General features: G+C 44.0%; 2 pseudogenes; both read left to right on the top strand.

The window, feature by feature from the left end:
* The first annotated feature begins 37077 nt into the window (after window positions 1-37077).
* LOC120582616 (uncharacterized) lies at window positions 37078-37196 on the top strand (annotated as a pseudogene).
* An 8499-nt stretch (window positions 37197-45695) lies between these two features.
* LOC120582688 (uncharacterized) lies at window positions 45696-45814 on the top strand (annotated as a pseudogene).
* The last annotated feature ends 26275 nt before the right edge of the window (window positions 45815-72089 follow it).

Genomic DNA, 72089 nt, shown 5'->3' with positions numbered 1-72089 from the left:
TCCACCATGCAATTTGTGAGCTTAGATAATGCATTGAAAGTTGAGAGTCACAGAGCAATGGTGGCATCGTGGGAGAATGGCTGCTCCCCCATCCCCTGTCTCCTCCTCGCCACCCCTGCTCCGCTCAAGGAAGCTCCAACGCGTCCTTTTTTAGGATGAGTCATTCACCATCTCCTAACCCCAAAGTTGTACAACCAAATGTATCACAGCACTCAGGAGGAAAAAGGACTTTCTCTTTGCCTGAGGACGTTAGGCTGCAGTTGATACTTTATCTTTAAATAAACTCTTTTACTTTGACATAGGACATACATGCAGAGAATGTATACATTAGAAGCATACTGTTTGGTTACTTTTCACAAAGCGAACTCGCTTGTGTAACCAGTATCCAAACCAAGAGACTAAACAAAAGCAACATCCCAGAGGCCACCGTGCCCCTGAATCTAAGACCGTTGGCAATTTAAAGAGCGTATTTTTCTTCCTATGAGGAACATGGAAAGTGACATGAATGAGGAACAAGATCCTATTAGAAAATGGAGGAAAATTTTATCTGGCAGGAGAGCAAAGGAGGCTTCAGAACTAGACCCTACGAGATGGAGATGGGTGCTGTTTGGTGAAACAGAGAAGGGGGGTGGTTGGGAGCTTGAGCCAACCAAAGGGCAGGGAGGGTTTCGGCGACCGGCAAGGAGCCCAGTCTTGTTTTGTCTGGAGATGAGGGTCGGTGGGGAGGGAAGGCTGAGGAACCTAAGGTTGGGACCACGTTGCGAAAAATACGTGGACTGGCAGTGTAGGTGTCATTTGGTGGCTGTTGCAGGGTTTCAGATATATCTATTAAGATTCAGCGTTGCAACTGACAACAAAAATCAGATTTGTTTAAGTGAAAAAATAAAAAGCAACATATTGCCTCAGGCATCGCTTGATCTAGGGTTCAAATAATGACTGAAAATAGGCTTTTACCCCCTTCTGTTACTTTTTTCTCTGTCTTGGAGTCATCACCTTTTAATTCGGGTTCCCCCAAAGCAGGCCCTGAGGCGAGGATCTGAATATAATTTGGGAAATGGAGAAAGCACCGATGGCGATGAGGGGAAGCTGAGACGGGGAAGAGAAGACAGCCAGAAAACGGGGCAGTATCCAGCTGGCCCCGCGGTGGGTGCTGGGGGCCGGATCCCACTATGAGCTCTGGGTAAGCACGCAGAGCTTGGGGCTTCAGCGTGCTGTACTCTGGGGCAGAGGGGGAGAGGGGTGTCGAGGGACCTATTCTCACCAGGCATTGCTGGAAACGATGCTGATGCTTGCTCCTAAGAAACAGGAACTCCATGTCACTCCCGGCTGCCATGCGCTCAGGGCACACAGACTTCTGAGATTTCTGAGGAAGCCCAAAGGCAGAGATGCCGTTGGGAGTAGCCAGTGTCCCTGAATGGGTGAGAACCCTGGATAATGTTGGAGGCCCAGCAGCATTAGCCTCATCTCCATTCTTAGAGGGGCTCTGCCTTCATTTGCACAGCTGGTAACCAGCATTTCCTGGGGCTGGAAAAGAGAGAATCTCTCCCCCTCCCCCACCCCACTGCGCCGATACTGTAGTAAAAGGCCTGATCCTAGCTTTCATTTCATCCAAATTGGGTCACTTGAATTAGTTCCTGATGTCAGGGGGGAGGAGATGTCCTAGAAAAGAATCCCCATGCCACGAGGTGACTCAGCAGAGGAGGGAGGAGAGGGCATGTTCACACCGCAAAATGAGGAACCCTGTGGGGGTGTGACGGAGGTGGCCTAGTGTGTGGTTCGGAAGCCTGAGAAAGAGCTTGGACTGAAAGCGTTTCCGTGGGTGTCTGTCGTTTGGCTGTCCCCAAAGCAGACCCTGAGACGAGGACCACCGATATAGGCGGTTTACTTGGGAGATGGTTCAGAAAGCGGGAATGAGGGAGGGGGGTGCAAGACAGAAAAGGAAAAGGAGACAGGTCACCTCTGTGGGCGGGTGGGACCCAACCCCACTGAGACGTCTGGGATGCAGAGGAGAACGTACCTCAGGGTCTCTCACCGAGGCCTGAGGAAACCGACGTTTCTATTCACCAGCTCCCATCCCACACTAGCTGGGGGACTTTCTGACGCATTTTACTCCTCAGTCCTTCCAGCCTGACCCGTGTGTGGGCTCATGTGCCTGTGGCCGAGGAAGCCACCAGCAGCGTGGGCGTCACCTGGCCGCAGGAATCCTGCAGGGCGGATGGAGGGGATGAGGCCGGGATACTGTCGCCCTCTGCAGCTGGGTCCTCCTGTCCTCTTGCCACTGTGGCTCAGCCCCCGCTCCAGCTCCTGGTACCCACCCCCTTTCCAGTCTTTACATTCTCCGCTCTCTGCTCCTAGGCAGCCCCAGGAACCCTTCCCCGCACCCGTCTTCCCTAATCTGACTACCCGTACCTCCACACTGGCCCTCGATGTGAATGTTCTAGGTGGAAAAGGTAGTCCCTTTGATAAACTCTCACATTAACAAAAAGCAAGGAATAAAGGCTTGTGGGGAAGGGTGGGGGTGGAGTGTCACATGTTAATTAATCCAAAATCGTCCCTGGGAATGGAAACGGCATTTCTGTGAGCTGGAAGAAAATTATGTGACCTAGCCTGTATCTGTTGGTTCAATTGAATCGGAGATTCTCACGTTTTAGAAGTTCTGGAGAGCTTCCTTTAAACCAGGCACACTCCCTCCTCTGAATCTGACGGGTCCCCTTGTAGTGGGTTGGGGCTGGGGACCTGGCCTCCCTGGTGAAGAATCTCTGTGTGATCTCTGGAAAGTTTCTGATGGGCAAGCCTTGGAAGGCAGACGGCGAAGGCTGAGAGAAGGAGGCAGATGGAAGGCTGAGAGCCGCTAGTTTGAAATGTAGCTTTCTACCAGCAAGGGCAGTCGAGCGGAGAGAAAACAGTGGGTTTGAATTCCGAAATATCTAGCCACGGAGCTTCTCCACGCCTCAGTTTCGCCATCTGTAAAAGGGGAATAAAGGGTAATGCAAATTAACAGAGCCTCAGGCATATTGTTTAGATTGTGCACTTTATTATTATTATTATTATTATTATTATTATTTTTGCAATCAACCCTCTGAGTAATCGTTCATGTGGAGCCTCCCACGTCCTTCCATATCGCCAACCCGCTAGCCCGGCTCCTGGTCAGCCTCTGCCTCACAGCTCCAGCCCCCTCCACTGCGGTCAAAGGGGTCTCTGAAGTGGGGGCTCAGTGATGGTCCCCTTCACCTCAGGATCACAGCTCTTGAAGAGATTCCCCCACTCCTTTGTCTTGTAGACTTGAAGAACAGGAGCACCCTGGAGGCTGGTTCAGATGTCCCAGAGGGTCACAGACAAAGTCTGCTTGTGAGTCTTGTGATGAAAGGTGGTATTTAACAGGAAGGGCTTTGCTAAGGCAGGAATTGGAGGGTGACCGGGGAAGTGAGAGTCATGACCAGATCACCTCCTCAGAGACACCTTCCTGACCCCCTAGTTTCCCCCTCTAGGTGAGCTGAAGACAGCTCCTCATCCTTTTGAGCCCTACAGAACACACTCTCACCAAAGAACTGCCAATCTCATCCATTTCATGCTGCTGTCTGCCTCTGTCTCCCTTCTTTATATGCTTTTAATTAGTACTGAAATCATCGCCCTCAAATTCGACATGAAAATTTAAAAAATATATACATTAGAAAGAAACTAGCACATGCACAAAATCACACATCAAGAAAATTTCATTTACATTCCTAAAAAGAGGCTGATTGTTGTGGATTCTCCAAGAAGCCTGGGTAAAGTAACAATTTATCCTAAACCCAAATGCAGGCACTAATGCCGTCAGAGTGAAAAGCCACCCGCTGTCATTTGGAGGAGTGGAAGTGAGTGGACATTCCCAGGAATCCCCTGGGGGGAATCCTGCAGAGGCTTTGCCTGGAGGAGACTGACCCCAAATATAGCAGGTGCAGCTGGCCTCAGCCTGGAAGACATTCCTGGCTGTTCTTTACCCTCAGCCAGCTAAGGCTCTGCCTGATGCTCTGCTCTCTCTCTTTTCTGCCTTTTGGATCAACGTGATGTGCTGAGTCTCCCCCGTCCCCTGTTAAAGCTCCACATGGCAAAGTAAAAAGGACATTGCTGACCTCTCCACTTTCTCCTACTTGCTTCACCCAATGACAGCCAAGGACATATTTGGGGGGCTCTTTTTCCAAACAAGAACACACTTACTAGCAACCCAAACAGAAAACTTCTGCAATGAGAGCCTGCCCAATGAAAGTCCTACCAGAGCAGGGCCTCTGAGAAAGCCTGATGCACGAGAGCTCTGTGGAAGAGATGAAAACTAAACCATCTAGTATATTCTGCTGGTTACTTCTAATGCTAAAAGAATGGCATAACCCTGGGCACAATCTTCTCTGGAATAAGGTGGGAAATGAATAAAGAAATAATTACACAGTATTCGTTGCATATTACCATATCTTGCATTTATATAAAAAACGTATTTTCAGAGTAATTTGCAAGTATTCTACATTTAGGGACTCAGTCAGTGCAAGTGGTGTACGCTCACATTTAAATCCTTCTGTAATAGAATTTGCTGAATAGTGGAGAAAAGATTGAACCACTTAATAGAAGGTATTAGAAAAAATTATTTTATACTCCTACACAACACTATACGCAGAAATGTACTCGAAGAGAATTAAGCAGTTAAACTTAACAACAAAAGTATAAAGGTATTAGAAAAAATACAGGATAGTTTTTTTTTTTTTTTAAGCGATGTTTGGATGAGGGCCTTTCTAAGGAAGAAATAAACTCCAAAAATCCAAATGAGTGGAAAATTAAGAAATTTCACCTTATAAAAATGAAGAACTTCTGAACAATAATAAAAATACCATAAACAAAGTTCGAAGGTACAAAAACAGTTACAGGCAGAAGAAATATTTGCAATATATTTAATACAGAAGAGATGATTAGCCAGAATATGTGTGTACTCTCGTGTGCGCACATGTGTGTGTCTCACAGTATGATAGAAAAATGGACACGAGATATGAATGAACACTTCAGATGAAGATATGTAAATGGCCAAATATATATGAACACACTTTGGATTCAGTCATAATCAAATAATGAAGATGCACCATTTGACACATGGAACTGTAAAAAAAACAAATGTTTTTTTTTTTAATGAATAAATCAGTAGAGCTTCTTAGTTGCCAACAAAATTCGATCCAGAGAGTTTAAGCAGAAGAGGAATTCACGGAATCTCCAGGAGGGCTAGAGAAATAGAACTGCAGAATACAGTGCTAGAATAACACCCAATCACACTTCAGGGACTGTTCTGGCGAACAGACCTCACCACCCATTCTTGATCCAGACCCTGCAACTTGCACCAGCGATGCCAGGCACTGGACTCCAGCAGCTCTGCCCCTGAAACTCCCATAGAGCTAAACAGCACCACGATCGACCTTGTCAAAGGAAGGATTTCGTACTTCTTTGCATTGCCCACTTCTGAACAAAAGACTTGAGTGGATGCATCTGATTGGTAAAGCCAACATCACGTGCCAGCAGCTTGGACCCAATGAGACCGAGAAAGCAACTGTGGACTTCTACGATGGGACCAAATGAAGACTCGTTATGTCCTCAAAAGCCGAAGGTGATGAGGCTCTAAGCTTCCACTTTAAGAAACTAGAAAAAGCAGAGCAAACCAAACTCAAAGCAAATAGAATGAAAGAAATAATAAATATAACAGAAATCAAGGAAATTGAGAATAAAATAAACAAAAGAGAAAATCAACGAAGCTAAAATCTGGTTTTCTGAAACGTTTAATAAATAAACTTTTTTATTAAACTTGATAAACAGACTAACCAAGAAAAAAATCCAGAAGACATAAATTATAAATATCAGGATTAAAAGTGGTAATATCGCTATAGACCCTGCAAACATTCAAAAGATACTAAGAGAATACTATGAATAACTCTATGCCCATAAATTTGACAACTTAGATGAAATAGACAATTTTTTTTTGAAAGACTCAAGCTGCTAATGCTCACTCAAGAGAGTTAGATAATCTAAATAGTATTATATCTCATAAAGAAATTTAATTAGTGGTTAAAGGCCTGCCAAAAAAGAAAATTCCTAGCCTATATGTCTTCACTGGAGAATTCGACCAAACATTTAAGGAAAAAAAATATTAACTATATACAAAAGCTTAGAGAATATAGAAGAAGAAAGACTACTTCCCAAGTTATTTTATGAGGCTAGTATTATCCTGATTATCAAACCAGACAAAGCTTTTACAAGAAAAGAACATTATAGACCAATATCCCTCATGAACATGGAGACAAAAATCTTCAGCAAAATACTATTAAAATGAATCCAGCAGTATATAAACAGGATAATACATTATGACTGAGTGGGATTCATCTCAAAAATGCAAGTTTGGTTCAACATTTAAAAATCGATCACTGTGATTTGCCATGTCAACAGACTAAAGAAGAATAACCATATGATAATCTCCACAGATGCAAGAAAAGCATTTAACAAAATTCAATATTGATTCACAGACAAAAGCTCTTAGCTAACTAGGAATTAACCTCAACCTGTTCAAAGACATTTGCAAAAAAATCTTCAGCTAATGTATACTTACTAAAAGATGGAAAATTTTCTTCGTAAGTTTGGAATAAGGTAAGCATGTCTGCTCCCAAAGCTCCTATTCACCATTGCATTAAAGATCTTTGCTAGTGCAAATAGGCATCTATATTAGAAAGGAGAAGTAAACTGTCTACTGGCACATGGTGTGATTGTCTACATTGAATATCCAAAATAATCTACAAAAACCTACTAGAACTAGTAAGTGAGCTTAGCACTGTCGTAGGATACAAGGTCAATATAAAAAAAAATCAATCATATGTCTATATGCCAGCAATAAATAATTGAAAATTGACATTTAAAGAAGTACCATTTTAATAACACCAAAAATATGAAATATTTACGTACAAATTTCACAATACATGCTCAGAATAGGTATGCTTAAAACTACAAAACACTGATGAAAGAAATAAAAGATGGCCTAAACATATGAGATATATCATGTTCATGAATTGGAAAACTCAGTACAGTTTAGATATCAATTATCTCCAAGTTGATCAATAGATTCAATGCAATTCCAATCAAAATTCTAACAGGTTTTTAAAAAAAAGATATTGACAAAGTGATTCTAAGATGTGTATAGAAAGGCAAAGAAACTAGAAAAGCCAGAACAGTTTTGCAGAGAACAAGTCTGGAAGACTCACACTACTGTACTTCAAGACTTATTCTAAAGCTTCGGTGATAGAGTGTGGTATTTGTGAAAGGATAAATAGAAAGAACAATGTATAGAATACTAAGTCCAGAAATAAATCCACACATATATGCTTAATTAATCTCCAACAAAATTACAGAGGCAATTGACTGGAATAAGGATAGTCTTTTCAACAACTCATATGCAAACATACAACAAACAAATAATGTTTATTCTGTCAAAAATAGACAAAAGCATTGAAAAGATACCTTACCGAAGAAGATATATAGATAGCAAATAAACACACAAAAGGATGCTCAATATCATTAGTCATTAGGGGAATGCAAATTAAAATCATGACCTGCCCTTTACATACCAATCAGAAGAGCTAAAGAAAACAAAGAAAAGAAAAAACACCATTAATACCAAGTGATGACGAAGATGTGGCATAACTGAAATTCCCATACATTGCTTGTGGAGATGAAAAATGATACATCCACTTTGGAAAATAGTTTGGTGATTTATTTTTATTTTTTTAATTGATTTTTATTTTTCAATTGCAGTTGACGTTCAACATTATTTTATTTTAGTTTCAAGTGTACAGCACAGTGATTAGACATTTATATAATCCACAAAGTGATCCCCCCGATAAGTGTGGAACACACCTAGCACCATACATAGTTATTATAATACTACCGACTGCGTTCCCTATGCTGTACTCTACAACCCTGTGACCATTTTGTAACTACCAATTTGTATTTCCCAATCCCTTCACTTCCCTTACCCAACCCCCCAATCCCCTCCCACCTGGAAACCATCAGTTTGTTCTCTTTATCCAAGAGCCTGTTTCTGTTTTATTAATTTGTTTATTGTATTCTATATATTCTACATATAAATGAAATCGTATGGTATTTGTCTTTCTCTATCTGACTTATTTCACTTAGCATAATACCTTCTAGGTCCATTCACGTTGTCGCAAATAGTAAGATTTCATTCTTTTTCATGGCTGAGTAATATTTCATTCATATATTTATCTGTTTATCTATCAATGGATACCTAGATTGCTTCCATATCTTGGCCATTGTAAATAATGCTGCAATGAACATGGGAGTGCATGTGTCTTTTCGAATTAGTGTTTAGGATTTTTTCAGATAAATACCCAGAGGTGGAATTGCTGGGTCATAAGATAGTTCTATTTTTAATTTTTTGAGGACCCTCTATACTGTTTTCCATAGTGACTACACCAATCTGCAGTTTCTTATAAAATTTAATACACTTACCATATGATCCAGGCAATGTCCCTCACAGGCATTTACCCAAGTGACATGAAAGCTATGTTGACACAAAAACTTGTACATGGATGTTTACTTATAATCACCAAAAAATAGAAAGAGTGTGCACGTTCTTCAATGTGTGAATAGATCAACTATAGTATTTCCAACTCAACAATAAAAAAAATGAAATATTGATACATACATCAACATCGATGAATCTCAAACGCCTTATGCTACATTAAAGAAGCCAGACTCAAAAAGTTACATATTCTGTGATTCCATTTATAGGGCAATTTGGAAAAGGCAAAACTGTAGAAATAGAAAACATATTAATGATAACCAAGGTCTTGGTGTGGGGGAAGGGTTAACCACAAAGGGGCATGTGTGTATTTTGGGGGTGATGGGACTGTTTTTTATCTTAATTGGGTTGATAGTTGTATGATTGCATGAATTTGTTAAATTTCACAGAACTGTTCAATAAGATGGGTGAATTTGATTACGTGTAAATTTGACCTTAAAAAATGAAAAAAAAAAAAAGAGATTGAAAGTCTGAGGATGACAGTATGACCAATGTCACTGGAATAGGAAATATCAGTATCCCACAAAGCAGAGCAAAGGAAATTCAGATGCCCTGTTGGCCGGAGTATCAGTTGGTGAATGCTTCTTCGAAGGCAATTTGGTGGTATATCTTAAAATTTTAAAACTTGTATCCCTTAAAGAAGGTAATCCCACTTCTGGAAATGTATGTGCAGATATCCTTGAACATGTGTACACCGGTAGAGTAAGGTCTGCAGGCACAGCAGCCCACCTGGTCTCTGCAGCTTGGGGACAATCAGGAAATGCCATCCTTCTGCGGATATTGGTGGCACAGAGAGTGTGGCTGCCCCATGCATATCCTCTTGAGTCTTACTATTGTAGTGCACACCAGACAGACTCCCAGCTGCCTGAGGGTTTTCTCCAGCCTCAACTAAAACCTCTACCCCCAGCAGCCCTTGAATAATGACTGCTGGGAGTTGGTATATAAATACCCTCTTCCCCAGAGGGCTGACCCTGAGGCGCCCTTTCTACATTGATTCCCAGAATTCCTCATTGGGATTAGCTTTCAGTTGCCAAATATGGTGACTGGCTTGATAACACATCCGTTATTTACTTCCTTCTCTTCCCTGCTTGATTTTCCACTTTTGGGATTATATCTCAAATAAGCCAATTTTGCTCGAATCCTTGTCTTGGGCTATGATTAAGGGGAAACCAACCTAAGACAACTGGGTCCTCCTGGAAGAAAGGCAGCGGTGGCCCCACTCTTATGTGGCTTCCTGACTGATGAGCCTCAATGAAGGGACCAGAGAGGAGGAAAAGACACTGTTTATGAGCACATGTGGGACCCTTGAAGTTTGAGTGAGCAGAAGGTAGGCAGATTTTGCTTGAGACGTGGGCTCATGCCACTGACATGAAAATTATTGCTGACGCTAGAACCTCCACTTTGCATTCATTTCCAGTCAGAGAGACAGTAACAAAAGAGTTTCTCATAGTCCCTGCTTTAAATAAGACTAAGACAGCTGAACTTGTGAGATTACTAGGTGCACTTTCCCCAAGCACCATCAGTCACTGAGCAGAGATTTAAATTTCACAAATGGAATCTGTAGCCTGTGAACTACTGCTGTTTAAGTTGGATATTAATAATTCGTGTCCCTTCTACTACCAAAAAAGAGTTTTGAGAAATTACTGCTTATGTTGCGAATTTGAGAACGCCCTGGGTCAATTCATCTTCTAAAGTTAACTGGTCCAAGCAGCTGCTGTTCGCAACACTGAAGAGTAAGATTTCATGTTCCATGGTGGGCTGGCTCCAAAGAGAGGGTATGCATTTTCAAGCCTATCTGAGGATGCTTGATTTAGATTTTTTTTTTTCTTCCAGCAACAGCACTGCTGAATCAGTTCCAGTCAACTGGACTCACTATGAAGACCATCCTGTCTGGAAGGTGATACAGGGTCAAGAAAGACCTTGAAGACCTTTCTGAGTCTCTGCAAGTGCATTGTATCCTTACTATTGGCAACATCAGAGCGTAAGCCATAGTGGAGGTCAACTAGTTCCTGCTGGGTCGAACATCACTGAGCTACCTGCCATGCTGGCCCTGCATTACACTGGGCTAGCTTTTCTGAGACACAGCCTACAGGATGGTCAATTAATGTCATTGACTGTGTGGCTTGACAGTGCAGACTGTTAATTGACAAGTGCCTTTATAGGTGTGGTGGGTGGTAAGTTATGAAACCTGTCTCAGCAATTCAGTTTATTCATAAGCTGTAGAAGTTACTTGTTTTCTCCTGAACAATGACTTTTAAGAGAGGACTTTGAATCACTATAGAAGACAATTTTTGTGAGATGTTGACCCTGTAACTCATTCAGGTGTTGCTCCTCTGATAATGTGCCAGGTGGTTTGGAAGAGATTCTAACATTTAGCATGACCAGTCAAAAGATTTTGATGAGAAATCCATATAGATTTCTGCCAAACAAATGCAAGGGAAGGATTTCTTGATATAAATCTCTCCTGATATAAATCAATATGTATTTATCCATCTATTTAGTTTAAGAAAGGATGTAAGTTCTTGTTAACAATTGTCTCAAGCAAGTATTAGAGTGTGCGTGTGACTAACTTTAAAGTGTAGCTTTAAACTTTAAAGGTGTGTGTGACCTTCATATTGCATAAACCAAAACTTTCGGAAAGACTCAGACCTTTAAGAAAGGTCACTCAGCTTCTGGATCTGCTGGGACAGAGGGACGCAGATGGTTGCTCAATCCTAGCAACGCCCCTTTTAAAAATAACTTTTTGTTTCCCCTTAATTACAAGTTTCTTTGCTTATAAAACTCTGGGTATGATTTCATGTTTTCGCATCGCCCAGAGCAGGGTGAGGGTGCTAGGTGCCCAGCTGTAAAAATTCACATGGGTGTTATGTGAGACACATGGAGATCTTAGAAACCCAGGCCTGTAGGAAACAGAGGACACTAAGAAAGGGTGGGAAGAATGAAGACTGAGGTGAAAGACAGGACTCTAAGGCAGGGACCTGCCAGGGCGACCAAACTTTGGGAGACATTAGGAGGCAGTAGGTGGGACTCGAAGCGGGGGAGTGCTAAGCCCAATTGGAAATGAGTCCACTAACCACTGCTGAGGCCACAGTGGACAGACCATTTGGTCCTTTTCCAGAACAAGGGTATGGTAGACCCTCAGCCTTATCAGGGCTCAGGCCAAAAAAGCTGAAGTTCAGCACCAGTCTTATGGACGACAGAGGGTAAGAGGTTGACCCAATACAGTGGATATGAATGACAGGCTGAGGCAGGGAGCCTTTTGGTGGCCAGAGGACTCATCACAGCAGATATCAGGCTTGTAGCTCAGCAAGAGTCCTTCCAATCCTCTGTGCTGGGGCCGGGCTGCTGAGATGCTGTTTGCTGTAAGGGATGCTCCTGCTAGGCCAAGGGATACACCTTGCATCTTGAATAATGCAGCCTTCTCATCTGAAGCCTAAGTATGGCCCAGATGCACGAGGGGCTGTCTAATAAACAAACATGACATAGCATGCTGCCCCTCAGAACTTGGCCCTGCCCCACTCCACTCCACACAACGTCAACCACACTGGTCACTTTGTCTTTCCTTTGGACGTCCAACACTTTCCTGCTCCAGGGTCTTCCCACCTGCTGCCCCCTCTGCCTGCGTTGCTTCTCCTCCACACATCCTCTTGGCTCCCACCCCCCTCATTTTATTCCAGTTTCTGCTCACCTAAATTTAACAAAGGTCTTTCCAGCCCATTCTTACTGAAATAGCACTTTTTCTTTCTCTAGACTCTTACCTGGATTTATTTATTTTTTTCTTCGTAACACTTATAATTCCTTGATATTATATCCTCTATTTATTGTATACTGTCGGTCTCCCCACTATAATACAAGCACTGTGGAGGCAGAACTAACTTTGCCATCATATCTTCAATGTGTAGAACCAGAATTGGTACAAAGGGGCGCTCAAGAAATATTTGTTAAATGAATGAATGAACTGTACTAATTCCCATCATATGCAGGAAGTGGTTATGGTGTTCACCGCCAACCTTCACGTGGCAAGGTCAGCTCAGTTAATTAAATGAGGTTGCCTAAAGTTGCCCGTGGTTCCAAGGGAGAACCGCAGGACTCCAGAACATTTAAGGATGCCGAGTGTTGTGCATCTTCCCACTGCGGGGTTCTCTCCCCAGCTGGTTCTCCGCAGCTCCTGTGGATAATGGCAGGCTTGATTGACACAAGCACCCACAGACTTCCCACAGGAGCTGGAGACTGGCAGGCCCCTGGCAAGTCGCAACCTTGGGAACAACCTGGAAATTGCAACCACAGGGAGACAAAACCTTCTAATTTGTATTCTCAATAAGATACAAGAGGACACTGCACTGATGAACAGGGAGAAATCTGAAATGAGGATAGATTGCTTTCTGATGAAAAACATGAATCCCTTAATTTAGAAAACCATTCCAGGCAGCATAAATAGCATAGTGGATAATGCAGAAAAGAGACTCATTGATGTTGAAGGATGGTTTGATAAATTGTCTGATTATTCGGAAATGTAAAAAGATTTCCTAGAAGTGTAAAAAGATTGAGATCATGAGCAAAAAGATAAGAGTCGTGAAAAATTGATTCAGGAGGTGTAATAAAAGCCATTTTCCTGAGCTAAAAAGACTTGACTCTCTAGATTGAAAGGGCTTACTAAGTCTCAGAGAAATTAATACAAAGAATACACACTTAGAAACACCCAGGAAATTTTAGTAAAAATTTAAGACTAAGGAAAATAATCTTACAAGTAACCATGTAGATAAAAACAAACAAACAAACAAACAAAAAAACCAGTCAAGTCGACAAGTCACTTCTTTTCCACAGCTCCAAAGATCAGAAGAAAATAGAATTGTTCGATTGTCTGGAGCAAGGCAGATGGAGAGGATGGCTCAGACAGGCGAGGTCTCAGAAAGGATGCAACTTACCTGTCTCTCTTAATTTTCGTTTTCTCAAAAAGCAATTGAGCAATCTTAGAAACAAATCCCCATGCAGAACTCTAGTATAAGGAAAACGCAATGTGAAAGTAATGTGGTGAGCGACGATAGAATTTAAAATTAAATTATCGCCTAAATAATTGATGAAATATTTAAATATAACATTAAATTTAAATAAGTAAAAATTTAATATCGTACGAAAACAATACAAATGCGAAAATATTTTTGAAAAGAAAAAGAGTGCTAATTAAACAATCTTATTAACTCGGATTTGAAAGCCAAGCTTATATCAGCAAAACTTGGAAAGATGGAAGTGGACACAGGCGAGAAAGAAATGAAAGGGTGTTAGATCTCCCATTTTCCATGGAGAAGGTTGAGAGGTCCTATATCATTCTTGACACCGAAAAAAGAATATAGGGCCAACTATGTTTTGCAATACAGGGTAACCATTAACCCAGCAAAAATAAAATTCACAACTTTCAAATCGCTTGGCTAACAAGAGCAAATAAACAAAACATTTGGCAAAGGATAGGCAGAAAAGAATTAAAGAGTCCTAAAAAAACTCGGATTACATAAACTAAGATGAAAGAAATAAGACCAGCTATGTCAATTTTCACAGCAGATGTGATAATGAATAAAAGCAAAGATTCCCAGACTGGATCCAAACATAGGTTATTTATAAGAGACGTGTCTAAAACAACAACAGAGAAGTTAAAATAATTTAGTAAGTAAATAAATAAATGCATATAAATGATTGACCCCCCAGACCTTAGGTGTCTCAGGCATCAGAAGCTGTAAGATGTTAGGAAATGCCATTTGTCATCTTTTCTACCCTGGTTAGAAGTATTCTGCAATGAAAGAGAGAAGGAAGAGAATGAGGGAGAGAGAGAGACAGACAGATTGAGAGAGAGAGAGAGAGAGAGAGAGAGAGAGAGAGAGAGAGAGAGAGAGAGAGAGAGAGAGGGAGGGAGAGAGGGAGGGAGAGAGAGAGAATTCTGTGATGTCCGTGCCCCCGAAGTCTGCCCTTCCCTGCTTTGGATGTTCTAATGTCTTTACAAAGAGTCCCTCTTTTTACCTAAGTTGGTTCAAATTTGGTTTTGGTAACTTGCAGCTTAAAGAATCCTAATAATACAGATCTTCATTCTAAAGGGTCATGTTTCCTGTCTCTGTCACAATGAACATTGACCCTATATGCAGAGGCATCAGAGAACTCAGAATGGGGGAGATGGAGACAGTGGTGGCAGAAAGGTGTGGCCAGAACCAAGAGGGACAAGGAGTTACATTTCCACGGCTCAGGTGGCACCACACCTGCCACTCCAAGGGCCCAGTGTCAGGAGCAAGGCCATTCAGTATCAAAGGCAGGTGGCTCCTCTCATGCCGAAGAAAAGCTGGTACAGCAGGAAGAGCAGTGATTTGGGACCAGTACTAAGCCAGACTTCAGATGCCAGCTCTGCTACTTGTTATTGATGTCATCTGGGGATGACCTCAGATGACCTCTATGAAATGGGACTAATCAGTTTCCCAAGCAAAACCTTAAGGCTACTCCTATACCGCATGTGCCCTTGAGCTTTGTTTATGAGAATGCATCAGGTCTTTCTATAATTTGTCACAGCCCTTCCTCTCCTTTCTCTGCAGTATTTTTGAATGATTAGACTTGGGCCTTGGTGTTCCCTGAGGAATATGTCTTCTGTACACTCTTTGGTCCTTTCCAATTCTGGAGGCCTAAATTCAGAGTCCAAGACCCTCAGCCTCAAGCCCTCAACCCAGCCAGTCAGAGTCTCATCCACGTCCAGCCTGTGAGGGGGTTTCAGACAGGAACCGGATCAACTAAATTTGTGGATGTGGAGCTTTGATAAATAATACACATAAAACACCTACCACGTGGTAGGCACTCGAGGAACATCACTTTCCTTTTTCTTTCCTTCAGGGGAAGGATCTGGATAAAATCTGAGTGAACTAAGTTGCCTATTACATTAAGTCTCCAGCTCTGCCTTGCAAATTCAGATGTGTTCTGCCCATTGCTCTTCTCGAATATCATGCTTGATGGGTGAGGTTGCAAGGTGCCTTTTGGACTCTATTGGAAGGATGGCTATTTTCAGTGGAGAGGAATTTAATCTCATTATCCCCAGCAGTCGGGTTAAGGCTGGTGGCCCTGCCATAGATTGCAGATCCCATCAACAAGATAACGTGATTCATTTTAGGGAGATGTAGGATTGCCACTGCAAAATTATTTTTAGGAAGCGACTTTTTTTCTGTCCAGAACATCCACCTGAAAATAGCTCTGAGCATTGTGGAGGTAGCACCTCGCAGAGTACTGAACTGAAAATTCAAGCCTACAGATTTATAGAATAGATTTTACATCTAACTCCAGAATTCATAATGACATAAAACATGTTGATAATAAATACCAGCTATAAGAAGCTTGAGAATATGACCCAAATTCAATTCATTCTCTGCCTTTTATCCAGGAAGAATCTAAGCACCGTGTTCCTAGAGGCAGGGTGGGGGGAGGAAATTACTGTTTCCTTTGCCACCCAGATACTGGCGGATCATTCGATCGCATTCCTACTCACAAGTTGTTTCCTTTCTCTTCCTTGCTAATGGTGTCCTAATTTTGTTCAAGCGGCCAGGTCGTATAAGCCAGTCTTGGCGATTCCGTTTCCTTTTGTTGGTGATTGGTCTAGGGTTGGGCATGAGAGCCAGGGCTGGCAAAAGATTTGGAAGGGGACGTGTCTAGGGACTTTTGGGTGAATACAAAAAGACAGTGGCAGCACAGGAAGGAAGTCCTCTTCACTCCCACCTTTGGAGCAAAGTATGAAGATCTGATGCCTAAAGTTGCAGAATCTAACTTGCCATCAGAACACCAAAGCTAGGCAACAGAGCCAGCACACGAAGAGGTGGAGTAGAAGCATGGGCGCTTCATGACACAGGGCACTGCTGAGGCAAACCTTAAACGATCTACCTCTGGATTTCTCAATAACGAAAGAATAAAAGTCCTTGTGGCTCAAACCACTGAAGGCTGGGCTTTTGCTATGGGTAGCTAAAACGGTCCTAAGGGATGCACACCCACTGGTTTCCCCCCAGTGTCTGTTCCCTCATTTTCCTTAATAAATAGAACCACCCCCCACCCCATTTTCATCTGGACATATAGCCACTTAGATTGATGCTCCATTTCCCAGCATCCCTTACAACTAAATGTGCCCATATGACCTATGAGATATTAGCAGATGTGCCAGGTGGCAGTTGCTGGGAACCATCCTTGAAAAGAATTGTTACATACATTTTACCCCTTTTTCTTCACCCTTTTCTTGATCCAGCTACGTGGAATGAGAATGTGATGGCTGGAACTTTAACCACAGTCTTGGACTGTGAACACGAAGGTCTCATCCTAGGGAAAGTGGCAAGCTGAGAGAACCAAGGTCTTTGAGTTCTTTGTGGGGAAGAACAGTCCTAGATTGCCCACCTCCGGACTTTTACATGAGAGGCAGATCAGCTTTCATCATGCGTAAACCATTATTATCCTGGCTCTGTTCCTGCAGTTGAATTTAATCCCAACTTGTACACTAAATGAGCAGCTGCTGGGAGGACCGACCCCATAACCACTGTAGTTATTACACCCTGGGGGCTACGGCAGCCCTCTAGCTTCTAGACGAAAAGAAAGGAATTGACAGTAAATTGTAGCTACTCAACTCTGCTTGTAGTGTAAAATCAGCCACAGATAGTATGTAAACACGTGGGCGTGGCTATGGCTCAATAAAACTTCATTTATAAAAACAGGTGGTGGGCTAGATTGGGCCTGGGAGCCAGGTGTTTTCAGCACCAACCACTGTATAAGGTGCTCATTTATCAAGCTTCTTCGATGCGCTCAGTATTGTTCAGATGTTTCAAAACACTCTCTCGATTACTCTAGAGTTCTGGAAGTCTTACGAAGGCGGTCACTGACACTTGGAGAGAGTTTACAGTCAATAAGTCTGCTGGGATGTGGACACGAACCTGCATCTCCGAAACCCATGCCCATGTGAATACATCGCGCGGGTATTTTTCTCCGTGAATGAAATTTTTCTTCCGACAACTGTGTCTCGTCGTGCCCGTGAGACTGTGGGCAGGTGCACCCGACCACACTTCACGCTCCCCGAGGGCCAGAGGAGAGAAATGCGCCAGCAGAGCTGTGGAATGAGGCAAAACACAAACGTGGTCTCATTTAACACATTTCCTGCAGACAGAACGGTCAGCTTGAAATCGTGGGTGGGAAAGGAAGGGAGAGACAATAGAAGGAAAAAAAAGAGAGAGGCACAAGACTCTGAAGAATTCCACAGCAGAATGGCCTAATTATAGTGCCTCTTCTCCCGGGCCTGAGAACCCAGTGGGCAGGAAGTTAGAAAATACCGAGCCCACCAGCAGGGACCTATCATGTGCTGACGCATGTGTTAAGGGCTTTCTTTCTGCGATCTTATTAATCCCCACCAAAATCCTCATGAAGCTGATAGCAGGACCCCCTTTCTTAGTGGCACCAGAAGCTCAGACAGTTGAGTAGATTGCACAAGGCCACCCGGCTAGCGCGGGGCAAAGCTGGGAATGAACTGGACATCTGTCTCCCTCCGAAGCCCAAGCTCTCTCTTCTATCTCATGGCTTTTCAGAGTCACTGGAGGTGCAAGGACAACAGCGGCTTCTCTGGGAGCGATTGAAACCACCGGCTACACCCCACTGATGAGAGCGTGGGCCTGTCCAAGTCCTGACCCTCCTGCTCCTTTCTCTTCGGGCAGAGCAGCAAAATATTCAGGAAGGGGGACAGCACTGGCCTCGGAGGGAGGGAGCTGCCCAGAACCCCGGCTCTTCCACAAAAAACCAGTTGAAGGTGCTTCAACTCAGGGTCTCAGCCCTTCTGCAAACAAAAACAAAAACAAAAACAAAAAACAAGAATAAGAAAGACCTGCCTCACCAGGTTTTTGGGGGAATGAAATAGGAAAGTAAACACAAATGTTCTCAAAGTGCCTGGTTTCTGAGTGGGAGCCTTACAGCTGTCGATTGAATCTTAAAACATTGAATACCAGGGAACATTTGGGAGGCAATTTGGCCGATTGGTTGCGATATCAAACAGATGTCTGGCCTCTGCCAGTTACTAACATCTGACCTAAAGAAAGCCACTTAACTCGCCAAGCCTTGATTTTCTTCTCCATAAATACTAGTAACCGCATTATAGGGTTCTACAGAGACTAAATGAGAAAACAGCTCAAGGACCGTGCCCAGCACATTGTCAAAGCTCTATGAATGTCATTATTATTATGTTCTGATTATGGTTATTGTATATGGGCTTATCTATTGAATTAATCGAGGAGGAAAGGAGGGAAGGGGGAAGGAAAGGCTGAAGGGAAGGGATATGGCTCATGTCTCAGGGGAGGGACTTCTCTTTGAGTGCCCCGACAGCATACCTATCCTGACGTAGCATTAAATTGTGTGAGGGTGTTCAGAGCCAATGGTGGATCAGGAAGACTCAGAGATTGGAGGAAAACGAGAGGCCAGATGCCTTCTCGAGAGAACAAATAGCAAATACTTGCTCTATTTTTAAAGTTATTTATTCACTCAATCTGCAACTATTCATGATCACTTTATTATACACCAGGCACTGGGCCAGGCTCTCAGTATATGGCGTAAATAGAACAGACATGATCTCTGCCCTCACGAAGCTTACAGTCCGGCAAGAGGGCCAAGCCCCAGAGAAGTAAATCATGTCAGTGCGTGATAAAAGATCATGGTGTTCGCTAGCAAAGAAAACAATGGCACTTTGGGAGAGAGTAACGGGATAGTCTGAGAACGTCTCTTGAAAGTCTCAGGTGACATTTACCCTGACACTGAATGGATAAAAAGGAAGTAGCCATTGTGAAGGCAGGGGGTGCCGGGCAAAGGGAACAACATGGGGCGAAGACCCTAAAATGACACAGAATTGGTCTCTCAGAGGGACCGCAGTGGGAAAAGGGGAGAAGGAAGGGTTCGAGGTGAAGCTGGTAATGTCGCTGGTACCATTAGACTTTAGATCCTGTTCCGAAGCCATTGGGAAGTTTTGAGTCAAGGATGATGATCTGGTTCATATTTTGGCAAAGCCATTCTGGTTGCTTTGTGATGGCGGAGTATGCATCAGTGGGAAAGCCATGAGGGACGTGATTTTAATGCACTGGGTAGGAGGTGGGAGGGCCAGGACTAAGGAGATGGCCTTGGAAATGAAAAGAAGTGGGTGAGTTTGAGACAGGAGAGGACGTGATGATGGACTGAACACGAGAGTGAGGAGGAAGGAGAAAATCAGAGACAATGATCAGAGTCTGGCGTGGGCAATTGGTTTGAGAGAGATGAGATCCAAGTTCCAGTCTTAAAAAAGCAGTCTGAGATTTCTATGCTATATCCAAGAGTGTGATATCAACTAATCATTACCAGATCTACGAAGTGTAGCCTGGGCTGCAAATACACATTCGAGAGCTGTTGGCATTTGTGTGATGTTTAAAACCATGGGCTGGCTCGGTGTCCCAGCCTCCAACTGGCACTCCATCCTTACGTTCTATTTCTTGTGCGGACTGGCCCCAAATCCTGGTAGAACCCCAGCTCCTCTGACTCCGTCTGACTCCATCATGCCTCATGCTGCCTCGGCAGGCGCCTACCCCTGTGGGGTGGGCCTTGAAGCGCATTCAACCTCCTCTTCTCTACAGTAGTCTCTCAGAAGATGGGACAGTCCAACAGAGCTGGTTCCAGAGCCCTGAGCTGGGACACTGTTCTCCGTAGCACCGAGCATTCTCCGTGAGGACTGGAGAGGCAAGGGGAGGGATCAGGTGAGTCTGGGGGCTGAGGGCCCAGCACAGCACGTGAAGCTCTGTGCAGGATGATTCTCTTAACTCTGGATGCTTATCTCATTGGTCCTAGACTCTCCCCAGCTCTAGAAGACACCTCATGCTGTGAGTGAGGTATAAACATTTCCGCTCGGGAGACAGAGGTGTGGCAAGGGAGGCTATAGGTAGATAGCTGGTGAGAATTTACAGCGGGGTCCTGGAAACAGCCCTTGGCTTGGGCCCAGACAGCCCAAGTTCATGGCCAGGATCCACCTGGTAATAACTACATGAATTAGGACACGTCATTTAACCTCTCTGCGCCTCAGTTTCTGCATCTGTAAATAGTGATAATGGATTGTTATGGGATTATAGGGACTATGGGGAAAGTGCTTACTACACTGTAAACAGAATTATAAATGTAATATGTTATTTCCTGCGCACAATACTCAACAATTTGTATAATTAGAGTCTCTTACATTTTTGCTTCGCCCAGTTTCATTACACGGTAAACACCCTGAGGCCTGGATCAGATCAGCCCAGGCGGCTGCTGGAGGCTGTGAGGGGGCACAGGGCTCTGGCAGCTTCCTCTGTGTGAAGACATCCCGTGTCTTCATGCCTCGTTGTCTGTGAGCTTTTGCGTTTTCAAGGAGAAGCGGTCAGCTTTTCTTTTTCTTTCTCTGCATTCACATAGTTATGTTGGTTGGTGCCTATTCTGTGTAATGGGCAAATATTAGGATTGTCGAGATGTCCGAGTAGGGAGACAGAATACAGGGAACAGAGAAAGGAGGGAGAATTTCCAGTTTACGAGAGTACAAGTGCTCGTATCATCTTATTTTTTTCTTTACCCAAATGAAAAAGTGAGAAAAACAGTCCCCTTGAAGCGGCTGTAACCCCAGGACCTTTGCAATCTGTTCTCCTTGATCGCTACCTGAGAGTTTTCAAGCCGAAGCAGTATTGGCTACGTCCACTTGTGTGTGAGGGTCTGGAGTTCGTGGGTTTGTGCGCCCTTTGGCCTGAGAGAGCTGCCGGAAGCCTCCTCAACGTCTGTGTTGTCTCTCTGTTTCTCTGGCTTTTCTTGGCCGTTTCCTGTTCACCTCTGTCCTGCGCTGTCTGGTCAGCCTGACTCATAGGAAACCACAGCCAAGTCACCTGGTGATCTGAGTCACTGCCTCCTGGAGTATCGCCTTCTTAAAAATAATAAAGGCCAAAGTAAGTGGCTAACTAAGTAGTGCGTTTTGCAACAGAGTCCAGTGAAGTATGGCTTTGAATGGTTAGTTCTGGTAATTCCCCACATGCGTCAGAGGACTTATCTTGGGCAACTGCGTTATAAGCAGATCATTTTATCTCCTAGCAACGGACTTCCCTCCTCCCTCTCTTTTTCCCTCCTTTGCCTCTCCAAGTATTTGCAGAGAACCCCTGTGTCCTAGGTCTTCAGTGTAGAAATGAAGACATAATGTGAAGCTCAATAAGCTCCTGGTGCACAAAGGCAATGGACCAGTAAACGCAGAGAAACAAACCAGTGACAAGTTCGCTGGTACAGGGTAGCACAGGGCCACTGAACTCAGCTTGGAGATTGTCCTGGACACAAGGTCGGGCGTGAGCAAGCCAGGTGAGGTGGGCAGGGGAGACATCCTAGGCAGGATTGGATGATTCTCTGTCAGCTTTTGTGCAGGCAACTAAAATGATCTATTCAACAGCAGTTTTCATCCACTTTGGGGCCCACTTAGGTTGTACAGCTCCTCTCAGGCACATAGGCATGTTCTGCAGAAGGGGCTGTGGACACGGCCAGGTCAAAAGGAAGATGGAGGAGGCTGGTTCTTTCCTTAGGGCTCCCAACCGGTCAGGGAGGCTAATAGCAGTGACCTTCAACGTCAATGTACTTTGGACTAGACGGCACTAATAAGTCTTCTTCTGCATGATGCATTGGTGGAGGGTGCCCCCAGGGACACAATGGGGAACAGCAGATGCAAGAGGAACAATATGCTGTAGCCAATGCTTCCGGAACCCCGTGACACATTCCCTCAGCCCACCTATAATTTTTGCTGCAGCTCTAGTGCCAAGTTCAGTGTGGGCTCCCATGACAATGTCTACCTCAAACGTGAGAGGAATCTTCTTGTTTTTCTGAAGCTAGGAGCTTGTCAGCACTCACACTAGCGCAACCTGGAAGTGTGGGGCAGTAACACCCCAAGAGCCACTGTCAACCACTAGAGAGTGAGAGCCAGTAGACAAATGCCCAGCTTCTCATCCTTTGAATGGAATATTCTGGGAGGCATTCCGCACACTTGTCAGAGGTCCCAGTAGAATTGAGCCCCTCTTGCCCACAGCGGCAATCTTGATAACCCATGCTTAGAACAGCTTTTCTTCCTTGCTTGTTTTCTTCACCCACTTTCCCCTCACCCCTGCTTCATGGGATCTCCTCTCGGATAAACCAAGTCTTTGTCTCAGGCTCTGATTCTGATGGTGGGCGGAGGGTGAGAGGGTGGGCAAACTAAGACAGGAATAGTATTAACATTTGAGGATTCGAAATGCAAGGCATTTGAAATCCTGTAACAGCCTCCCTGGAAGATCATCTCTTACCTTTTGGAATTGGCATTTATACCTAAATCCGAGTGTTCCAAAACTTTTGACCCACAGGAAATGGCTGTCATCAAGGCAGGCTGTGCAAAAGGCTTAGTAACACAGAAAGCCCAGAGGACCTGGTGGGGGCATTAGTGAGGTGACTCAATTTAGCATGTGAGAAGAAATTCTACTTTAACTCAGAGAAAGCTTCAGCGTATTATTCTTTTCCCAGTTGTAATGGTTACAATTTTTTTAAAAAACCACAGTTCTAGATGGATTTATGGCTGAGAAAAGATTGGGACAATGAAGTTGCATGTGAACCTAAAAAGGCTTACAAAAATTTTATATTCAATAAATCACTATAAGAAAGTAGCAGTAGAATTTTAGACCTCAAAAGTTGAAAATAAAAGTTAATGGACAATTTTTCATGTCTTTTTAAGACATTATCTTCAAGATAATGTGCTAAGGTAATGATGGGGTGATGTAGGACAGAGATTCTTTTGGGAAGAGGCATTCTTAAGATCTCTTTATCCTCTGAGTAACTTTTGACCTTCATATACCCCACTGAAATTCTTCCAGTTGTAGAAAGTAAATACATCACAGATGTAGAGACTCGTGTGTTTGGTAAGGAGTGGTGACTCCCACCCAAATATTTCAGAGCACTCCGAATATCTTTGGATTTTACTCTGCTCGTTAAAGGGCCAGCTAACATGTTGAGCAAGCTGTATGTGCTGGAAACTGGGTTAGATTTCTACAGTGGTCAAATATTTTGAGATTCGCTTATAGCACAATGGTTCTGTAAGGTATGTAATATTGTTCACTTTTACAGATGAGAGAACCAAGGCTCCATTCAGCATGCACTATGATCTGATTTAACTTTAAAACTTTAAAAGGCTTCATATCTATATTTTCATACATTGGGGGGAAAAAAAACTTATGAGACCACATGAACTATCTTTTGGTTAAAAAAATGATTATTTAAAAGTATGGGGGTAAATGCTCTTTAAAAACCAATTTTAACCAATTTATGTTTGGGAAGGTGGAATTTATTCTCAGGAGAAAATAAATTTTTTCTTTAAGAAAATGCTTTAGTGGCCCTTTTGGTTATAAATAATCTCCCTAGCTGTGTCAAGACAAAAATACAAAAATTACTCTGTTTAGATCACTTAATATTAAGAGATTTTTTTATTTTTCCCTAGTGAGCTTGAGTCGGGAGTTGGAATGCCATCTGGTAAGATTTGCCCAAGGCAGGAATGGTCAGTTTTAAGTTGCTTTTTGTCTGGTATAATAACTTCCCTTTGTTATTATCAAACCTCCAGTGAATCCTGTTACCCGCATAGCACTGTATTAGTGGTATCTTGAGAAATGGAAAAAAAAAAAAGCAGCTATGTCGGAGTCTGGGCAAAGCAATGCCAAGAGAACACAATAGCCAGCAGAAGCTGAGATTAGACAGTCAGAAGTCACTAAGGAAAAGCTGGAAACGGTTTAGAATTAGTGGAGACATCTATAATTCTCTACCTGTAGAAACATTCAGGAAAGAGCTTAATTTCTTGCAGAATGAATGTGGATGAGATCTGACTTACTCTGTTTGTTTGTTGTTTCTTGGATATTGTAAGAAACAGAGACTTAGTAAAGTCATGAGAGTTACAAAGGGAACGTGAAGCAGTTGACGCAATAACTTTAAAAAGGAAAATGAAATGAGTCTTGTGGGAACTTCCTGAGCTCACTATTCTTTCGCGTCACCTGAGAGCCAGCTAATTTGGGGAGGTTTTTATATTCAAGTTTATTAGATCCGTGGAACTGAAATTCGATTTTACTCCTTTTCTTATTCATCACCTTTATTCGTTAACTGTAAAGATGTGATGACTTTCAATAAATGATCCAGCCTAATTTTTTAGTGAATGTGTTCTAGGTTTTTCAGAACCCCTCTCAGACAATTTATTAAAATTACATGTAAGTGTATGATGAGATGTCAGTGAAATTGTTCACAGCGTTCCATTATAACCTTGACCCCTGGCATCCTCACTTCAAGACACTGAGTATTCTATGAGTGCACCAGTACCGTGAAGCATGGAGGTTTCAGGAGGGGCAGCAACACCAGTTTTTAAAATCCAAGGGGGAGGATTTCTATTCTGGAAAGATGGAGCATATGTGCTCTTTGTTATTTCTCCGGCCAAGCCCTCGATATTACATGTAAAAGAAATGTAAGAAGACTCTGAAAGGTGCAGGAGGGAAGGCGCTGGCCAGGGACCACAGGACCCCAGCTACGACAAGGTGGTGAGGTCTTCTGGATTATCTTTTTGCCTCATAAATCCCAGACCAGATACAAAGGAAACAACAACCCAGAAATGCCAGTGGTTACAGACAAAAAGGAGCCTCAAGGAACCCACTCTCTTTAGCCAAAGGACTGGGCAATGGGCAGTCTCATAAGACAGAAAACTTTTAGATGACAGCTCTACTCCAACCAAACTTCACAGACAGCGCAGGGCCCCCCGACTCCACCCCCTTCCAGCAAAGGCCAACTGGGGAGTCTAGATTTCTAGCCTCACCAAGCTGTGACAGGCACTTCAGTCCCCTGAAGTAGTGGCATCACGGAAGGTAGAGAGCTGGAGATTTTGCCTCTGAGACAAAGATGCCCTTCCCAGCACACCCCCATCCGTCAGTGGAGACCATGTGGGAAATCTAGACTTCCACCTCCAAGTGGTGATAATGAGGTACCACCCCGGCCCTTCCTCACTGGGGTGGTGTCAGAGAAAGCCTAGCGGGAACCAGGACTTCTGCCACTGCTCAGGAGTAATGAGTTCACCCCTCTGGAGTGAGAGACAGTGGGGAGCAGTCATAAAGTGCCGTTCCCCCTCTCCGCCAGGATAACAGCAGAGACTTCACGAAGACTAAACTCCTACTCCTGCTCAGAAAGGAAAATCAGCTTCCTCCCTCCTCCTGGCTTTCACTTGCACTCCCACTGGCAAGAAGGATGTGCTGTCTCCCCTCCCCCACGAGGGCAGCGTGAGAAGAGGCCTTCGGAAACACAAGATTTAAATAATATCCAGAGTCTTCTAATACCCCAAATGTCCAGGTGTCAGCTGAAAATCATACCAAGAACAGGTTCTGGACTTGAATGACGAAAAAAAATCGATAGATAAATGTGATAGCAAATACCAAATATGAATGCCAATATAAATACCAACATCAAGATGACACAAATATTATAATTATCTGACAAAGATTTAAAAACAATCAACGTAAACACGCTTAAGTGAAAATTGTGAGAATACTTGAACAAATGAAGAAATAGAAAGTGTCGGCTAAGAAACAGGAGATAGAAAAAGAACCAAATGAAAGTTTTAGAACCCAAATATACAATAACTAAAATTAAAACCCAATGGATGAATTCAACAGAAGAATGGAGAGAACAGAGAAAAAAAAAAATCAATGAACTTGAAACAAAACAATGTAGATTAGCCAATCGGAATAACAGAGAGAAAATAGACTGATAAAATAAAAGACAAAAACCACATGATCATCTCAATAGATGCAGAAAAAGCAGTTAACAAAATTCAAAGCCTCTTTACGATTTAAAACAACAACAAAAAAGCCAAACAAACTAAGAAGAGAAGGAAACTTTTTCAACCTGATAAAGAACATATCCAAAAAACCCACAAACGACGTATTTAATGATGAAAGACTGAATCCTTTCCTTCTAAAATCTGAAACAAGACAAGAACGTCTATATTTTTGCTATATCCAATAAACGAAGGGACATATAGGATTCATTAGGTGGAAAGTCCAACATAACAAAGGTGCAAATCCCCCAGGTGCTATACAGGTTTAACTACCAAGATACCGAGGAGACTTTTTTTTTCTGGATATAGACAAAATTATTTTAAACTTTATATGGAAAAGCAAAGGAACTAGAATAGCGAAAACAATTTTGAAAAAAAAGAAAGAAGAAAGGAGGACGAATCACTCTATCCAATTTCAAGACGTTGTGTAGGTATAGTCAGACTGTGTGGTTTTGGTAAAGGGACAGACACAAAAATCAATGGAACAAAGTAGAGAACCGGAAATAGCCCCACGCAAGTATGACAATTGATTTTGGGCAAAGGGACAAAAGCGATTGAATGGAGGAAAGAGTCTTTCCAACAAAAGGGCTGTGACAATTCGGTGCCTGTAGACTAGAAAAAAAAAAAGAACCTTGACTTAAATCCCACACTTGACAGAAAAATTAACTCAAGATTAATTACAGATTTAAATGTAAATAAAACCGAAAGCTATAAACTTTTAGAAGATGATATAGGAAAAGTTCTTTAGGACCCGGGTCATGGTGAAGAGTTTTTAGACATGATACCAACAGCATGATCCTTGAAAAAAAAAAAAATCAATAAATTAGACTGTCAAAACCTTTGCTCTATGAAACATTCCACTATGCAGATGAAAAGACAATCTACAGACCGGAAGAGAGCATTTATAATCACATACTTGACAAAGGACTCATATCTAGAATATATGAAAAATTCTCACGTATCAACAGTAAAAAAGATCCTATTAGAAAATGGACAGAGACACAAAGAAGATGTTTCATCAGAAAGGAAATATGGTGGCAAATAAGCACATGATCTCAGGGAAATGCAAATTAAGAATATGATGAGTTATCACTACACAGATATTTAAAACAGCTAAAATTTAAAATGTGGCAATACCGAATGTCAGCAAAAATGTGCAGAAATTAGTACTCATATACTGCTCATGAGAATGTAAAATGGTACTATCATTGGAAAATAATTCGGCAGTGTCTTAAAAAACTAACCGTATACTTACCAGAAATTGTACTCCCAGAAAAATGAAAATTGAATTCTACACAAAAACCTCTACATGATGGCTCATAACATTGCTATTTTTTTTGTAATAGCCCCAAATCGAAAACAACCAAAACACCCCTCAACAGGTGAATAGATAACTATGGTTATCTGTTAACCCACTACAATAAACCCATCATCAATAAAAAGGGATAAAATATGAACACATGTAACAACTGGGTTGAGTCTCAAGAACATGATGCTAATGAAAAAAGCTAATCTCAATACATTATATACTGTATAAGTCCATTTGTATATTATTCTCTAAATGACAAAACTATAGAGATGGAAAACAGAGGTTAGGAATGGTGAAAGGGAGCGGGTAACTATGACTACACAGGGGTAGCAGCAGGAGGAGGATCACTGTGGTGAAGGAATAGTTCTGTATCTTGATCGTGGCGGTGGTTACAGGCATCTACATATGTGAGAAAATGATATAGGACTATATATACACTGTACCAAGGCCAGTTTCCCGGTTTTGCTGTTGTACTATAAATATGTAAGATGTAACCTTTGGGGAAAATGGGTGAAGGGTAGACAGTACCTCTCTGTTCTATCTTGAAAAGCTATCCAAAAATAGGACATCGAGATTGAAAAAAAAAAAAAGAAAAACGCAAAGAGGCTGGTATTATGAGGTTGAGGGCTGTGTTTACGACATCTTTTCTCCGTTGAGGAATGGACTATGGTGCCTTGCGAAAGTGGCAGGGACTCAGGATTAAATGCTTTGTTTGTGTTCCTAAGTCTCCAAACGACTTTGAAGTGTCCAGTCTCCAGCGGCGTCCGAAGGTCAGCAGCAAGGATTGCCACACCTGCCGGCACACGGGCCCAGCTGGTGGGCCTCTTGGGAGCCTCCCTGGTTAGGAGAAGAACAATAATTTTCAGCCGAACAGGAAGCAAAAGGAGAGAAGGTGTGACTACAGCTCCACCAAACAATTTCTCCAGGTAGAAATAGGTGCCAATTTCCAACTTCTGACCACACTCCACCTCCTATTCTCGGCAATTCTCTCGTAGGTACACCTCATTCAGACAAGAACTGCACAGTGTTTCCCTTTAGAGACCTGAAATCCATACTTTGAGGTGTCACATCTTCTAAACCTGGAGTGCTGTGGCCTTTGATGAATAGTCAGTTGGCTGAGCCATTTCGATTAAAGGGCACACTGAACTTATTGGACTGGAAGGGAGAATAGTTGAGATTTGTTTTACTTGCTTCTCTTGACAGAGTTTAAGCTATTCGGTTCCACTCAGCACCTGTGTTGGCAGGCCTTGTGCTAGGCATTGGGGACGCAGAGGTGAATAGGGTCCTTGTCGTCCTTGCCTTCCTGGAGTTTGCGGAGGGGGGAGGGGAACCAGACATTAAACAAATAAACACAGAGAAATATGTAGTAGCCTGTACCTTCCAGAACTCACTGCCGAGAGACCGGTAGCAGAAAAATAAACCAGGAAAGTTCCAAGGAGGGCGGGAAGAGCTCCTATGAGGTGTCGCTTTAGCTGAGAAGTGGGGTAGAGAGCTGAGGATGGATGTGCACTGCAGGAGAAGAACCCGTAGGTCCATATGTGCAAAACGAGGGCCAAGGAGTAGCTCCAAGCTTTTCGAAATTGGAAGTGGGCTGCTTGGGCTGCAGAGAGGGGAGCCTGTGGGCTAGGGTGAAATTTGTTTATTGCAAACAGTGAATGATGAGGGCATAGCCTGGTGCTTCCAACGGGCAGTCCAGTCCGAGAATGAGCATTTGCTGAGACCCCATGGGCTAAGCTACACACCTGTGGGGAGCTGAATAATGTTTGGGCCTTGCCCTTAAGGAATTTCCAAGCCACAAGTGAAAAAGAAAAGTGTACTTCAAGAAGATGTGTTGTTTTCAGTCTGCGAAAGGGTGAGCTGGCGTTGGCAGACTCTAAATATCACCGAAAGGTCTGACCAGCATCTGCAGCTGTTATACATTACTGGGGTCCAAAGGTCTGGCCTTGAATGTCTTATTTTTTTTTCTTTCCCAATATCCTCGCTTTAAAATAGAAAAACAACCAACTTAAAAACAGTCTTGTTTACTTTATCCAAGATTAAAGAGCTTGAACCGACTTGGACGGTCTAAATGGATTTTTAAGTGCTTTATGGACAAGTACCCCTAATTGCTAAATGCCAGACTGGGCTTCTGTGACTCTGTGTGATACTAGTGTCGTCTGGGTTTGCTTATTTACTCTCCTTGTTAGAGGTCAGAAGCTAAGTCTGAGATTAGATTTTAATTTCTGAAGCCGAGGATGGAAACAAGTTCTCTAGAGCCATGTCACACAACAGGCTGGAGCCTTGAATTTTCTCCCTTGAGTAGGCTGGTCTGAGGTCTGACAATGTCTCTAATACAGCATGCTGTACCCGAGAACCTGGTGCCATGGCGAAGGGCCTGAGTGGCACAGATCATGGTCCCCCAGCTTTGGAAACGTGGCGCCGTCACAGTGGCCAAACTAGAGTCTCGGCTTTCTCCTTCTTCTTCCTTTCACCGGTCTCAGAAGCAGCCCGAGATGGTGGAAAGAGCCCCAGATACGGAGACCCGGGTACTGAGTGCCAATCCTCGTGCCGTCACTGAGGGACAGTGTGACTCTGGCTGGGACGCTTCACCTCGTTGAGTCTCAGGTTTCTCATTTGTAAAGTGAGGCCAGTAATACCTGCCTCAGTGGTTGGTTACCACATATAAATAATTCAGGTGAGTGCTCGGGCAATCCCAAAGCCATCATCAGACTCAACAGAGCTCAGGTGACAGTCCCTTTCCAAGAGAAACAGAGTCCAGAAGCCTGGCTCCATTGGAGGCTGGAGTCACCCACCCACCAGATGGAGCGCCCTTGGCTCGGGCTGCCCAGACAGTGGTCCCTGAGCCGCTTTCACTGATAGATGACGGAATGTCCAGGGCCTATACTACAAACTCATAGGGAAAACAAAGATGATAAGAGCCTAATGGTGAAACAAGCATTGCTTTGTTAGGAGCTGGGGCAGGGTGCATATTGGGCAGTCAATGCTTCCCGCCCTTGAGAGAGACTCAGTCTAGCAAGGAGGCAGATGGCAACTCTAACCGTAAAGTAGGGTGCAAGGCCAGCAAGAGACTCGTTCCAATAAAGGGAACAGGAAGGAGGCAGGCTGAGGATACAGTCTGAGCCAGGCCTTGAAGGATGAGTGGACCTAAGAGGAGATGATCAGAAGAGGGGAGGAGGAGGAGGCCTTAAGCTAAGTCAGCGAAATTTCCAGACACACAGAGGTACGAAAGCAGATGCTGTGTCTGAGGCAGCACGTTTAGTGTAAATGAGCTGTTGAGTATCACAGGTGAGACCTGAGACAAAGTGGGTATTGAGCGGCCTATATTTTGAGTGGAAGCACTTGTTATGTGTTTTTTCATCACCGGTGTAAAAGAAGTTGAAAGGATGCATATTAGTATAGATCTCTGTTCATTTACTTTTCATTTATTTGCCATGTGGCGTGGGGAGCTCTTTCGGCCTCCGTACTCAGACCATGAGAAATTAGGGATGCTGTCTTCAAGTATGAGTTCAATTTTTGCCTCTGTTTTCTGCTCCTGGAAAAGCGATCATTTTTATTGGGTTTCAGTTCTTTATCTCGTATAGCTATCACCTCCCTTATCGTTTTCATCTCTTTCTTTAACGCTATGTTTTGAAAGCACTTTACAACCTTGTCTTCCATATCATGGGTGTCATTTTCAGTGGCGTGGGCTCCTAGAACCAGGTTGGGGATGGGGAAGAGGGCTTGTGAGAGGAGCAGGCTATGAGGGGAGAGCATAGCAGAAATTCCTGGTAACTTATTTTTTAAGTCAGAATACTGAGATTTATCCCAACCCTAAACCCAATATCAAAGGGCGTTTTTGAACCTCACAGCATATTTCTCAAGTTTGCCCTCATATTCCATTGTATTTGATTTTGTTTTAATATCTCATTCTTCTGTACCTTTAGAGATGTCCTGAACCTCCTTCTCAGAACTACAAGCTGGCAGTCAGATAATAATGACAACTCATAAACTAGTGGTTCTCAACCTGACTGCACATTGTATTTGCCTGCATTTACCTAGGGACATTAGAAAACATCGAGGCTCAGTCCCCAACCCAGACTTTCTGAGGGTGGGGCCTAGGCACTGCTATCTTTTCAGAGGTAATTCGAAGGTGTGGCCAGGACTAAGAAGGGATAGTGAACATGAAACATGACCACTTCGTTCTGGCCCAGCCGCCTTTCTCATCCACAGCATTTCATGTGGGGACCACTCCCCTCACGCTGCACTAATTTAACTTGTCTCCACTTTTCCATCCGCTCTTGAGGAGTCCCCATCTCTCCAAGCAGACTGTAAAGAAGTGTGGACAACGGTCTAGTTTTAGCAGGTGTATAGTTGTCCTTTCTTGCTGATTTATTTGGTCACATTTGAACAACTCTGCGTGAGTCAGAGATATCCAATCCCAGCCAACGTCTGGGACCAGTGTGGAGAAGGTCAGCATAGGTATATTCAGCACTGACCGTCGTCCCTTGCAGAGTACTGCAGCTGAAGATTTGGGTTAGAAAGGTGATTTTACCGGTAACTAGTTTCCAAAAACCATTAAGCGTATCACATTTGGCCTTAGTCAACCTTACTTTTCATCTTTTCTATTTTTCTTTTTTTCTATTGTCTTTTATTCAGTCATTTCAGAAAAGACTCGCCGGTCACTAAATCATTCAAAGCACCAGGGAAGATACCTTGTGGTATTAGCACTGTATTTGCTTTCAAAAAGCTTTCAGTTTTCTTTAGATACACACAGACACAGAGAACAAGTGAAATGCACACATGCACATACATTCGCACACACACACACACACACACCACACACGCCACTCACTCCCACAAACAGCAGTGTGTGGTCAGGGAAAGGTGAAAGTCCAATGACCTCCTGACTTCTTGACGATAGCTCGAGATCACTCAAATGCCATTTTGCATATATGTAAGAACAGTGTGACCTAGACAATTAGGTAATAAGAGCTATGAGAACGCAGCTTTTTGTGTTTTGAGGCCCATGATATAAAAGTCTTCATGTAGTTGAACCGGTATTTGAACATCTCCGATATCATAAAAGTGCCGATTCATATGGTTCGACCTACTAAAGAGAGACTCGATGTGATCGCACAGGTGGAGAGAGGGATTGTTCTGGGCTCCTGCAGCTCCAGGTGTCATGTCCTGGCAATAACCTTGGTTACCTAGGGCAGAATTTGGCTTCTTTAGCGGGTAGGCATCTTTAAACCACAGTAAGATTTAGAATCAAGGATAGAAGGTCTTAAGAGCGTAAAAATTATAGTATGGATTTTTTTTTTTTTGTATGAGGGAACCATTTTATGTTTGGTATTTTAGGTATCTGTAATGTTAGAATTTAGCTAATTATAAATGAAAATCTTGAATTCTAATCTAAAATGTGTATTAAATATCTGTTTTAAATTTGTGATTTTGGGTTGAAGTAGAACATTTAAGATAATGTTAGAGTCAACATAATTATACATTTAATATTTTAAACAGAAAAATTATCTATGTGCTCAGGAAAGCTTGGTTTGTTCGTTTTAAAAAAAATGAAGGATTTAAAAAAGAAAACTAAATGCATTAATTTTGTATCAACATTTAAAAATATTTGAAGATGTCCAATAAATTATGTTTGAAAATGGGACCAAACATCATTTAAAGATTCCTTAGAAATGATTTCTAAGATCTACAAGACATAGAAATAGAACAGTAAATCGAAAAAAGAATGCGATTTTAAAAACCATATCTTTAACAAATTAAATATCAATCCTCAAACAAAAAAAACGCAAATCTCTAAATAATATTTTTCTGTGAACGAAAGCCATTCTTGAGGACACTAGAAAACTGACAGCAACCTGCTGACATTTTGCAGACTTTGTCAGAATTGTCAGGTCTCCAAATGATCATCAGATAGGAAACCCTCCAGCTGACAATGCTATCCCTGAACGATCAGACTTTTAGCGTCTCACTTCTAAATATAAACAGACAGCGAATGATCATTAGACCCTGATGGTGGCTAACATCCATTCTCCCTCCTTTTAACATAGGTCCTGCTTAGGTTGCAATGCACCCATGCACCCTCCCGTGACCTGTTGGTCATGAGGCATACTCTCAGTAAATGAGATATAAAAGCACATTTCCTTGCATGGGACTTTTAGGAAAGCTCTTTTAAAAGTCCAAACTAACCTACATTTTGCCTTGTAATCATTCTTTCTTCCTACCTCTGTCTATCTGGAATGTAGAGTGGGTAATTAGGAGACACGGTGCTTGACAACTTCATTGAGAAGATGCAAGGCCTGAGACTGCCTTACTGTTTGAGAGAAACAAACCCTATTTAATTAATCACTATAGGTGGCTTTCTGTTGTTTTCAGCCAAACTCAATTCTAACTGACTCAACTTTATACATAAAGAAAGATACTAAACAAAATCAACAAGCAAATAAGAAGGAATCTGGAGGTCAAAGATAGTACAAAGAACAGAATAAAACTCCAAAATAATTAAAATAATTATATTATCCCCAGAGAGGTTCATTCATTTAACCAATATTTATAGAGTGACTTTTAAGTGACGTGCCTGATATGAAAACTGGATAAGAGATAAAATACTATGTCGCATCCATGAAACAGAAATGGAATGTTGTGAAAAGATGATGGAAATAGGAAAGAAGATAAGAGAACTAAAGAATAAAAATAAGATATTCAGCATAAAAAAATAAATTCCAGAAACAGAGAAAATGGTTGAGAGTAAAACGTTATGAGTATATCTCAGGGAGATTTCCCAGGCATAAAAGACATGACTTTCCTTATTGAAAAGGGCCCAGTGAGGGATCAATACAGCGAGTGAGAAAGTATCCTTGCCAGTGCAAAATGATGAAATTTCAGAATATCGTAGGTAAATCAGAGGTTCTGAACTCTTCCAGAAAGAAACGAAATCAGGGAGATTAAAAGTCAGAGCGGCATGGGTCTTCCTAGGAGCAACACTGAATGCTAGGCAAAGGAGAATCGCCTTCAAAATTCTGAGAGAAAATAATACGCAACCTAGAATTCTATTTCTAGCCGAAGTGTAATTCAAGTGTGAGGGAAAAACAGACATGAGTTGGAAAATGGAACCCACGAGACTCACTTTCATTGAAAACCACTGATAGATGTGCTCCGGCAAATTAATGGAGTAAACCAAGAAAGAAGACATGGGGTCTAAGAAATGGTCTCCAACAGAGTGGAGCACCAAGGGAAGTCTGGCCGAGGTTGTTATGGGAGATCCAGGGAACCAGCCCATGCAGAACAGAAAACAGAGCCTCCAAAAGAGAGATCCAAAGGGAATAAAAGGCAACTGTTGACACAAAGATTATCTAATGTAAAGGAGAATTCCAAAAGGAAACACTGGTAGGCATACGGTAGATGGGATGTTGCATGTGGGAAAAAATATAGGTACCTGAAAACCAGGTGAATGAATAAAATCAGGAGACTATTAATTTCAGGAAAACGAAAAAAAGATAAACTTCTATTTGCCACTGCAATGGACATTATTTACATAGCCACAATAATGTAAACATTGATTGTTATCGCATAAAAATTATTTGGTAAAAGTTTTGGAAGGATGAGAGTAGGGAAGTGAGTTCTGGTGGTATTGTAACAAACATTGACCAATTTAGCAGGATGTCAATAGGTAAGTTCTAAAAATTGTGAATAAAAAGCTAGCGATATAAAACTCCTTAGAAATCTACAAGTTAATAACAGGAAAAAAACAGGTGAAAGAGGCAAAAATAAATTGCTTCTAGGGTGCAGACCTGAAGTTTAGGAAGAGTGAGTGTGGGGAGAACTAATTCTTTGTTCTAAATCTTTCGGTATGCTATAATTGCGTGATGATTTGTTGGTACTAGACTCACACATTGAAACTCTCTAAGCACTGCTTCTGACCCTCCCAGCCTCACCTGTCTGTTATTCGACCTTGGTTGTTGACAGTTCTATACAGGATCTGGCCAGCTTCCTGCAGGTGCAACCTGGCCTTAGGCCCACACCCTATGTTTCTTACTTCATGCCCTTGGGCTTGTCTGAGAAAGCCCAAGCAGGAGCCACCGTGGGAACCTGCTCACTGCTCATGTATGTGCAAGGGAGTTAATACCCTGTGAGTCACACCTTTGACCAAATGGGGGTGGGGGAAAATCCTGAGCCGGTGGATGCATCCTTCCCTCTTCCCCTGGATTGACAGTGCTGAGATATTCATGCAGCTTTTAGGCAGTCCCCCAGGGTAGAGCAACCAGTCAGCTATAGTCATGACCGAGTGATAAAGGATCTTGGAACTGGCTCTCCCTCTTTCCTTCTTCTCCCTTTGTCACTTATTCCCTCCCTGGATCAAATCCCCAATTTGCATTGGTCTCAGGCTTCGCTTTCTGGTAGACCTAGTTTAAGACAAAACTGATGAAAAACTTTTAAATAAAGGCAAAATAAATAAAATATTTAAATAATCTATTTTTTAAAAAATCTAAATGGAAGATGATAATATAACAAAGGAAATGCAAAGTGTAATTGCAAGATTTTTGAAACCAAAGATAAATACTCCAAAAGGAAAACTGATGGGTTAGAATTTATAATTATGGATGGTCTCTGCAAAATTAGAAGTTGAAGAAACGAGGAAATAAACTGTAAAAAAAATGCTCTGAAGTGTTCTTTCACCATGAGAGGTGAAGGGGACAGAGCTGGTAAAATGTCTTGTGGGGGACATATGGCCATTATCTAATTTCATATGTCAATGGAAAATATAAGCTTAAGTATGATAATAAAAACAGGCAAGTACCCACTAGCAGAATGGTGAAACCCAATAATAGTTGTAAATCAATGATGGCAGGGTGAGTTAGTATACAGAGAAACAAAATAGTGGGGGAGGGGGAAGATAAATCAGGAGCAACAATTAAAATGAATAAAAACCATTAAAAAAAAAAGAACTAAAAATAAATATATTACTTAAACCAATAATCATAAATGGACTAAATTCTCCCTTTAAAGAATGAACTCTCAGGCTAAAAGCAAAACTAAATTTTCATCCATACACAGTTTATAAAAGACATTTCTAAAAGTAAATAATGAAGAAATGTTGATTTTAATACTCAAAGATATGCCAGAAAAATGTACACAGTTAAAAAACAAGAAAGGTGACATTTCAATATAAAGCTCAATTCAAGGCCTGAACTATTAAATGAAGAAAAGAATTAGATATTGTACTATAAAAGATATAATCCTCGAAGAAGATAAAACAGCTGTGGAACTTTGGGCAATAAAAAATGTAACAGCAAAATACATAGAACAGTCTATGGCCGCGCCACCCTGAACAAGCCCCATCCCGTCTGATCTCAGAAGCTAAGCAGGGTGGGGCCTGCTTAGTACTTGGATGGGAGACCACCTAGGAAGACCAGATGCTGTAGGCGTAAAAAAATTTAAAAATAAGGGATTGTAAGCTGACAATGTCCTTGCAATCTGTGAGGCTAACCAAGGATTGCCTTGCCTAAAAAAAAAAAAAAGAACAAAAATGCCTATAAATTTAAGGGTAAAATCACAATGATAGTAGAAGATCTATTACATCTTTTCATTATTTTATGTCTCAAGGAGTTAAAAATGAGCAACGTAGTTAAATATCGCAAACCAACAAGTTAACTTAATAGATCTACATTTTTTTTTTTTTTTTTTTTAGCCCGGGAAAACGTGTTTAAAAATCAAGATTTACTGGACCATGAAGAAAACAATTAAGTTCTCTTCAATATGAGATTTCGGATCACACTCCTCACGGACTCTAGCTATTTTTGTCTTTCCCACTCCCCCATTCCAAGGGTAAATAAATCAGCATGTGGGATGGGGCAAGTCACACCTAGTGCAATAATGAGAAGGCAGATGGAGGGATGGAGCCAAAGGAACTGGGGTCACTGAGTGCCTGCAACGTGCTGGTGCGTCTGTGTGCCACCCCTTTTCCTATATTTCCTCATCCAGTTCTCGGCACAGCCCCGTGTCGAGGAATCGCCACCCATTTTGCAGGCGATGAACAGCTATTCCCACTGTTCACTATTTCGATGATCAGATCCCTATCGACACCAGCAAACAAAATCCCTGTCTTTCATTAGAAAGAGGAGACATACCCTCTGCCCTCACATTCAAGACTCTTTCCCATCTCTGGGTGGCTCTCTTCCACTTCCGTAGTAAAATGGGGATTGTCACACTGACCCACTTCCCAGCAGGGCTGTGAGATGTAACGACTAATTACGAAGGCTAATAAAATATTTACAGAGCCTATAGCACACTCTGGAAGTGCAAGGGCTTATTTAATAAAAACAATGGCAGTGCTAGATAAACACCGCACAGAGCCTAGTGCTACTCTTGAGAAGAGTAAACAACTCGTCAGGGTAATTTCAAGCTCTATTAGACTCTTGCAGCAAATATCACTGTTACCCAAGAAGAGAGAAAATCTGCCACACAGGAAATCTTGACTGAAGGCCACGGCCCAGCCATGCAGAGCAGTGTAGTTCGATTAAAATGAGCAGTGACCTTTCATGCAAGCGCTGGTATCTCTGGGCTTTTCAGAATTCAGGAAGGTGGAAGTGAATCGGCTCCATGCAACCTTGAGCTCAAGCTCCAGGGCCTTGCTTGCATTGTAAAGAAACACCTCTCCCGGAATCCAAAGCGGAGGCCGATCTGGGCTCTAGCCAGAGGAAGAGAGGGATGTCTTGGTGAAACGTGTAGGAGCATTTCGAATCTTTGCAAGGGACAATAGAAAGAGCAAACAGCGTGGCCCATTTAAATAACAAAAAGGCCATTGTATCAGAAGGGTCCAGACAGGAAAACAGCACCCACGCCAGGAATTTGGTGCAGGGGACTAGAGGTGGTAGAAAAGCTGAAAGGGCACCAGGGGGACAGCGAGGCCACCCAGAGATCAGCAGCAGTGGGAAGCTGCTACCACCCCTGGGTCTGGAGGCACAAAGGCGGAGGGAGTGTTACCGAAACCCAGATGTGAGCTGGCACCAAAGAGGATGCAGCCACTGTCAGAGAGAGACACAACTGGAACCAGAGAAAGGAGGGGAGAAATCCTGCCTTCTCCTTCCTCCTGCTATTCAGTGTCCCATGTGTGTCTTCCACTGGCCAAGGCCAAGCAGAAGCCAGTAGACAAGGATGGTAGTCTGCATGGGCAGCACGGAACAGAGCAGGGGAGGGCTCTGAGGGCCAGTGGTCGGATGCCCAGGGGAGAGCAGGGCAGTGGGAGGAGGGGTGAGCGAGGCTGGCTAAGTCAGATAGGATGCTAGACTCTCATGGAAGAAAAATGGGAAACATAGGTTTTTAAGCCAGGCGTGACTTGCCCCCATCCCACGTGCTGATCCGGGACCGAGTTCTGGCTGGTGAGTCGTCCTCTGGTGAGCCTGGTGCCTGCCGCATCCACTCCCCGTGAACACAAACCTTTGGGTCAAGGGACATGGTTCTTGTCACTTAACACAAGTTGTGGAAATGCCAGCACTGGCGGGCTCTGGGAGCGTGTGAGTTCTCTTGCTCTGAATCTGATTTCCAGTCTTTTACTGCTTCAGAGACGCAGTGCCAGGGCCGACCTCATTCTAACTGGTTAAATGAATTCTCACATCGCGTAGGCATGGAATTCTAGTCACCTTCATTTTCACCACAGATTGCCAGGCCTGACAATAGTATCAGTGAACAGGGCAATGTGTCAAAAAGACCAGAATCTGTGAATCAGTGGGGCGACTTCAGGAAGCATTCTAGAAAGTTCCAGACAAGCCTTCCTTCAGTGTTCTTCCCCAAGATCGTCTTAGGAATCAAGGAAGGAGGATGAAATCCATGGGGTGTTCATTTAATGGTTCACTTGGGCTTTGACTAATTTTGTTCTTGTGACAGTGTGATAATTTTAGAAACTCCAAATTGGGAAGTGAAAGGTAATTCATTTCCATTCACTCTGGGTCAACAGGACTGAATTGCTGGGAACTGAGTGTTCCTTTAGGTGGGCAGGTATTTGGGGTTTCACAAACTGTGTAGAAAGTCAGGGAGAGACCGTACTTAAAGACGTATAATTTGTCAGTGGCAGAAAAGGAGACCAGCATCCAGGACTCCGGGCCAGGGGCTGTGCCAGTGACATGAGGAGAGCAATTTGGTTAATGGTGGTGCCCTGGCCCCGTTTCGATTTAGAGGCACCTTTTGTTTTCAAATAGCTTGACAAGAATATTTATTCTTGCTTCCTATGGACATGACAATGTTTGGTTCTTCCCCCCACCCCCCACCCCTCCTGGAGCTCCACGAGTTTTAAGATCTGATCCTCGTCCAGGAGAAGCTCACACGGCTGGAATATTTTATCTGACGGAGGGCATTTCCTGGTGCCTAGCACGGTGCCTGGCACACAGCATGAGCTCAAGCGGCGGAACTTCTTTCCCAAGGGGGTTTTTCATCAGCGATTGTGCGGATGGTCTCCATTTGCCCCTCGAAGCAGGCTGACCCACAGCAGAGATCTCATTTGCCCCTGTTTCCTTTTTGGTGTGGCTACGGGAGGTGCTGGCGGGGACCGGAGCACGAGAGGGGCGTGCGTGGGAGTGCTACACGCCTCTTCTCAAGGCCACCGCTCCCTCTGCAGCCTCAGGACTGCGAGAGATGCCACGGTCCACAGTTTCCAGCCCCGGGTCCTTCACTGGACGCTGCTGGCTCCCTAAATCTGTCCACCCCTCATCCTCCTCCTTTCTTACACTCTCCTCAATTACCCCACTTGAGGATGCCTTTCTTTTCTTTTCTGGACTCTGTGTAATCTAGTCATTGAGCAATCTACGTTTCATGGTAAAATAAAACAAAACAAAACAAAACACAAAACAAAACAGTTTGAACACTCTCAGGGCCTGTTGTGGGCTCTTTGCCCAGTTGTGGTCTGGGCACACCTGTGTCTTCGCTAGTTCATCCTTTCAAAGTCCTCATCCGGCAGGCTATGGGAGAGAAAGTTGGAGGAATTTGAACCAAGGAGAGTGATCAGATATTAGATTCATAGCCTATGCATACAGATTTTCTGGCACATGGCCAATCGAGAATATTCTGTCCCACCGTAGCCACAAGAATGCTCACGTACCCAGTGCTGAGCTCATGAGTCCCATACACCTCTTTCCTGTGGCCAGAGATCTTTAAGAGAGATCCTGTACCCAGAACATTCGCTATGATTTCTGGGAAACTGAGCATTACAGTCCAGCACCTAGAAAGGGCTGGGCACATCATAGGCACTCATTATCTATCTGTGGTCTAATGAATGAATTCTGGGATATCTCCGCATCCCACTATGGCTGGCATATGGGGTAGAGTCACAGAAAGCATGAGCTCCTTGAGGGCAAACTGTGTCCCCATGCGCCTGCATACCTGGGTGTCCAGGCATCATCTGTAGAATGCAAGTAGACCCTGGCAGAAGCACCCAACTGGGTCTCTGATTTTAAGTCGCCTCTTCTAAGGGAATATACCAAGCATTCTTGAGGTTGGCAATTCATGTCAAGCTCTCGATTCTATCTTCTCAAATGGCTAGAAGAAAAAAGGATGAGGAGACTCAAAATCTCTGCAGCAAACTCCACTCCATCACTGCCGAAGATCCTTGATCAGAAGCTGCGCACAGGCCGACCCATACCGAAGTATGAGCCCTTCCCCTGAAGCAGGTTTGCACTACTAATCGAAAATGAGAGAACATAGGAAACAAGATTTGCTGTAGGTGAAAGATTTTGGTTAAACTGACCTGGTAATGTTGAACTAGTGGTTTGGGGGAGCCAGCCCTCTATGTGGGAGGCTGCTTTGTCTGTGTAGCTTTGCGCCCCAAATTAGTAGACTTGGTGGTGGAAAAAGAAGCAAGTCCCGAACCCATTAGTGAAACGTAGATGTAGTTCAACCTTTGGTTGCAGATAAACAGTCACAGGTATTACAAATTACTGTCATGATCACAAATCCTGCAGGATAAACGGGATGTTACTATGGGGTATCTGAAACGCTCTCCCTGACTCCCTTCCCCCAGCCCACTGAAGCGGTCATTTTTATGGGTGCTTAGGAACAGAGTGACCGAAATACAGCAGAAGAAACTGGTAAACCAGGAGCCTTGGGAAAGCTGAATCCCACACTCGGCCGTTTTCCTGTTTGCTGGAATCGGCAATAATGTTAACAAAAGCAAATACTAAATATTTATACATTAACTCTAATTTGAATAGGTTATTGGAGTGTTGTTTTGTAAGATAATATTACAACATAACATTAAAGTTTAAAATATTCAAGTATATTATTACCAAATGCCATCATGTTTTAAATGACAAGCTTCCCTTTATTTCTTACATTGTATAATTATTTGTAAACAGATAACCTGAGTTCAAATTAAAAATTTAAACTCTGCAGATCACTAACCTATGAAGTCATGACAGTTATTTATGAAACAGTAATATCCACTTTCTAAAACCAGAAATTTTGTTGTTTTTAAATAACATTTTTATTAAAATCTAGCATAAGTACAGAAAAATGCACAAATCCTATGTTTAATTCAATGAAAGTAAATTTATATTTTAATATTTCATTTTATATGATTTCTGGGTTGCAATTTATTCTAGCGTATCTTTCTAAAGCACCAGTAGAATTAATCTACATTTTGCTTGTTCAAAAATATAAGATGATATTTCGCATAAATTACTTTATTATTCGTTACCTGTGTGTCTTGAACTTAAGTATCTGGGAGATAGAAAATACTAGCCACACAAGTATAAACAGATGCCTCCCAGGGTGGTGGTCGGCAGGGACAAGGGTTACTAGCTTGTCAAGGTTTACCCAGGATTTTGATCATTTTAGCCCTAAAATCAGTCCTGAACAAGCCAAGACAATTGGTCATCCTAGCAGGGACGGGGTGTGGCCTGGTCTGACCATTGCATTTCCATGTTGAACCCCCTTTCCCTTCTCCACTCCCCTACCCCTTCTCTTTGAGCCCTCAGATGACTTCTGTAATCGGACACAGAGTGTGGATGCTGGGGCTAAGGAGGAGCAAGGAGGAGACTGGGACGGGACCTGACGGAGACTTCCAAAGTGGGTTCTCAGCGCAAATGTAAATTCTCTTTCCTTGCTGCCATTTACATTGCTTTTATGCTGCAGGTTCTTTTTTGGGGGGTTGGTAATATTTTTCTGCCTGTCAGCCAGTGTCTCTTTTGTGTGCTGGCCTTGGGGAAATCTTTATGGAGGAGAGCTGTATACGCTTGCCTTGCAGCCCTCAGACCGCAGTGGCTAAGCCTGTACTTGATTATCTCTCCATTCTTCCAAATGGACCCACTTCATATGAAAGATCTTACCAGGATTTGTATTTTCTGGAACACGAAAGATAAGGATGGGAGAATTTTTGTGGGTGAAGAGGGTGGGAATATAGAAATACTTAAATCTTACCAAAACATATTTATATAAAGAGAAGAAAAAAAAGAAAACTTACCCCACAGTACCTGCCTACACAGAAAGAAAGAAAATATAGATGTGTGTGTCATTGGGGGCGGGGCGGGGGGGGCAGACTGAGAACTCTGGCCCTAAAGCAGTTTGCTAGGTCCGAACTTCCTGCTGGTCAAATTCCTTTTCAGGACACTCTCTCTAAAACCCTAGTGAGCCTTGTGTTTTGGGAGCAGGTACTGTGGGGATGGATTCTGCCTTCTTCACTTTCTGGCTGTTTGAATTAAAATGCTTGGGAATTGTGAACCTCAGTTTCCTCATAGAGAAAGTGGACATGATGATACTTTTCTTGAAAAGTTGGTCTGGGGATGAAATTAGATAATGTGTATAAAAGTTTTAGCCTAGTGTTAGCATATAAGTACTAAATAAATACAAAATTGCCCTGCCTTCTGACCTCAGTTAATTTAATTTCATAATTCTGAAAACAAGGCATTCATTCATTCATTCATGATCCATTCGTTCAACAAATATTCATGGCGCTGAACAGGGCCTTGAGTATAACCCAATCATAACCCAAGTGATGAGAAAACCTGATGGATTCTTGCCCTCGTGGAGTCTGGTAGGAGATAAGAAACATTAACAAAGGTACATACAAAGAAATTTTTAGTTACATGACTATTAGAAAGAAAAAGAACATGGCCCCGTGAGAGAACATAACAGGCAGATACGTGTTTGTAGATGGAGGAAGTCAAGAAAGTCTCTCTGAAGAAGATATATTTAAGTTAAAACTGAAGGAATTGTTAGAAACATCCCAGCAAAATCAGAAAGGCCCGAAGAGAGGGAAGAGGAGAATTTGAGAGTCAATCAAGATGTGTAAAGTCCCTGAAACAGGAAGAGTTTGGGGTGCTCAAGAAATTGAAAAGGGGGTGTCATGGCTGGTTTGCTTTATGGGAGTTAGAGAGTGGGATCTAGTGGCCATTGAGCATGAGAGGTATGTCAGTGGCCTCCAAGGAAGTAGAAAAAAGCAGGTCAGATCATGCATGGCTTTCTGTGCCACATGTTGTAGAGATGACCACCTCCCACCAAAAGCATACTGTCCCTTCCAGAGCGTAAGCTGTTCTTGGGAAGTGGCTGTCCTGTCAGGATCCCATCACATTCCTGCCCCCCTTGCATGTAGATGTGGCTGTATAACCACCTCTTGTCAATAAATCAAAATGATGTGTGTCATTTCTAAGCCAAGACTTTTAAAAAGCAGGTCTACCTTCTCCTTGCATTCTCTTTCCCGTTCTTCTCACTAGAAGCAGACGTCTGAGGCCCTCCAAGATGGTAGAGTTGCAAGACAGAGGAACTTCGAATTCTAGATCACGGAGGATAGCTGCCAGCTGACTAGAATCACTCAACTTGGATACACGTGCACACACGCACACACACACACACACACACGTTCCATTTGTTATAGCAGCTAACATTATTCTAAATTATATATCATGCTAAGGAGTTATTATTTTATTCTCAAATTTTTATTTTGAGTTCTACTTTGCTGAAAGTGTAGTGGAAAGTCACTAAAGGATTTTAAGCGAGGAAATGGCATGACCTGATTTTTACTATAAAATGATGACTCTGGCTGAATAGATAGTTGGGAGGTCCAGAATTGCATAGGAGATAAGGCGAGAGATGAAGATGGCAAAAAATAATGCTAGCGGTCAAGAGAGAGGAGTTCTGGCTTGTGGGATCACAAGCACTCAATGATGGTGGGTCAGAGAGAGAAAGATGTTGGATACAACATCCCTTATGTTTCGACTGGAGAATCTGGATGCCACGATGGTGAACTCTGGGAAGAGTCCTGGCTGGGGCAGGGGGCGTAAGGGTCAGAAAACGCAGTGCAAAAGCAGGGGTACTTCTGTGGCTCACTGTGCCTTGTTTCTGTTAGTCTGCTGTGGAGCTAATCTTTGGGGATCCTGGAGTCACATTACTAGATGGAGTGTTTGGTCTGGTTAGCATGGGGCATCCTTTCAAACTAAGTAGCAAACCCATCATGCCATTCACTCATTTGTTCATGCATTCATTCAACCAGGCTCTGGGCTAGGGACTTGGAGGTTAACACACAGTCCTGTTCCTGGGGACCTCACGGTCTTCATGCTCTTTGTCTTTAATTGCTTATATAAATCTATTACAATAGAATCAGTAGCCAGAAATAGGTGACTAGAAGAATTGGCAATTAATGAAAATATTGTTTCTGATACGGTGAGCGGGGTGCGAGGGGCGAGGGTGGACAGGGAGCAGGTCTAGGAGCAGAAAGGGCAAGAAAGGATTGTCTCCCTTCAACATGTAGTGTTTCCTCCTATATGACCTTCAAGGATGCTTAAAATGTGGGAGGGAGAAATCAAGGCACAGATGCTTACGGGACCTCTACACGGTATCCCAACTAGAACAGTCATTTGACTCAAGGTCCATGTGTTTGTCACTGCACACCACCGTGATGCTTCCCTGGAGTGGGAATAAATGAGTTTAAAGAAAAATGGTTGGTCTACGGCCATGCCACCCTGAACAAGCCCGATCCTGTCTGATCTCGGAAGCTAAGCAGGGTCAGGCCTGGTTAGTACTTGGATGGGAGACCACCTAGGAAGACCAGGTGCTGTAAGCATGAAAAGTAAAAAATAAATTAAAAAATAAGGGATTGTAAGCTGACAAGGTCATTGCAATCTGTGAGGTCAAGCAAGGGTTGCCTTGCCTAAAAAAAAAAAAAAAAAAATTAAAAAAAAAAAGAAAAACTGGTTGAATGTGGAGATTTATGAGAGGCTACAGTGGTGGAGGGGCCGAGTGACGCCTCTTCACTTGGACAGGTGCTCAGGGCTGCCTGGCCACGACACTGGGTGAGGCCACAACGCCAGGTGAGGTCCCAGTGGCTGGAACTCGTTTGGCCGGGTTCCTAGTATGGAGCCAGAGGGGGACTGCGGGCTGTGTCCTGTGGAGCCTGAGGGCCAAATTTTGTCTCCGAGTCAGGGTGGAGGGTGTTGGGCTGGAAATGAGGACCTGCAGACAAGACGAGAAGGGGGACGCATAACAGACAGGTGATGTGTGGGAGACGCGACCCGGGTCACAGACCTCAGGGCCTGAGTGGATGCCCGTTTAGATCCAGTCAGAAACAGCATTATTTCTTCAGAGCCGGGAGGGTTTAGATAACCCTGGAGTGAGTGTGTGCATATGTGTGTGTACAGGGGCACATGCTAGGGGCCCATGAACACATGTGCATGCTCATGTACATACACACATACATGCTCAGGGCGTGTTCCATGCTGGTGTGGGGTCCCGGATGAGTAGAATGGCAACAGTGGACTCCTGGGAACAGAAAGCAGACTCACGCAAAAGACGAAAGAGCTAGTCTGGGAAAGCACTTGCTGCTTCTGCCCATGCTGGCTCCCTGTGCATCACTAAGTCTTTTGCTTTTGTTCCCAAGATTCATCACACCCAGTTCTTTTTTACACTCGTCTTACTTGTAACTAAGGAGGTATGCTGAAGGCTTGGGGATGCTTTCAGTTCTCTCCAAGCCTTTGCTTGAAGGAATCGGTGGCAAAAACAAACCCTGTGCTCATATCAAATACTTGGATTCTCTCTGCAAAAGGCGATCTGCTAAATGCGAACGTGCTTTAATGTTTCCACCTTCTGTAAGACTTCTCATGAATATATATGCTGATAAATCAGAAAGCTGTGCTTATATGTTCAGTGCCTTGACGTTCAGTGGTCTTTGTCTCAGCCCATAATAAAATGGATTCCCTGAGGATTATATTCAACTTAACGACAAAATGCCTAGGATGTGCCAAGCACTTAAAAAATACCACTTTACTCCTCTCACGACTCCATGAGGTAGGTCCTATTACCATCCTCATTTTGTAGATGAGTCCACCAACGTTCAATGAGCTCAGATAACTTGTCCTAGGTCACGTAACTAGGCAGTGGGCTTGGCAGGATTTGAATCCAGGCCGATGGACTCCAGAGGCCCTGCTCTTAACCTGTAATCCCCCTTCTGCGGGCGGGAGAGGCCTCTGCTCTGCCTTGCTGTGTTAAATGATTACTGGGCTGTCTCCTGCACTCAGGATGGGACCTTGAAGACAAGAGCTGTTTCTTGTTTCCCCTCAATCCTCCATCTGGGGACATGAGGGCTGGCACATGAGAGGAGCCCACTAAAGCCTGTTGTACGTTTGCTGCTGGAACCGGGGAGCCTTGCCAAAGTGATTTGGTCCATTCTCCTGCCCCCGCTGTCACCATCTGGGATTCTGCACACAGCAACCTCACCCACTCCTCCTCGCCCCATGACGACTTTCCCTCCATAGTCCAATCCCTTCTAAACAAGCTCCCTTGGCAGACCAAGTCCTCTGTACAGTCATGAGTATCTGTCACTTCTGTGCAGGGCCAACAGGAAATGTGGCACAGTGCTGAACAGTAAACAATTCCGACTCTCAGCCACACTTTGTCTGGGCCGGGCACCAGAGCAGGCTGTGGTCGCTTGTTACCCGCACAACAAAACTCCCTCCAGTTTCAACCGTGATTTATCAAGTGAGCCACTGCCAGTTTCGCTGTATTCCTTTCATTTCAGGGGTACAATAGGTAAAATCCATTCCTGAGGCAGAACAACAGATTAAATTTACAGGTTCGAAGGTGGACAATTTCCTGAACAAGGAAGAAACATTCCACGCTGTTTGCGTGTCTTCCAGAACAGCCTCATCAGAATGAGAAAAATAGATGAGGGGTAGACTTAGAAGAGAAGAGCGTTTAATTGTAAAGTCCTGACCACACTGTCAAAATGGTGGCTCTAGACCCAACAGAATGACTGACTCAAATAGGGAAGGGGACGAGTGACATTTAGTGAGCTTCTCCTATGTGCCAGGCTTTTACACGTGTTCCTTTAAAAGTCACAGTAATTGTACAAAGCAACTATTTTAAGGTGCACGCAGGGAGGAGACTGAGAATCAGAGTTTATGGGACTTGCCCAAGGTAACACGGCTACTGGGTCACGGAACTAAAATTTGAACCGAGGTCTGCGTGATCCCAAAGTTGACAGTGTTTTCACCACACAGTGCTGCCTTAGACATTTACTTTACGAAGCTACCTATGAAGAATGATTTTCTACATTGCTGCAACAGATGTCTGTAACCTTTAAAAAACCCACAAGCATATAAAGACAATTCTTCTATTTTCGACACTTAACATCTGTTCTGAGATTTATATGGTAAAAAAAGCATCGTGGTATACTGTATTTTTGAAACGTCATATTTTTGAAAAGCTATCCCGACTTAACAGAAATAAAAAAACCGTACCAAGTAAAGGTGAACAAAGGCAAATGTTAAAACCGTTCCATTCTGTGTTTCAGAATTTATCTTTCTGACCAAAGCTAACAAGCAACGTAGTCAAACAAGGAGACAAAGTTAACTATTAACTTGAGGGTGAAAAGTCAATGGTAAGCACATTCTTTGTATTACCCTGCCCACACTCCAGCAAATATTAACAAACATTAATAGAGGCGAGGACACTTTCCTGTAACTATACAAGTGTGTTGTACACACTTGAAAAACCATGGCAATAAAGGCATTTTCCAATGTTAGCCCCTTCTATCACAGAGGCCCAGAAAAGTGGCCCATTTAAGGCCATCTGGCCAGAGGAGAGCAGTCCCTGCCGTTTCCACCCTTGTGTGATGGTCGGATAGCTGCGTCCTGGGTGGACAGATCTGCTTCCGTTTACAAAACAGTGATGAGCTCATTATCCTTAGATCCAGCATTTTATCTGAAACAAAAATCAAACACTCACGACTTTCATTCTGACCTTTTGCCTCCAGTATTATGGTCTGAGGGCCAATGGGTGGATGATGGTTGATGCCTCTACTTTCTAGGCTTGAGTTTGCAGATTGGTTTTCTAGAAGCAGCATGGCCTACTAGAAAAAGCATGGAATTGGCATCGGGCTGAGCTGAGTCCACGAGCTAGCTCTGCCAGTGAGTAGGTGAGTGACAGGGCAAGTCGCCTCCCCTTCTAGACCTCAGCTTTCCCAATAATGACATAGAAATAATGATATATAATAATTCTTATGCATAAAGAGTAGAATACTATCTCCACCCCCAACCCCTTCCCAAATTCATGTTCACTTGAAATCTCAGAATGCGACCTTATTTAGAATTAAGGTCTCAGAAGATGCAATTAGTTAATGATTAAGATGAGATCATACTGGATTAAGGAGAACTCCAAATCCAATGACTAATATTCTTATCAGAAGAGGAGAGGACACAGAGAGATAGAGAGAAGGTCATGTGAAGACAGAGGCAGAGACTGGAGTTCTGTTGCCTCAAGTGAAGGAACATTGGGAGCTACCAGAAGCCGGAAAAATCTAGGAAGGATCTTCTAGAGTCTTCAGGAGGAGCATGGCCCTGCCGATGCTTTGATTTTGGACTTTTGGTCTCCAGAACTGTAAGAGCATAAAATTCTATTGTTTGAAACCACCAAGTTGCTGGTAATTTGTTATGGCAGCCCACGGGAACTAATACACTCTGGAAAAGGCTCAACAGGGTGTCTCTCACATAGAAAATAATTGATAAAGGCCACCAATAATTATTATTCACACATCATAATGTTCAACCAGAAATTATGGTATTCTGCAGTAGATGGCAGAAATGTCACAATCCCCAAGTCTAAATCACTAAGACTAGAATCACTGATTTGATTATTTGAGAATCTTCATTTTTTTCCTATTCTTTTTCCACTCAATCCTCTACCCCATGCTAAAAACAGAACTATATTTTTTATTTAAACAACTGAAAGCAACCATATAATCTGAGTCCACAGAGTCCACAGCTTACACTCTGTTTAAAAATCAATACAATCAATATCAAGTAGGCTTAAGGGTCTGGGTTCCTCAAGGTGAAGCTATTAGAGCTAAGGGCCCACCCAATATGAGTGTGGTAGGGGCTATTGATGAATGGCTTCAGCAGCCTTCTCAGGGGCATTTCCTGGTTCAAAATCCCCGTCCAATCCCCTGGTCACCTCCCCTGTGGAAATGGGCCATGTCTCTACCACTTTCCTCTTTCCTCTGCCCTCAACTACCATTCAAAGGTCAGCTTACCTTTCTCAAGCTGAACCAATTAATCTCTGTCCTGGGAATCTGAACCATGGAACACATACAATATGGACTGAGCAGAGTCACATTAATGATAGACATTTAAAGAAATAGTTCTGAAACTCTGGACTTACACTGCCCTGGCCTCCACACAGCTCTGTTCTCAGGCTTCCTGGGGCTAGGGGTTTCCCTGTTCCTAGCATCCCATGAGCTACCTTAGCATTCTTCCAATAAATTCTCATAATTAATTAATGGTTTCCATTACTTGTGTTTGTACCACGGCCATGTCCTCTGGGTCACACCCAAGATGTGAGTTGCGTGGATGGCCTCCCATGGCAAGGCAAAGGGTGTGTTTGGAGGGACCGCTGGTGAATAAACCAGTAATGAAGTGGAGAGGGTTGTATTATCTTAGTAGCTGGCACAAAATTTCAGATAACACATTGACTGAACATTGATAAACAGATAGGGTGAGACTATCTTAGTAGATAGCACCAAACTTAAGTAGGGAACTGTCTTTGTCTCAAAACAAAAATACAGATAAACGAAAAAACTTCATAAGGACAAAGGGTAACATTTTTAAATCTCTTTGGAGTTTGGAGTGTTTGGAGGACAAGTTTTCTGAGAGGACAGTTCCATAACAGAAAGAGAAGTTGTTTGGTCCTTCCAGGGCATTCTTAAATTTACTGGTGGTGAGAAAATGTGGAAGGAGAGAAGGAAGCAGAGGGGTGTTTGATTTCCATGCAAAGTGAGGTAAAAATGACCCCCTTCTTGGAATCTGCCCTCCCTCAACTTTTAGTGCAATTCTCCAAATTCACACATGCTGGACGTGAACAATCGTTTCTTGTTGGAACAAAACACAAGCTTGAGTCTCTGATTGGGTTTGCTATGGAACCTACGAGGCGGTGCATCCAGAATAGAATTAGCAGACGTTTGGGAGAGAGTTTTAGACTTCCTCTGGCCTTGGACTTGACCAGAAGGCGAAGGGGAAGGCAGTTCCAAAGCAATTTCCTCTGTACTTCAAGGAGTAAAGAGAACCCCAGATGCCCGCTGAGATACCCCCAAGAAACAAATTTGAATCTCATTCCCTGGAGTATGTTGGAATATTCCTTAGCTTCTTTGTTCACTACATACCCTTTTCTGCAAATGTCATGCAGAAATAAAAACCTTTCTGAATCAATGAATGGACCTCGATGTAAGTAAAAGGTAACCTGCTACACACTATTTCTCTTAGCAGGCAAAGCAAGGGTAAATGAGAGGGATCAAGATGGGAATCATCCAGCTCTTTCCTTGGCATTTCCTTAGCGACGAGCTGGCTGAATGACCTCATGTAGGCTACAAGGATAAGAATTGAGGTGAAAACCTTTGCCTCTGAAAGGAAAAAAAAAGTGGTTGACGGAAACTGCATCAGATGCCTCTAGTAGTTCATGTCACATCTGGAGCTGGGCAAGCTCAGACTCGCTTGAGCTGATAGCATCTTGCCACACAGTGTAAGCCCTTCAGCTTTCTGCCCCAAAGCCAGGCTCTTTTTCTCTGTCTGAGCTCGAAAGCATGGTTAATCCCTCAGGGACAACCTCCAACTGGTGAGAAGCTGATGAATAAATGCTTGACTCTCATCCTTTGGATAGACAGTTCTAGAAGATATTTTTTGACTTTTAGAAGGTCCCAGTGGTACTGAGCCTGAATTGCACACAGTGGCACCTCACTTCTTAGTGCTCCTTTATTGGCTTTTTCTCCTCTGTCGTATTCTCCCTAAGCATGCACCTCTGCCGCCTGGGGTCACCTCCCAAATAAACTACATACTCCCAAGTCCTTATCTCAGGCTCTGCTTTCAAGAAAACTCCAGCTAACAGAGAAATAGCATATCATTTTTGGTAAGTTGGGAGGCAAGTGGATTTCTTCTTATAACAGATGACGAAGCCAGGCATCAAATGTTCTGATGTCATGTGGGACTGCCAGGTGAAATACGTCTCAGAAATTCTGACAGTAGGACACCCCAACTTCGGAACTCCACATTCATTAGGCAAAGAAGAAGCAATCAATTCTGAGATTATTCCAGCCCTCTCAGGCACCTTAGTAGTTTACCTTTTAATTCTTGTTTAATTGTTCCTCTGTTTTAGATATAAATGCAACCCCTTTGCTCCACTCATGGCCAATGTCTTGCCATGTGATACAATAAAGAAGAAATGGCGTAAGAAATTTAAAGTTTTTAAAAGTAACGTGTAGCACTTGGAGTGCACACTCTGGGAGAAGCCAGCTACTGTGTAAGACCTCCAAGTATTCGACTGCAATGCTGCGAAGAAGCCTAAGCTGGACATATGGAGGAATGCTCAGCAGACCCCGCTCTCCCAGTTATCCTAGCTGAGTCTGAACATGTGAGTGAATGGGCCATATGGCCCATTCGAATCTTCAGATGACTTCAGCTCCAGCCACCATCTGATTGTAACTGCTTGAGAAAGCCCAAGGGAGAATGATCCAGCTGATTCCAGCCAATCTACACTGCTATGAGAAGTAACGATAAATTGTTGCTGTAAGCCACTTAAAAAGTGATTTAAAGTTTTTAGTTTTTCTGGGTTTTTTTGTTTGTTTGTTTTGTTTTTGTTTGTTTGTTTGTTTTGGTCTCTAGTCATAAGAACATGCCTTGTCTAGCCTGTTGGAGAATGAAAGGTATTTGCTGCAGAAGCAAGTTGTCCCAGCCAAGATCATCCTAGATCAGCCGATGACCTATTGCCTGTATTAACTTTGAAGATAGAAAATATACCAAATGAAGTATGGGGCATGTCCAAAAGAATATGCAGGCAGAATGTTGAAAGTATCAACTGGCTCTTACCAGCTATTTATGATAAAGTACCACAAGAAAGAAACAAACTCAAAAGAGAGCTGACCAGTTTGCAAGCCAACTTTAGAGGGAATCTAGGAAGACTTGATTTGGAAAATAAAAACTTTCTTATCTGTAGCCTCTTGAGTGAGAAAAAGATGATCAAACTAAGACATGACCTCAAGGTAAGAGCAAATCAAAGATGTGGTTATGACATGCCTGAAGGAGGAATGAAAATAGTTCCTGGGAAGTCCACTCAGCTAGACAGAAGGGCTTCCAGGAATTTTAAGGGTGACATCACACAGCAGATCACATACCCAAAATAGCAGTGATTAAGTCTACAGAGAGAGGCATGTCTTGAAAAAGGTTAAGGGTGTGACCATGTCTATCCTGATTAAGCGAAACAGGGCCTGGCACACAATATAAATTTATTCGCTCAGTGAACGAGTGAATTAATGAATAAGCGAGAAGGAAAAAAACTCTAGTCTAAAATGATATACCTGCCAGGATTTATTCATTCATTCGTTTATTCACTCATTACACAAGTATATATTGTGTAACTTGGCTGACACTTCGACTGCAACTTCTCGAGACCCCAAGTCAGAACCACTCAGCTAAACTGCTTCCGAATTCCCGGTCCACAGAAACTGTGAGAGATAATAAATGATTGTTCTTATATTAGGCTCCTACGTTTTGAAGTGGTTTGTTATTCAGCGTTTGATAACTGACACATTCCGCAAAATTTAACTGAACATCTTTTTGTCCAGTAGGGCTACTATAGCACCGAGTGGCTTACAAGCACGGAAATTTACTTTCTCACAGTCCTGGAGGCCTAAGATCAGCAGATTCTGCGTCTGGTGAGATCCCACCTCCTGGTTCATTGATGGCTGTCTTTCCACGGTGTCTTCCCATGGCAGAAAGGGCAAGAGGGCTCTCTGAGATCTCCTTTAGGAGGGCTCTAATCTCATTCGTGAGGGTTCCACCCTCATGATCTAGTCGCCTCCTGAAGGCTCCATCTCCTAATATCATCACACTGGGGATTAGGGATCAACATATGAATTTCGGAGGGACACAGACATTCGGTAACAGAGCCCGTCCTCAGCGTGAGGAACTGTGTCCACAAAGATGACTAAGGGAGAGTTTCTGGCCTTGAGCTGCTCAGAGTCAGGTGAGGAGGACCACGTGGACAGGATTTGTTTACACTATAACATGATAAAGGTACAACAGCCTTCCACGGAAAGCCATGACTCATTTTGTCTGGGTTATCAGGGAGGTTCCCAAAAGAGGTGAGTTTTGAGGTAAATCTTCCAGGAAATCCTAATTCAGGAAGGGTAGGGAGCCGAGATGAGTAGGTATTCTAGGTAGAGAAAATAGGGGGCTACCAGTGTAGTTTCACTGAAACACAGTATACATGAATGCAGGCCCCAGATGTGAGGGGCCACGAGCTCATGCAGGACCTGGCAGGCTATTCTAGGTTGAGATCAGATCAGTCCGTTAGCAGGCTGTTGTCATGGACCAAGAGAGATGGTGACGTTCCGGGCTTAGGCAGTAGCTGTGGCATGGAGAGGAGACAGGACAGAATCGACAGGGCTCATTTGCCTGGTGCTTTTCAATAGCAGCTGCTCCACCGAGTGTTTGTTGAGTGACTGATGGATGGATGAGCGTGAACTGAGTCAAGCAGGGCTGTCGACACGTTGATTTGAGTGACTGTGGCTGGTTATTCCTGAAACGGGAATTAGAGGTGGATTTTTTTGCCTTGTGCTTGTGAACTATAAGCCAAAAAGTTCAAATAATGGAAATCCCTGGGCTTTGAAACACCTCTTCCACCCAGAAGGCATAACCTGCAAACCCGGCAGTAGCCCTCGACGTTTTCCACGGGGACCTGGCTGGGACAGCACACAGGGGATCTGCAGAGCAGCTGCTTCCCAGGGAGTGACGCCTGCTTTTGCAGTCCAAGTGCTGTGCAGAAAGCCTCTGGATGCAATTAGAGATCTTGGGTACTAGATGGGATGAAGGGACAAGGGGTGGTGACGGGGAACACCGGGGTTGAATTCGAAGTTCTCATCACAGTCACTAGAACCTTCATTCCTGCTGGAGCGGGTTTGGTTATGAGAAGTAAAATTTCTTTTAAAAGGTGAGTGTGTGTGGTGAGGGTGATTTGGGGCAGAGCAAGTCTCAACACAGAGGTTAAGAGGATCTTTGCTTTATGAGCCTGGCAATTGATTCTGTACGGGGGATAAAACCTAACATGATGAAAGGCGAGGCAGAGACAGAGACAGATTTCACGGAGCTATCCTTCGAATGAAAAAACCAATGTTTATTAAACATTTCTCAGGAGCCATATATATATATATATTACGGACGAATTGTTTCAATACGTCTGTAATATTGGAGTACCCATATATATATATATATATAATCTCATTGAACCCTCCAAAGTTAGGTATGATCATCTTTATTTCTCAAGGTCACACAAGGTAGAAACGATAGAGCCGAAGTTCAAGGCCAGGCCTCTGACTCTGGAGCCTAGATGTTGTCACAGTTCCATGCTTCCCCCAGGATGGGCCCTTGAAGGATTTAGAATCCCCTTCCTTTCTCTTCTGCAGCCTGAGACTCACTGCCCCCAGTCCAGGAGGGCTATCATGTTGAGCCAATGTGATTGGTCAGTTTGGGACACAGCGGAGGCCAGATGGGTGCAGGAGGCAGAGCTGGGCCATTTTCATGCTTGAGCCCCTTTCCTTTCCTCGTCCAAAGGCTGCTGGGCACCAGCTTCCCCAGGGAACGTCATTGCCCTCCTCCCCCACTCACCCTCCTCCCCCACTCACCCTCCCAAGAGGTACCCTGGATTCACTTATGGAGCCTTTTTCATGTGCTGGGCACCATTCCCTCAGAGCTCCATAATTACAATAAGCAACATTTATTGAGCAGTTACTGTTTGCCAAACTGTGACGCACAGGATGTCTGCATCATTGCACTTAACCCTCTGAGTTTACCTTTGATCTCCCTCTTATATAAACCAGGCAACAAGGCTCAAAGAGGTGGAATAAGCCTGAACTTGAACCCGCTCCAGCCTGACCCCAGCGCCCAAGCCGTTAAACAGAGAGCTTGGCTGCCCCCAGAGAGAAAGAGAAATGGGCCGTTCTTTCCTGGGTAGGATGCTCCCTCCTCTGATTCCCTCCTTGCCTCTCTCAGAAGGGAGCTGACCCAGCGCCCACGAGCACCGGTGACAAGTGTTTGCTGGGAGAGGGAGGGGATGCAGTTCCCTTATCAGTGCTTGGCTGGGCAGACTCCCTGTGATCCTGTCCCACCTCCCCAGGCTCTTCCCTCTCTGAGTTGTGTGGTCAGACCTCTGATGGCTGGGGAGCTCCTGCAGGGTGGGAATGTGTGTGTGTGTGTGTGTGTGTCGGGAGTCACCACGCCTCCCTGCGGCCTGCCCTTCAGGCCAGCTGCTCCCCGTCTCTCGAGTACCAGCAGGCTCCCTGAGCCTTTGCACGCAGGCAGTTGTGTGGCCCATTGCCATTCTCTTTTCTTTAGGAACATTCACTGAACTGTGCCAAGAGGTGAGAAATTTTGAATGGTGACTAGCTTTCCCAAGGTCACAGAGTATGACCAACGGTAGCCACCTGGGATTTCGCCACCTCCCTTTCCTGTTTCCAGGTAAACCAAGGGCACTGTGTCTTTTCCTTCCATAGGAGACTACCCACCCCAGGCACTCGTTACCAGAACCGGGCCCATCCCTCTAACAGCCTCCTTGTGACCTTGCCCTGCCTTAAAGCTACTCCAAGTTAAGGAGGCACAGCAAGTGTGTCTGTTACAAGCAAGTGGGGCTCTCCAGCCCTTAGGCCTGCCACCCCTGGATCTTGCCCTGGGTCCTCGGTTTAGGGTATGTTACCATCTCAGCCAGGTAAATGGCTGTGACTCAGGAGGCTGGGCGTCACTTGGGGTACCCATCATGCTTGGCTCCAGAGCAGGCAGGAACAAAGGCCAGGGCCTCCTGTCATTCCGCACAAGCATGAGCCTCAGTGTGAGGCATTAAAAACCTGGGTCTTTGACGTATTAAAACAATTCGTCTGTAATCACTGCAGCAAACAGTTTCTTGGCTCTATTATTACAATCCTGGCTTTCCTTGGAGGCAAGGCTCCCCTGGGAGCTTCTGAGTCAGAAGTCCCCAAGGGAATCCAGAGGGATGCTCACCAGGCGGAGGTACCAGTGGGGGCCCTTCCTAGTGGGCCGTGGAGGAGCAGCTCTGGGGCCTGCCAGGGCCTCGGTGAAAGAGACTTTCCCCTTCAGTGACGCTGGATTCCACGAAACCCACAAGTCGGAGCCTGGAGGGTCTCCTGTGGGCCAGGCCCGGTATGTGGGCCGGGACCCCGTGAGCTGGTGCAAACCCCTACTGGGACAGAGGAAGATACAGAGGCCTCGACAGAGTCCAGGTCTCCAGTGGCCAGCGCTTTTCTTCCAGGCTCCCAGTGCCCCTTGCAGGGGGGCCTGCAGCTCTTCCTGCACCATTTCCTCCTTCCTCTTTCCCTCAACCCCAACTTCCCTTCTTTCATTTCATTTGTAAAGAGACTGGCATGGAGCCAAGCTTCTCGGGCTACTTTTTCACCTGAGTTCTGGCTGTGTGTCCTGGAGAAGAACCCCGGGCTTGGGCCTGCTCGGGACCCGCTCCTGCTAGCAGCCACTTCCTGTGCTTCTGCAAGATGGGAACCGATTGGGACCTTTGCCCTTTCTCGAAGCACAAGGTGTCCTTGGTGATTAGGCCTCGGGTGTCGATTGAATTTTCTGGAGCTCCAGGGACCGTTTGACTAAACCAAGGAGTGGGGACTTGGGATGACCTCAGAGCAAGGAGACATCACTCCCAAGCCGCCAGGCACCCACCTCCTCCCAGGGACCGTAACTGCTTCTGCCTGGTGTACAGAGAAGCTTTAACTGAAGCAAACCATCAGCTCACAAATCACAACAGGAGGGACAGTACACTGCTGGGAACAAATGTTGTGGAAATTTTCTTCACAGAAAAGGGAGGGAGAATGTGACCTCCTGCCAGACATTTGTACCAAATAGATGTGGAAATAATTAGCTAATTTATTTTCTTTCGAGTTTCAAGTTTTGTATGTGTTTATTTTCCATCCATTCTAATGTGATTCTCTTTAGTATAATGGCGTGCTACGGGTATAAAAATGCGTCTGGAAGCCCGCAGTTTAAAAGGAGATCCTCCCCTCAACAGATTTTATTTCATTCTGCACCCAGCAGGCAGCGATGCAGCCGACTGTCCTTGTCCCGAGATTGTGCGGCCTCATTCCAGAACCTCACCACACCTCTCACTGCTGGGGGAATATGATCCCTGTGTTTGGCACGGGGACCTTCTTAGACCCTCTTACTGCCATTTCCACAGCCAAACACAGCGAATCTGCATTATTATTATTATTATTATTATTATTATTATTATTATTATTATTTATTTTCTGCACACTGCTGTTTCATTTAGCACGTTCTAAAACGGGGGGAAAAAAACAAACAGTTGTTATTTTTATTTACGTATGGTTGCTTAATTAATTAATTAATTAATCAACTCGATGTATTTCTCTCTCTAAGTTTGAGTTCTCCCCAAAACAGGGCCTGAAACAAAGATTTAGGTGCTAGCGATTTTTTTTTTTAAAAAGGTAATTCCAGGAGACAGAATCCAGGAAGTGGGGAGACGGATACAAGAGAAAGAAGAAAAGGCGAGAAATACAGAGTGAGGGACGGAAGCAGATAAAAGCTGGTGACTGCCATCTCTCCGGAGCCCTCAGACTTGCCCACTGGATCGACAGGAGGCTGGGACATTTTTATACCAATTTCCATCCTCCTTTGATTGAGGGGTTTTTCCTGGGGAAGTCAACCCCGCCCTCTCCGCCCCCAACGCCACCTCCCCGCCCCGCCACAAGCCTCTGGGCTGTGCCCGTGTGGACTAAGTCCTGATGTCTTTAGAGAAAGCCCCGAAGCAGAAAAACTGAGAAAAGCAAGTCACAATGCCTTTTTGTGAGGATCGCTCCATCCCAGGTACCAGCTGAAGCTGGAGGGTACAAACAGATCTGCTGCAATTCTCCTCATTCAGAGGAACGAAATCTGATTGGCGGTGGTTTACACAAATAGCTATGGTAGGAGACATAAAAAACATGAAGAAATGGTATAAAGACAGGAGAAAAGAGCAGCACGAAATCTCCCTCAGGTCTTTCCTGGTAGCCAGCGCAAGGAGGGAAACTGATCAGTTAGACAATTCAGTGTTCATAAAACAAAAACAAATTTCAGGCAAAGTTAACCTTCCCCCATGTCCTCATTGCAAGGGCGGTGTACACCCAGCTGACACTGATGTCCCAACAGTAAATGCAGGGGCTGCACTTCTCTCTGTATAGTCTGATGAATGAAGAGTCAGCCCCCAAATCTGCAAAGAGCATAATATTTTTGAAGCCGTTATTTAGAGAGGACTCTTTCAATTAAGTGACAGGAGCCCAGCTCAGATGAACTTTAGCAGGTAAACGCATTTGTTGGCTGTATGTTTTGAAAGCCAGGAGCGGGCTGACTTCAGGCAAAGCTGGATCCAGGGGTTCGCGTGTTTTCACCAGGACTCAGTTTCTGTCTACCCATTCCTTGGTCCTACTTTCTTCAGTGTGGCCTCATTTTCCAGATGCTTTCTTTCTGTGAATGGAAAGGCAGTCCTTGGCTTATATGGTTCTAGAGAACCGCTCCCTCCCTCCACCTTCTAGCAGCCATATATGAGATCTCACGACAGGATCTGATTGGCCCTGCTTGAGGCACATGGCCCCTTGAACATTTAATCACTGTATGAGGGCTGCGACAGGCCTGGCCTGGACCACGTGTCTACTTCTGCAGCCAGAAGACAGTCAAGTTCCTGTGACCCACAGACCCTTCCATCAGAGTAATGCAGGATGGCAAAAAGGAGGCGAGGAGGCCAATGTAACACATGTCCACTGTACCCTTCAGGATCCAGGTTGGCTTCGATACTCTAGCGGATGGAGTGACGTAATATGGTTCTCACCAGGCATCATGATCGGGGATGACTTTTTTAAGGATATAAAAATGAATCTCCTGCTTGCTTACGGAAATGGATGAAAATCTAAACTGGTAAAAAGAGGGGTGTAGCAGGACCATTGGTGACCCCATCCATAGCCCCTCGGTGTTACCATCCCCACACACGTTGACAGCATTTGCAACTATTCTGAGGACATCCTCCTCTTGTCCTCGGGTTTGTGCTTGATTTGTTCCTGGGAGAGGTAGGGAGTCCCTGTCCTCAAGAAAACCCATCAGCAAATGACAGTTGGGAGTTGGAAGATCAATACTCTTCCTGGGATCACCTCCCACACAGACTACTTGCGTTAACACCTGTTTCAGAGTCTGCTTCCGGAAGAGCCCAGCACAAGTGCAGGCCCTTTTATTTATTCCTCTCATCTGCAGGAACATTCATTTTCTCCCGTTTTTCCAAGATTAGCAAACCGACCGTCCGAATTGGTAGATTTGTGGGGGGTGTTTTTGCTTAGAGATGAACTAGGTCTCCCAAAGGAAGGCAGAGGTCAAGGTGATCCGTCTCAGATTTAGAAACCCCTGGCAACAGCAGGTTCCTGAAATTCAGAAAGGCGGCCTGCCTTTAGCAGACATACTTTCCGTTACAGCTCAAGGTCTGAGTTCTCTGCCCAATGTCCAATTATCGCAGCAAGAAGGACTGCTCAGTTTTAAGCTGCAACTGGTTATTTTAGATACAGCACAGACAAAGAGAAGAGAAGCCAGCTCTCAGCAAGGGTTTGCAACCTGGATTCCTAACTGAGAGCAAATGGCTGCACTGTTCCTGAAGGCACGGAGAACAGCGGATTCGTAACACTTTCCAATGGAATCCAGACAAGTTATATTACCGAGAATGAAGATAACTCCACGGCCTGAAATATAGGGGTTTATTTTCAGGCACATTTCTGTCTGGTTGAAGTAGGACCTTCATTTAAATGTAAATGTAGGTTTTCAATGTGATCCTAAAGAAGGAAAAATACCAAAGTCCACAGGATCTGTGGCCTGGGGGAGGGAGCTCAGGGCAGCTTGTGGGAGCTGAAAGGGAGAAGGTGCAGGAGGGCCAAGCATTGGGAAAGATAAATAAAATGAAAAGGGGAAGATAGTAGATTAACAGAGCATTAGAAAACAAGACGATTTAACTAGAACGGGGAGGCTTCTGGGAAACGAAGAGGAGTTCATGGGCTGCCGAGAATAGCATTTGTCCAACAGCACTTCCTGTAATGAAAACGTCCTCTGTGCTGTTCACAAGAAGCTATTGAGCACTTAAAATGTGTTACTGAAAAAGTGAATTTTTAATGCTATTTAGTTTAAATTAATTTAAATGTAAATAGCCATATGCGCCTGGAGGCTGTTTTCTACAGCAGGACTAGAATCTCATGGATTCAGGAGAGCTCGAAAACAGATCATGAGCCTGGGATATTGGCCTGGTGAGTCTCCATGTAGGTGGAGGGTGGTGGATCACAATCACTTGGGAGGGGTGCTTTTTCAAGCAAACAACACACACACACACACACACACACACACACACACACACACACACACACACGCTTATTTTGATAAGCTCCCCCTCCACTGTGGAAGGAAGAGCCTGTGTCCCTTGGTGTTGGAGCTGTAAAAAGGGATTGAGAACTTCTGGCTTAGTGAGCCAGGAAAACTTCGGTGTCCCTACCCTTACCTGTTTCACAGCACCTGGCAAGGAGTAATCTTGTTTAGAGTTGATCTTGGTTAGGAGGATCCTTAACAATTAATTTCCGTTTTCTGTAAGAGAGATGGAAAGCCATATGTATTCATCCTGTCTATGTCGAAGGCCTACTGTGTGCTCAACTCTGTGCTAGGCACAGGGCTTCTCATGGAAAAGATGGGGAGGCATTTGGCCCTGGCCGCGTATTTTTGAAGGTCCTCAAGTTAATCATTGTGATTTAATCTTATTTATAAACCAAGAAATTCTCTGGAGAACGATACAGTTCTGTTTCATTTTATTTATGTGAGCATAATTTAGTCAACATAAATACTGAAATTATATCAAAACATTTGTGAACCTCAACTGGGCATTTCTTATAATATAAATTATATATTGATATAATTTAATATATAAACTTAATATAAATTTAGATTTTTGCCTCCTTGGCCAGGTTCAGCTGGTCTTGCCTGGGCTCGCTCACGTGCCTGGTCAGCTGGCAGGTCGGCTGGAGCTAACTTTGCTCTTATACTCCTGGGATCTCCACTGGGAGAGCTGGGCTAGCTCTGCCCTGGGTGGTCTCTCAGCCTCCATTGGGCTGGCCTGGGCTTGTTCACATGGCAGAAGCCAGGGGCTCCATGCAGCAAGAGGAAGCACGCAAGGCCTCTCCAGGCCTAGGTTTGACACTTTTGCCAAACCATTTTCTAATGCTCTGTGAATCTACTATCTTCCCCTTTTCATTACTTTTGTCCCATTGTATGTTAGCCAGTGAACGTCATGAGGCCAGTTCAGATTAGAAGAGTGAGGGAATAATTCTACCTCTTAACCGGAGAGGCAGCTAAGTTGTGTTGCAGCTTGGTGTGCATATGAAGAAAGGAATAATCGTGGACATGGTTTTGCAAATAATCTATACGTGGGGCTCAGTGTAGAGCATTCTGATCGGAGTATAAGGTGATCTAGAAGAGCGGTGATATTGGAAGTTTTAATAAGAAATTTGTGTTCAGAAGGGGGAGAGATACATACCCTTGTAATGTAGGGATGAGGCAGGAGAATTAAAAATGTTAATCAAGCTACATTCAGAGGCTGCAGTATGCTGATCAGCCCTGCAGCCAGGCCAGGAGGACACCTGCAGGACAAAAGAAGATTTCTACTGGGCTTGCTAACCCCTTCCCCACATCCACGAAGGGAAACAGGAACCGACAGAGTCATTCCCTATGGTTAAAACCACGAGGAACCTATGGATTAAAGGCTGGGAACTGCCAGCAGGCCTTTCACTCTACATCTTCTTACCTTTTAGCACTACACGCTCTTCCCTTTCCCCTTCCTCACTGTATGTCCGTATCAAAAGAAATGAGAACTAAAGAATGACATGTAAACTGAATTCCCTAAACACTCAGGGTCTCTCTCTCTCGGTGCCTTTACTCTGTCTCTCTTACTGTCCTTGTGTCTCTCTATTGTCACTGTCTCACTGTCCCTCTCTCCGCCTCTGAGAGGAGACCACTCTCTGTCTGTAGAGTGTTGCCCCTTTTCTAATAAACTTTCCTTTTGACTTTTGACTCTAACTCTGGCGTGTGTTGAATTCTTTCTATACTCTCCGCCAAAGGGCCCTCTTCTCTCGGTACGGGGCTTGGTCTCCCCACCACTCGGGAAAATTGGCCCTGTCCTGAATCGCTTGTACAGAAATGTGCAATTTAGCTCGGAAGGAGAACAAGTGCATGTGGCAAATAAACACATTGACCTTGACCGCGCCCTCGTCAGGACAGCACACGTGGAAGGCTTTCTGATGGAGGAGACGGTTTAAGTTAAATCTCATCTCATATTTCTTCCTGTCTCCCTTTGAGCATTCATATAAATTTAGATTTTTGCAAGATAGCCGATTATCGTTTAGATTATTCTAGACAACTTTGAAACAGAAAGAAATTGATATATTTAGGAATTAAAGGTCCTACGGGCTTAGCTTTTGTTTATTTCCTCTTGTTTTTAATGACTTTCTGGTTGCTCTTGTCGTATCTTCATATCTATATGTTTCGGGTTTTCTTTTATTTTTCAGCTCGTTGATGCTCCTTTATGCACATTGATAGGATATAGATAAACGAATTAGAGCAATATTAAGAAAGTTGAGTAGGTATGGTAGAGCGGCTGCAAAGCTGAAAAAAAGGGGGGTGTATGCTTAATTCTATAAGAAATAGGAAGCTATATGTGCTCAGTATCAGACGTGATCAACAGTCAGTGTCTTCAACACTCGGCCCACTGCAGCCCTTTGTAACCTGGTTTCCTTGCCCGTGGAAAGGTGGCCCCTTGCTCGGTTAGCTCACAGGCACTGTCTCTTTAATTTATTACAGAGAAAACATCTCCAAAGTGTGGAGTTCTCCTTCAGGTGAGGCACCCAAAAGAAAAAGAAGGGATGGGCTTGCCTGATTTCTGAGTTTTGAATGACGTCAATTCTACCCAGATTACTGGAGAAATAGCAGAATCATTTCCTCAGCAGATTTTAAGAGAATTTGTTTAGACATATCCAGGAAACACAATTTGATAATTCAGGGTTTATCTCACCCTCCACTGTCAAGTGAGAATTTTTCCTAGGGTGAGAAATGCATCAAGAACTGTGATGTGAGTTAACGTGTGTAACCGCGGAGGAAAGACCCATTGGCTTCATTTCTCATTGGCTGTTGAGGAGCAGGTGCTCTGAGGCTGGAGGAAGAAATGGGCAGAGGACAGAGGAACCCCTCCTCAGTCCCTCCCACATTTAGGTTAAAGCTCACCTCGCATTTCTTCCTGTCTCGCTTTGAGCATTAATATAAATTTGGATTTTTGCAAGACAGCAGGCTATGGTTTAGATTTTCCTAGACAACTTTGGCATAGAACTCGAGATCTGAGCTTACCCATGGACCAACCACAGCAGTGTCTCCTGGGAGCTTGTTAGACATGAAGACTTTGGCCCCCACCCTACACCTGCTGAATCAAAATTCACCTTTTAACAAGATGCTCTGGCGATGAGCATACACATTAAAGTTTGAGAAGCCACGGTCTAGAGAACTCTTTTGGTTTGACAATTGGAGACAAAGCCTGTTCTAGATAAGGAGTATGGGGGAGGGGGAGGGGAAGGGGCAGAGCAAGGAGAAGTGGAGCACATTCAGCAAAGTGATTGGAACAGAAGCCACATTGATAAAAGTGTGTGTTCCATAAATATGTGTTGACATAAAACAGAATGCCCCATCCCCAACTGCTGGCCAGAGAATACAGTCGTCAGACTGCCTACTGGGAATACAACAGATCTCTGCCCTCCACCTTGTATCTCTCCTCTGTTGAATACATTTCTCTCGGGTCTTGAGGAGATAGTAGCACCCACGGTTTATTTGCTCTGAAACATGAAGGTACTTTGTGGTTATGAGGTGATAACTTGACCATCGTTTTTATTGGAATCGGTGAGAAGGCGGCAGTGATGAGCTCTCGCTGCTGCCCTGGGATTTCCTTCGTAATTGATGGTGTGGCCGCTTCTCCCGTCACTCCCAAATGTTGGTTGGCCTTTTGCTGTGGGATTTATTGGAGTAGGAGAGGTGAGGTGGTGCATGTCCGAGGCTACGTGGATTTATCATCCTGATTTCCCAGCAGAAAATGGGTCAGGTTTCATGATCGATGAGAGATTACTTCCCTCCCATGGCCCCTGCTGTGTTCAGGTGGCTCCTAAATGTTGATGTGGATCTGAGCTGGCACACGGAGCCACAAGGGCATGCCATAATGGAAGGCTGGCTGGTTGGTGACATTGATCCTCCGCTTTGGAAAAAGATCGACTACAGAAAATATGATTACCTTCGAACCTCCTGTTCTACAAATTTGTGTACAATCACCCAGGACTGGACTGGTTTGTCCTCATGATGGCTATGAAGGAAAAAGGCTGGTGAACAAAATAGAGTAGACAAAAATGCAGGTAGCATGTTCTGACGACTTAGGGAATAGTTTTCCAAGTCCTTCAGCAAAAGCCAAGTGTAAATCAAGAAGTTAGAATATTTATTTATGAAAGCAGTTGGTGTTTGACTTTGTTTTTTCAGTCAGAGAAGCTTTTTTGTTTCGTTTCGTTTTGGTTTGAGTCTTGGATGTAGCATAAGGAAGGGGAGATCTTTCAGGTGACAGTGTGCTGTGGGACCCAGCAAGCTCAGATGTCCTCTGAGCATCTTATCCCTCTTTTACTGCCAGTGTTGACCCCTCAAGCATGTCTGCAGAGACCTGGGATGCCAGGGAGGCCAATTTAAAAGCCACCAATTTGACAGGTAAGACCTATATTTGGAGCTGTTTGATAAGCAGTTAGAGGTACTGTGCATGCTTTAGAGAAACAAGATTATTTCGGAACAAGGCATTCTCTAATCATGGCTTTTCTTTCACCAGAGACTGTTCTTATTCAAACATCCTTCCCAATTATCTCAAACAATCATTTGGAGCTCTTCAAATAAAACGTCTGTGGTGGAGGGGTAGGAGAGACAGCAATGAACTCGGCTGCAAGTGGTCGCAAGTTCTTGGACGAGCAGCAAAGCGAAGGACAGAGGGTCTGTGTCTGTGTTACAAAAGGAGGCAGGAAGGGAACAGGAGACATGGAGTTAAGAGGTTTGAATTGCTTATTCCCAGGAGCCAACGCGAACACATTTTCAAATGCAATCGGCCAAACAGAAATATGGAGCAATGTCACCAGGAACGGCAGCTGCCAGCGCGCCTATGCCATATGCCTCCAGGAGGTCGTACCATATCACACGGTCCCAAGGCCAGAGACCGAAGTCCAGCAAAGAAGTGCCTCTGTTCAAGGAGCTCCAGCTCACGCACACACACACATGGGTCAGCCACCTAGGCCAGAATACCTGGCAGGATGGACCAGGGCCCCTGGTCTAGTTGCTCTGATCCTGGCTTAAGGATCAGAAAGGCTGCTGTAGGGAACAGCATGACCAGAATTCCCAAGCATCTGTCTGTGGTCAAAGTCCGCAGACCTGCCAAAGAGTGTTGACCCTTCTACCCTCGTATCTCCACGCTGCCGCCATGATTTACCAATGATCGACCCTGGAAGATCAGTGAACCAAGTGGTCAAGGATGCTTAGGGGTTCATATTGCTTAACTAACTGTCCCATTCTCCTTGGATCAGTGAGTCCACTTCTCAAGAGCAGGGCACATGCCTTATTCCTTCCGTTTTCCCAGGAAACATTGTGTTAGATGTTCAATATATGCTTGAAGAGGAGCAGAAAGGAGGGTGAGAAGTGAGTCAGGCATGTGGGTGGGTACGACGGTCTTTAATAATGATCAGCCTTGTGGGGCACCTTCAGTACCAGCTGGCCCAGATGTCACACAAGCCAGCAGTCCCCATCTGCCTTGATGCTGCTCTGAACACCTCCCATCCCCATCACAAAGTAAGGCAGCGGCAAGCTTTCAAGATTCCTTGCTGGAAAGCTTCTCCTCTTAGCATTTTCTTTCTGTTTATTTGGAACCATATTCTGGAAATATTCAAAGCATACAAAAGTAGAGAGGATAGTATACTGAAATTTCATGCACGCACTACCCAAGTATCAACATTGATTAATAGTTTGCTAATCTTCTTTCATCTATATCTACTTTTTTTGCTGAGGTCTTCGAAAACAAATCTCAGCTATTTTACATATATATAAATATAAATTATATACAACACACATATAAATATGTATTGGATACAGATAATGACTTTTGTTTTTAACATATCCACAATATATTAATCATCACCAAGATTATCTAATAAATTTTTGTTCAAATTTCCCAGATTATCCAAAAAGAAATGTTATAATTTGTTGATAAAATCAGGATCCAAACTAAGTCCATACATGATGCTTTTAAAATATGTGTCTTAAAAGTATTTTTTAACCTATAGTAGTTTCTTCTCTGCTATATTTTCAATGTCATTTCTGTATCGAAGGAATCAAGTCCTTTGTACCCTAGATTTTCCCATTTTCTGGATTTGGCTTTTTTCTTCCTCATAATGTTGTTTCGCATGTTCTTCTACCTTCTGAATATTCTGTACACTGGTAGTTACATCCAGACGCCTGATTTAATCCAGATTTAGTTCTTTCTGGCAAAAGCACTTCTAGAGAGTATTGCTGTATACTTGTGATTGCAGACTCTGAGGAGACACACGATGCCCACGGCGACTTCTTAGCACGCATCTTTACGAAATGCACGCCCTTGTTTCTCTCAAACTTATTGTACTTGTTTTGAATCACAATCTGGCCCCCACTTACAGGTTCTTGCCATTGACTTTCGGTTTTCGCTCAGAACCATCACAAACCACCGCGTACTCCCAGCAGCTGAACCCTCTTGAGATATAACACAGGAGACTAGTCCTGAAATTTCACTTATTGTTCGTATCTCTCATCATACCCTGCTGTCGATTTTTAACCTCTGAAACAAAGACGATGCTCTGCTTGGAAGGAAATAGTACAGGGCATTGAACCAGGTGCTCGTGTTACACACTCGTCCTCAGAGAGCTCCAGGAAGTCAGGCATGTTCTTGTAAACAAATTAACCACATTTATAGATGTAAGTTATTGATACCCATAAGCAATTTGTAAGTTTGCCTGTATTAGTTAATAAAAATTCCCAGTTATATCTAAACGAGTTTGCATAAATTGATTAACAACAATTCCTAGCTGCAGTAATACCTAATTATTGTCCTGGAACTCACAGCTATAGTTTTGGGAACTAGATCCAAAAAAAAAAAAAAATTGCCTTTATCCTGCCAAGACTTTTGTCGGGTCTCCAGAAATTCAGGTAGATACTTGAGGGTTATGGTATCTCAAAGCATAATGCTTCTGCAGCGACAAAGAACAGGGCAATTGCAAGATTAGCCCAGGTCGGCTTGCCTTCCTACCCAGGAACCAGAGAGGTCATTTTCATTTGTTAGGTAAAGTTAACTCAACCACTCAGGTTACATGGATGTAATTCTCACAATCAGGGGCTGAGAATCAGGGAGCCTCAAAGTCTATCGTGTAGACCCGTCTTATGGAGATATGATCCATTCGCAGAGGAGATGGCATTTCTATTCTGAGAGAATTTTGAGTTTTATGAAGATTTTCTTGAGAATCTGGAGCCACCAGGGAATGGAGGTCTCAGGTACCTGAAGGGAGTATTTGCCAATCACATCCAAGTTAGATTCATCTTTGCAGAAGAAATTGGTGCTGTTTCTTGTGCTCCTAGAGTCCTACCTGGTTTAGACCTTGTCATTTGCTTTGGTCGATCATGCTCTGTGGCTGCATTGGGAGGCTGAATCCAGAGTAAGCTTCTGGAAGAGAGCCACGTGATCACAATCAGCTGATTAATCCCTAAGCGGGTTTTCGGGGCTCTTCTCCAGGTCCTGGGGCCAGCTATCTTTGTTCCTCAGTTTTTCCACTATCACAGGAATAACAGCAAACTACTTTGGAGCGGGGGAAAAAAAAGATTGGAAAAGCAAAGTGAGCGTGTTTACCAACACATTACTCACAGTTCCCTGAAACTTAGGGCTCCGGTCCACCACAGGGAAGAGTTCTATTTACTTTTCCATGATTGGAAAACGCTCACCCCCGATGGCTTCTCCAGCTCCCCACCTTCCAGACTGAGTCAAACTGTACTGGGAGGAAATTGCTAGGGAAGCCGGCCCTGTACCGGTGAACGAATGTCTTTGTGAGAGAGGAAGGCTGTTCTGTGCAGTGGCTAACGGGCCTGCTCGGTGGAATTTTTCTCCCTTTCGACCAGACTGAGCCTCGCTCCTTTGTGGCAGGCAGGCAGGCCTCCTCTTCCAAGCACGCAGCGAAGTTATGTTTTGACAAGCACACACATTCTTTTTCAGAAAGCCACAGAGGCAAACGCCTTTGTTGCAGACAGACCAGCTCCCTTCCAGACCAGGAGGTGAAAACCCTTTCATGAGCCACATAATGGGGGCAGCAGTCGCTCCGGCCGATGCAGTCCCTGAAAAGTACATAACTTCCATTATGTGGCTTTCACATACGGAATGTACTTCCCCTCGCAAATCCAAATGCTGGCACGGCTGTTTGTCCAGCACTGGGGCTGGCAGGGAGCAGGGGGTTGGCAGGAGTCATGAGGCATTTTTCTGTGGGCTTTGGTTTCCTGGCCAATTGAACCCAGTCCAGTTATTGTCCCGAGGTTCTGCCAGATAAAACAAGGAGAGAGCTTTTCTAGATGCCTGGTGACTAAGGGATAGGGGAGGGAAGGCACAAGCTGAAGGGGGTGGGGGGGTGCCCAAGTCACATCCGAGGCCATGGCTCAGGAGACCCCTTCCCAAGAAAGGGTTCTGACACTGCCCCATGGAATGTGCAGTGGCCTCCAGAGACTTGGCCCTTCAGGCGAATACCCGGCACTCAGGCTATTCTCCCCCTGGCCCAGGGCCCTGATCTTCGCACCCTTTGTGACCAAAAGTCAGATTCCCCGAAACATGGCGGGGGGCCTTGTTTTAGGGAGGGGTGTAGTATTTCCAGTGATCTAATCCCATTTGCAGCATTCAGTGTTCTGAGCAGAGTCGGCCCTGCCCAGAAGCAGTCTTGAAGGCTGCTTCCTTGAGATGGTGTCAAGAATGGTATACGACACCATCCACGTCCGAAGTGCCTCCCTGAACTGCCCGTTCACTGCACTTGAACTTCCTGCACTTGGAACCATTAACTGGGAGTCACTAACGCACTGTCTCTAGAAAGTTATATTTAAAATGCACATGTTAAACTCACAAGTATGTCCTGATTAAAAGGCATAAAAACATATAGGCAAATTATAAACTATATGTAGGCTTCACTCCCCTGGGGGTCCAGCGGCTTCTCCCATCCCTCTTTCCTAAGCAATGGCTGCATCTCCTTGAGAAAGGATGCCAAGTGTCCTCTGGGAACTCCTCACATTATCCTGCTTGCATGTCCATCTCTCTTCCTTCAACAACCCACGAAGGGCCTCCTTCCACATCGATCTAAGCAAACCCACATTTGATTGACCATTTTCTAGCGTCTGAGCTGAGGTGAGCTAAATTTAGAAGCTGTTCAGTGTCCAATATTTAAAGTATGAAGACATTCTGTCTTGGTTACAACTCAGCAATTCTGTTTCTGCTGCTCCATTGTTTGGGCACCTAAGTGAGATTGCATCGATTTGTGAAATGTCGAAAATTCAGGAGGAGCGCACTTCTCCTGAAATATCAGTGCTCTATCGGATTGCTTCTTGCACGTGCTTGAAGGCCTTCTGCAAAGTGCTCGTGTTCAGTCCTGCAGGGGGGCACCGCGAGAGGGCGAGACCTTGCTTATGATGGCAGGACGAGAGACATCGTGCAGGCTGCTGGTTGCCGAAAGGGTTCTGATTACTTCAGGTGCTTTCCTCTGTGGTCACTTTAGGTCTCCCACGATCAAATGCTCCTCTGGCTCTAATAATTTTTCTCTGAGCACCAAACGTGACTTTGCTGATGCTCAATGCTTAATTTTTCCAAGTTCATTAGGTCTAGGTCACAGCCACTGTCTTGTTGTCTCTCAATTCTGGAAAACGCCACCTGAAGAGTATTTGAGACCCAGGGTTTAGGATCCATGCAGGGAGGAAGGTACAGGCTTCTAAGCCACTCCTCCCTTGAGATAAATGTGTTAAAAGAAAAAAAAAGAATTAAAGAAAAAAAAAACGTATACTAGGAAGCTTAAGGTTTCTCACTGATTTTCACTTTTTCTTTTTAAACGAAGGAAGGATGGGGAAGGGAGAACTCTGAGGTGCACGCCAGGAGAAGGACCAAGGGGAAAGTGATGCTGTGTTAGACGAGAGCCATGAATATTAACAGTCTGGCAGGATCCGAACGGAAAGCCAGAGCGCGGCACAAGCCTCTGGAGCCCTGCTCTGCCATGTTGACAGCTCAGCCAGTTTTGCCTCTGAGACTAGGCCAGAGATGACCTGAGAGCGACCAAGTCCAGGGTGAAGCTTCTCAGTGTGGGAGCAAGTCCCAGGGGCAGGCACAGAGGCCAAAATGGCAGCTAGAGACAAGGGCTAGGGGCCCGGAAGCTGCAGAGGAAATAAGACAAGAAGGATCTTGACAATGAATAGTCTAGACGGTTGCTGGAGGTTTTCTTATATCGGTCGTCGGGTGCCTGAAGTGTGCGTGGAAAGATGTCGAGAAGAAGGATTGGGTTAGACGAGGACAGAAAACAACCATATTGCCTTAGATAGAGCCATGCGCAGAAGAGGGTTTCGGGTAATGCTTTGTGAATGAATTAACACTCGAAGACTAACATTTTTAGCCCTGGTGGCTTTTTAAGGAGTTCGTTC

Source organism: Pteropus medius, unplaced genomic scaffold (genome assembly GCF_902729225.1).
Source record: "Pteropus medius unplaced genomic scaffold, Ma_sr-lr_union100, whole genome shotgun sequence".
In the NCBI taxonomy this organism is placed as follows: Eukaryota; Metazoa; Chordata; class Mammalia; order Chiroptera; family Pteropodidae; genus Pteropus; species Pteropus medius.
Note: the sequence above shows the minus strand (reverse complement) of the source record. Positions and strands in the feature narration are given on the sequence as shown.